This window comes from Vipera ursinii, assembly GCF_947247035.1.
Source record: "Vipera ursinii genome assembly, chromosome: 6".
NCBI lineage: Eukaryota > Metazoa > Chordata > Lepidosauria > Squamata > Viperidae > Vipera > Vipera ursinii.
In genome coordinates, this window is record NC_139515.1 from 40,807,644 (window position 1) to 40,879,732 (window position 72,089).

The 72,089-nt window shown below is 39.1% G+C and overlaps 1 protein-coding gene across 1 annotated transcript; it reads right to left on the reverse strand.

Annotated features, from left to right (window-relative positions):
* Nucleotides 1-7,280: 7,280 nt before the first annotated feature.
* On the reverse strand, nucleotides 7,281-39,275 carry TAFA2 (TAFA chemokine like family member 2; the record flags this gene model as incomplete). Its single annotated transcript, XM_083366551.1, has 3 exons — nucleotides 7,281-7,426; nucleotides 7,996-8,148; nucleotides 39,170-39,275. 3 exons carry the CDS (start codon nucleotides 39,273-39,275, stop codon nucleotides 7,281-7,283), a joined length of 405 nt encoding a protein of 134 aa, XP_083222677.1.
* Between the last annotated feature and the right edge of the window lie 32,814 nt (nucleotides 39,276-72,089).

Consider the following 72,089-nt stretch of genomic DNA (forward strand, 5'->3'; position numbering starts at 1 on the left):
GTAAGTGCTATAGTCATGAATACCAGATGATTATATTATTGTACCAATTATTATAATGGCTGGGTGGGGAATGTATCAATTCAGAGCTATTTGAGGAATTATTAAAGCCTTCAAGATTCATTCATTCATTCAGACACAGAGCATACATTGTAGAGCAATATGATTTCACCTACTGGAAACCAGGTATCTGTTACCCTCATAATATCAAAAAGCCTTTGGAATGCATGAACAAAAGAAGCTTAGTAGATGTTCTTCAGTCCAAAAAGAGCTTCAGTATTTTCTCTATTTCTCCAGCCCTGCCCAAACTACAATGACTTTTGAAATCATGTTGTGCTGTGACATCTAATAGTGACTGTTATGTATTGAAGTTAATCATATGGGCCATTATAATTGAATAATGGCTGTGTTGTTTGAAAGTTAATTGCCTGTCTGCAAGTTTGCAAGATTGTATTTTTGGGCAGGAGAATTGTTTAAATTTTATTGGCTGCTGCCTAGCAGCGGTCCGTATAAATAGATGTCAAGGCAGCTGTTAGAGCTGCTTCTGTATTAACCTAATAAACGTTCTGTTACTTTCATCTTTGCCTCGTCAATGCCGCAAAAAATCCCAGTAGTTAATAGTGGCGACGAGGATGGGATGTGCTGCTAAGGAAGAGACAGCCAAGAGTCACTAGGGGAAAGACCAGGCATCAGCGCCCTGGTAGGAACCAAATTCCCCTCTCTCCCTGCTAGCAAGCCATGCTGGAGGCATATGCATCCTAAGGCAGGGCTTTTCAACCTTTTCACTCATTGTACCACTTTTAAGATATGGCAACATCGAAGTACCACCTGTCGCCTAGCAAGGTGTCAAAAACTTGATGACAAAAAAAGGAAAAAATGATGAAGTACAGGTAGTCCTCAACTTACAACAGTTCACTTAGTGACTGTTTGAAGTTACAATGGCACTGAAAAAAGTGCTCCCCTAGCCACAGCTGAGCAAAACACCTGCCTGCCCACCAGGTGGCGCTCTTTCTTCTGTCCCAGGTTTTCATTGTTGTGAGCATATTTGTTGAGGATTGGCAGCAGGGGTTGGGTGGGGTGGGGTGTTTGGTTTTTATTCCCCCCCGTCTGCTGGGTGGTTGCAGCAGGTTTTGGTCACTTCACATGACCGTGGGACACTGTGACCATCATAAATATGAATCAGTTGCCAAGCATCTGAATGTAAATCACAAGACCCTGGAGATGCTGCAACATTCCAGCTGATTGGCGCTTCTTCTAGGCTCAGCAGAAGTACAAGGATTAGTGCTGCTTTCTAGCTGATTGATGCTTCTTCAGGGCTCAGCAGAAGCACCAGGATCAGCGCCAGCCTCCAGCTGGAGCCTGGCGCTGATCCTGGCACTTCCACTGAGCCCTGACAGCCCTGAAGAAGTGCCGGTCAGCTGGAAAGCGACACTGATCCTGGCGCTTCCGCTGAGCCCTGACAGCCCTGCAGCTCCAGCGATCTCTCGCTCAGGCTTGTGCAGTGCTGCCACTGGTTCAGCTCATTCCCCTCCCCCACTACCACCTTTCCAGGATGGTCGTGTACCACCTGCCAGGTGCCAATGTACCACAGGTGGTACCCATACCACTGGTTAAAAAGCCCTGTCCTAAGGGACTCATCCCTAGGATCAACACAGAAGCCCTTGGCAGCACAAGGCATTGAGAAGTCAGTAACAGCAAACCATGGCCAAGGTCAGCAAGCTGTCAGAGTTCGATGTGTTGCACACAGAGAGATGGAGCTCGTACATCTCAAGGGTGGAGAACTACCTAAGAGCTAACCAAATTAGTGAATATGGTTTAAGGCTGCAATGCTGCTTTGCGTGTGCAGCCAGGAGACATTCGATATAGCCGAAAACTTAGTCACCTCAGCCACTCTAGAGTTGGTCACCTACACAGACCTCAAGAAAAAACTCAAAGAGCACTTCAAACCAAAGTTGTCCGCCATTGCATGGAAACACGCATTCAAAGAAAGGAAACAGCAACTGGGAGAGTCAGCTGCCAAATTTGTCCAGGCTCTGCAAATTCTCAGACCAAGAAGAAAAACTCAGGGACTGGCTGGTATGCGGCTTGAGGAACAGGGACCTTCAGCAGAAGCTGTTTGTGAAGGAGACCTTAACGTTCCAGGATGCTTTGAAAGAGGTAATGGCAGAAGAGGCTACCGGGGGAGCCGTCAAAGCCTTATGGCCTTCCAAGAATGTTCTGAGCCCAATAACAGTCCACATTGAAGACTCAGAAAGAGCCAATGACATAGATGAGGACAATGAGATTGACCAGCTGCAGAAGCTACCAGAAAGATGACAGCGACCACTTGACAAGGCAGTTCCCTGTACCAACTGCATGGGCTGTGGAGGTCGACACCAGCACTCTGAGTGCAAGTTCTGTATGGCAGTGTGTCGGGCATGTGGCAAAGAAGGCCACATTGCCATCATTTGTAAAGGTCTCCAGAGGGACTCTCTACAAGAAGAATTCCCCAGGAAAGGTACAGGGGCCCTGGGGCAAAACAGAGTTGGTTATTGCTCCAGTAGGAGGAGCATATTTAGAACAGGAGCCCATCACCCCCTAAAAGAAAAGCTTAGGCTCAAAGTCAAGCTTCAAGGCATTCCATGCCCCATGGAACTGGACACAGGGTCAGCCTTATCCAAAGTTTCTCAAAGAACATTTAACCACATTTGCAGTCGCAGCGGCAAAAGAGTTAAACTCAAGCCATCAAAACTCATGTTAATGGATTTTCAAAACTCCCACGTAGCAGTTAAAGGTGAAGCTACACTTAAAGTACAGTTCAAAGAGTTTGAGGGTCCCCTTGATGTTGTGGTAGTCGATGGTCGGCGATCAAGCCTCATTGGGTTAGACTTGTTTAATGTCCTGGGCATCCATGTGACTGGCATCAACAGAATGCAACCAGTGGACCTATCGTCAGTCTGCCAGGAATTTGCTGATGTTTTCAGCCCCAGCTTAGGCAAGTACAAGGGAGCTCCAATTGCCCTCCACCTTGATCCAACCGTAACCCCAATCAGGATCAAGCCTCGCAGAGTGCCTTTTGCCCTCAAACCTAAGATTAATGCAGAGTTAGACAAGCTGGTACAGCAAGGGATGTTGCAGCCAGTAGATAGCAGTATGTGGGAAACTCCCAGAGTAACACCACTTAAACCCAACGGTGAGGTGCGCATCTGTGCGGACTATAAGTGCACTATAAATAAAGCACTTCAGCAGCATGCATATCCGGTACCTGTAGTCAGCCACATCTTGGCAACATTACAAGGGGGTGGTATATTTGCCAAATTAGACTTGGCACAGATGTACCAGCAACTGCCCGTGGATGATGCCACAACAGAAGCCCAAACTATAGTAACCCACAGGGGAGCATTCAGGGTTCATCACCTGCAGTTTGGGGACAGTGTGGCCCCAGGTCTGATGGAGCACACACTCAAAAATATCCCAGGTGTGGCTTCCAGTTTGCGTGCACGGCACTTTCGGATGCACAGGGAGAGCTCCCTCCCTGCCGTCCAATCCTTTCCACAAAGCGGGGCTGAAGCTTAAGAGGGAAAAATGCCAGATAGGAGTGAACTCCAATGAGTTTCTTGGTTTTCGCATAGATGCTGCAGGCATACACCCCGCTGAATCCAAGCTCAAAGCTATTCAGCAGGCTCCCAGACCAAAGTCGAAAGGGGAGCTACAGGCATTTTTAGGATTACTCAATTTCTACCATGCATTCCTTCCACATAAGGCTGCATTGGCGGAGCCCTTACACAGGCTCCTGGAGAAGAGGGCACAATGGCAGTGGACGAGTGTCCACGAGCAAAATTTTAGAGTAGTCAAATCACTGCTGTCATCAAACTCCGTCCTAACACATTTTAACAAGAAGCTGCCTATCAGCATTACATGTGATGCCTCTCCTTATGGAATAGGAGCCGTCCTGAGCCATCAAATGGCCGATGGGAGCCAAGCTCCTATAGCTTATTATTCAAGGGCACTGTCACCGGCAGAAAGGAATTATGCCCAGATTGATAAAGAGGCATTGGCCATCATGGCAGGCATCAAAAAAAATTCATGACTTCCTTTATGGTCACAAATTCAGGGTCTTTACAGACCACAAGCCACTTCTGGGTCTGTTCACGACAGACAAACAGACCCCTCAGATCCTCTTCCCATGGATGCTGAGGTGGTCCATCTTTTTGTCAGCCTACAAGCTAATTCATAAACCTGGTAGGGAAATGGGACACGCTGACGCTCTCAGCAGGCTGCCCCTCCCTCCCTCAGAGCCAGACCCCACACCTGCTGCACGCATCTTGGCAATTCAGGACTTGCCAGAGTCTCCCCTTCACGCAGGGGATATGGCTGCTGAAACAGCCTCTGACAAAAGGCTCTGTCGTGTTTTGAACTGGGTGCTGAGGGGGTGGCCAGAAGCTAGTTTGGGGGGAGAATTTCATAGCTACAGTAGAAGGAAGAATGAGCTGTCAGCTTACAAGGGCTGCATTCTTTGGGGAAGCCAGGTAATAGTTCCAAACTCTATGAGGGCTAGAGTCTTAGAATCTCTGCACGAGGGACATCCTGGGATAGTCAGGATGAAAGCCCTTGCAAGAAGGTACCTGTGGTGGCCAGGGTTGGATAAGGATATTGAGGTCCAAGTACAAAGTTGCCACGTTTGCAAGCATTCCAGACCTGAAATGCCTCAAGCCCTAGTACATTGCTGGGAAACCACGCAAAAACCATGGTCTAGAATCCATATAGTCTATGCGGGACCTTTCCAGGGACAACTGTTCCTCATTGTCGTGGACAGTCACTCTGTTTAGAGGTCATATCCGTCCCTACTATGACTACTGCCAGGACCATCTAGGAACTGCGCAAAATATTTGCCACACATGGCTTACCTGACGTAATAGTTTCTGACAATGGGGCACAATTTACTGCTGCTGAATTTCAGTCCTTTTTGAGGGCTAACTTAATTAGGCATGCCACTTCAGCCCCCTTTCACCTGGCTTCAAACGCCAAGCAGAGTGCATGGTCAGAACCAAGGAATCGCTAAAGAGAATCGTGTCCGGCGACTGGCACCACCGACTGGGAGACTTTCTGCTCTGCCAGCACTCAAACCCCTGCTCTTCAACGGGCTGCAGCCCAGCAGAACTCAGATGGGGACGACGGCTAACTACAAAGCTGGACCATCTCCACCTAGACTGAGTTGCCTTGGAAACTGCACAGCCGAAGCCCTCCAGGCATTTGCAAGTTGACGACTGAGTTTGGGCAAGAAATTATGGTCAAGGGGCACCATGGGTGGTAGCTGTAGTTTGTAAGATGTCAGGACCACTTTTGTCAGAGGTGGTCCTGGAAGATGGTCGAGTGATCTGTCGTCACATTGACCAACTGCGCCAGCGGCTAGAGAAACTGACACTGGCTCCTCACAGAGATGAGAGCCAAAACCAGAAACAGCATGACAGCGGTTTCACAACAGACTCTCAGACTGCTGGTGGGTCTCAGGAACTCATGGATGGTGGGTTAACTGGAAATGAGGCATTCCCAAGCAACGAGACTGCACCCACTGAGTGGGACTTGCAGAGAGACTAGTGTTCCAGCTCGTCGGAAACCATTCCGTCCATGGACATTGGTTCAGGTCTACCCAGACAGACCAGCCAAAAGGGCACCTGTAACCAGCGGGTTGGAGGGCCCTGGTCTACCCAGCCAAGCAAGGGAGCTGGTAGACCGGAAACCACCAATGGCTCCAAGGCATTCGGAGAGGTCACGGAAGCCACCGAAGTACTTGCTGGACTATATTCATTCTTTAACTGTGAACCATCTAGGGGGAAGGGATATTATGTATTGAAGTTAATCATATGGGCCATTATAATTGAAAAACGGCTGTGTTGTTTGAAAGTTACTTGCCTGTCTGCAAGTTTGCAAGATTGTATTTTGGGGTGGGAGAATTGTTTAAATTTCATTGGCTGCCGCCTAGCGGCGGTCCATATAAATAGATGTCAAGGCAGCTGTTAGAGCTGCTTCTGTGTTAACCTAATAAATGTTCTGTTACTTTCACCTTCGCCTCGTCAATGCCTCAAAAGATCCCAGTATTTAATAGTGACTCATCAAAGATTTCTTGTCCCTGCCACATATGGTAGGCACAGAAGGAAGAGGAAATTATAATCACTAAAGAAAGCACCTTTACTCTTCTTTGTTTTTTGAGAGCAAGAAGACCATTGTTCAACGAACCATACTACCTTTGCAAAGAAACATTCCTAGATGTAATGATTTACATTTTGGAATATAAATCCAGATGTTTCTGAGGTGTTCATCTTTAAATTTAAGGAAACTGCTGAAAAGTAGGTCATAAAATATTGAGCTGAGTATGCAATTCATCTAAGTAACTTTCTGTGAATTAAGAATGAGTTTTCTTCCTGAAACCAATTTCATATGAACTCTCTCATAAGCAATGATAACATATAACTTTACTGGAAAATGAAACAAAATATATTGATTTTTCTCATGGCATTTTTCATACTAATGTGGTTTCCAACTTGATATATATTAACTAAAAATCTCCTAATGAGTGAACTTGCCATAAAGCAACATCTCATAGAATCTACTTTCTGTCTCCCCTTGTTCTAAGCTTATTTGGTAAAGACCAATATAAGAGTTAGATCCATTAATTTCAATATGACTTACTCTCTAGATATGTATTTTGGAAAAAAGCAAATAACATTAAGCAAAATATGTATATTAAGATAAAGCATAAGTAACATTAATTAAGGAGTGAATCAGAGATTTCCATGATAAAAGTGACTTGCCTCTTAAGAAAGTTCTTCTATTTTCATCATGAAATCAACCTAAGAAAGGCTAAGCCTTAGAAGACACATTTTTATTTATTGAATGAATATCTTGAATTTTTTAACTGATGATAATCAGCAGTATAAATGTACTTGATAAACAAACAGTCCAATTTTTATGGATACACAAAATATTTAGCTCACAAAATATTTAGAATCTGACAACAAGTCCAGTTTGGTTCATCATTAAGAGTGAATATTAAATTTCAAGGCATGCTGATCAATTATTAATAATGATTATGGTAACAGTTAAATCAAAATAAGTGTTAGATCTATATACAATCATACTTAGAATATACCCATCAAAGTAAAATATTCATAAATAATTCACCATATTCCCTTTGATATATATCCAAGCCAATTATTTTTTCTCTGTTATAATTATTCCATACTTAAGAATTATTCACCTGTATCAAGTTCAGAATTCTTTTTACAAAAGCTGACAACTAGATTTTATGGGAAATCCCTTCTTACCCTTGTTGTTTTCACTTTATTCCCAGATGAACAGCTCCAACCTTTTCGATCTGGGAGGACCTTGCATTCCTCCCCTTCAAGACATGGTTGCATATGGCACCACCATTTTTGTTCTACAATTGAGGCTAAAGAAGAGGAAGAGAAAAGCCTATTGTTTTTAATGAAATCTTTTTTGCCCTTATATCATAGAAATATTATCAGGGTGAATATACAATTTTTATTGGTGAGAAATATTAATACTGTACTGAGGTACTGTTAAATTATTTATATACTATAGAAGGAACAGACACTGGACTAAAATAGTATTTTATTTAATCCACCATACTTTTTTTAAGTTTATAAGACATATGTATGCATTGTATGAGTAAATTATTCGTGGCTGGAGTTGCTGCACTTTCTGATGCCTGTTATTTGCATCGGGAGAAAAGAAAAGGTAGTCTGATGTGCAAATAAATAAAATAAACTTAATACAGTTTTCTACTACCATTCATTTTTCATAAGGGCTTTATTTCATTCTCAGACTTCATAATTCATTTTAAAATCTCTAGTTACTTTTCATTTTAAGTACTTTCACCATACTCCCAAGCCTTCTTATCAGTATATATATTGTTCAATGATTGCTTTCATTTAAAACAATCAATCTTAGGAGAGCTACAACTCAGAAAGAAAGAACAAAGCACCAAAGATATCGCACCATCAACACAAGAAGGAGCTGCTCGAGTGGTACCTGCTACCTGCCCAGGAAAGCAGGAGCACTTGACTGTCTGTGATCTTTCTTCTATTTTGTTCTTATTACAACATCGGTGGAGAGCCACCACTTCACAAGTTCCAGTTTTAACATGATGAGCTGTAAAATAATGAGAGAAATAATGATTCAACATAATTACAGAGAACACACAAACTGGAAGTTACCTGCACTGCAGATTTCATTAGAAATACTAATGAATGGGTCTTTTTCTTTTCCCTAAACTGCAATATTGATCATTCTTTAGGGCTCAAAACAGGAAAGAAAGGGTGTTCATTTGACATATGACACTGGGTGGCAAACAACAAATTAAAGTTAGTAACAAAACACCATCAAGAAACCAAATGACATCAGTTTTCTATTTAGCTATCTTCAAGCTAGACAGAGATATTGCTCATCTGAAATATGTAGAATGTTACACAAGAATCCTTCTATTGAATTGAATATATCCAGAACAAATATGGGACTAAAAAGTTTCATTTAGCATTTGAATAAGTCTTCCTTTCTATTTTCTTTTCTCTTTTCTTTTCTTTTCTATATGAAATGTTAGTATTGTTTGTAGTTGTCTTATTTGAGCTAGAGAGTGATAGATTTAAGAATTTATTGTTGGTAGCATATGGATGCTTATGATTGTTCTTTGTTTTTATACACTGTACTTAGCTCTGGGAAGTCGGGGGGGAGGGGGGAAGGGGGGAGGGGTAGGGAGGGATAGGTAGGGGAGGGGGAGGGGGGGATTGTTAAAGATAAAATGTATTTTAAAACTTTTCAATAAAAAAAAGAATCCTTCTATTTTAATGTCTGTAAAAATGCAGTAATTACCTAATTAATACATCTATCTAAAACCTATTGCTTAAAGCCCGTTGTTCTTCAAACTAGTAGGATTAGCTCTCAGTTAAGCACCTCTGCCTTTATCCAGTCGTCTCCATCATTAACAGTTTCCCATTTTCCCCCTCTCTCTCAGATAATCAATAAGTATTTTATGGTCCATTGGTTTCCTCTATCATCTTTGTTGTCTTCTTTGGAATTCCTCCATGCATGCCAATATCTCTTTAATTTTCTCAGTGGTCTCAAAAATTTGATGGAAATGCACTCACTACTGGCCAGCTGGGTTCTGGGTTTTCTATTAATGTATGTAATTTTCTCTGAAGGCAGAATAACTAATATGATGCTGATTGGTTTATCATTAGTAAGTTACAATTTTACTGCAACAAAAGTTCAAGGTTCATATATGGTGGCATATATATGTAACCCTTTAAGACAAGCAGATTGCAATAGTTTAGAAACATTCAATTTCTCAACAAATGTTTATTGCAAAATAAAAATAATGTAGTCTTTCTTCAGATTTTTAGGTTTTTCCTTTACCAAAAGAAAAAAATAAATAAAATCCAGACTATGAGACTAACGAAGAAATTCAGAAAATTCTGAATATTAATTAATAAAGGATAATTATTCTTTATCATTTTCATCTGGTAGCCTTATCTTGAAATGGAACGTTTAAATCAGACATGTCAAACACAAGGCCCGGGGGCCGGATCTGGCCCTCGAAGTAGTTTCATGCGGCCCACGAAGCCATCCTGGAAACAGTGAGGGAACGGGCCTCACTGCCTTGGCCCCTGCCCAGAGACCCCCCCTCCTGCCAGAGACCCTCAGATCTGTCCCACTCCTGCCCAGGCCCCCATAGGCACCCTTGATACGAACGATGTAGAGCTGGCCACGCCCACCCAGTAGGCCACATGCACTCTAGCCACACCCACCCAGTAGGCCATGCCCACCCTGGCCACACCCACCCGGCCCCCTGAGGGCAACCGCAATGCTGATGCGGCCCTCAATGAAATTGAGTTTGACACCCCTGGTTTAAATGCAGCAACTGATACATAACAGAATTTCTTAAGAATAATGGATATAAACCATGGGGAAAAGCAGGCAATCTATGAAATGACATAGAACAGTCCAAGATTTTCTGTTTTTTGATGGGAGTGTTGTCCTGGTTATTAAGATTATACAAGCACACATACATATTTATTACTTAAAATGCCAGGCTAAACTTACATGATGGTCCCATACTATATCTTATGCATGCTCCCACTTCAAAATACCAGGAAAAGTTCAAATATGGCTTTTAAGGGCTGCTTTTGAGGGCTCTCTGAGCTTAGACTGTCTAACTCTGACTTAATACAACCAACTTTTCTATTTCAACTTTCTTTGTATTTCTTAATAATAATGTTTAAATTCTCTAAACCAAATACAATTTTTCTTTGAAACACTTAAGAGATTAGTATTCAATTCACTGAATAAAACAGACTCTAGGAAATAAAATATATTCAGACACTATGAATATTGTTTCTGATTCAAGGTGAATATTAATCGTATTTCCAAAGAGATTTAAGATAGCAATTGATGCATCAGATAGCTCATTAAGGGGAAAATACACCTTTAAAAAATTATACTTCTGTGAAATCAAAAACAACAATGCTTTTATTTTTTTAAAAAAATAGAAAAAAAGTCATCATGAATAAATCACAATAAAATTTATATTTGAATGTTCTAATTTACTATTTGAAAAACTTCATACTGAAACTTTCGAAGCATTTCTAGCAAAAGATGGCAGAGATAGAGTGAAGATGGATACAGTATTTAACTCATAAAAATAAAGGAAACTTAGATAACAGAGGAAATAGAATGACATTTGTTACATAAAACCATTTTGGTCTCTGAAATGTTGATCTCATAGTTAGATTTCAGGGGCTGACAAAAAAAAATCTAACTCAACAGCAATCTCATAGTTATTTTCCCCTTTTGAGCCTAAACATACCGGTATTAACCAGATATGTGGTGCAAGCCTCGGTATATGGATAATTCTCTTTATTCTCCTCCGCTCCTGAAAATACATCCAGTATTGGGCATTGCAGGTTACTGCGCAGCCCTTTTTCCTTATTCTGCATTTGACCACTTTTCTGTAAGAACCCAGAAATACATGCTAATGATGGACTGAGACTAACAACAAGCCAAGAACTGGCCAGGCACAATATAATAATCTATGAACAAGCCCACCTCCACTCCCCATTATGAAGCATTAAAAAAAAATCCCTTCCCTTCTTCGGTTTTCTCAGAGATTAAACCAGACTGAAAGTTCCTCTGTGAATTGATTTGCTTTTTTTAAATCACAGTTTCTATATGATCGCTTTATCTAGAATTATTATGCACACATGGTTTATACATTTTGTTCATGCTCCCATGTCCAGGGAAAACAGGAAAAACAAAAGTTGAAATAACATTTATTGCCGTGATGCAGCATGTTCAGCAGGTTTTGCATGTGAGTGAGGAAATCCGTACCTCAGCAATTAGCTTCCAAAAATTATTTGAAATAATATAGTATAATAGTAGTATTATAATTAAGTACAATATGTATAACACTTAACATGGTTCATAGAGCAAGTTCTCATACATTGTCTTTTATGGAGTACCCACCACAAGAAGGCTATGATTGCATCCAAGAGGCAATATTTTATTCATGAAGGATAGTAAAGAAACTTCACATTTCCTTCCACAAATAAACCTAAAATGCTTTTATAGCCCTTAGAAACAGTTAATGAACAACTTACAATGGTCAACTTGCCAAATCTGTTGCATTATGCAAGGGATAAATCTTATTCGTCATCCTGGCTCCACCGTACCAGTTACTGCCATCTGTAAGGAAGACTTTTGTCCCTTTGGCAAACATAAAAGTTAAATGGGAACTGTGTGTGATAAGAAAAGAGTTAGAGTCAAGAATGAATAGATGTTAAATGAATTGGACTGAATTGATTAATAAGTACAAAAGAAGTACATTGAATAAGTTTATTTTTATTTTTTAAAAAAAAGAATAAATATTTATTTCTAAAAGCAAAACAATTTACCTTTAGGGGCAGCTACAGAGAAATGGGGTACTGCAGGAGATTTTTTTTTACAAATTTTATTGATTTTCTAATATTACATTCACACATTTGAAAAGCAACGTGGCGGCTGGGTTGTAGTAATTCAATTACATACAAATATCATTAGTACAGATTTCAAATTGCTACCATAAATATTTCCTCTCTTTTTCCCTTCATATATACTGTCTATTTGTAGATTTAAAACAAGTTTTATTTTATCAATCACATAGAACAGGGCTTTTCAACCAGTGGTACGGGTACCACCTGTACTGCATTGGCACCTGCCAGGTGGTACGTGACCATTCTAGAAAAGTGGTAGCAGGGGAGGGGAATGAGCTGAACCGGTGGCAGCACTGCACAAACCTGAGCGAGAGATGGCTGGAGCTGCAGGGCTGTCAGGGCTCAGTGGAAGTGCCAGGATCAACATTTCTTATATATTGTTGTTGTTGTTAGCTGCGAAGTCATGTCCGACCCATCGCGACCCTATGGACAACATTCCTCCAGGCCTTCCTGTCTTCTACCATCTTCTGGAGTCCATTTAAGCTCACGCCTACTGCTTCAGTGACTCCATCCAGCCACCTCATTCTCTGTCGTCCTCTTCTTCTATTGCCCTCGATCTTTCCCAGCATTAGGCTCTTCTCCAGTGAGTCCTTCCTTCTCATTAGGTGGCCAAAGTATTTGAGTTTTAGCTTCAGGATCTGGCCTTCTAAAGAGCAGTCAGGATTGATCTCCTCTAGGACTGACCGGGTTGATCGCCTTGCAGTCCAAGGGACTCGCAGGAGTCTTCTCCAGCACCATAGTTCAAAGGCCTCAATTCTTTGGCGCTCAGCCTTTCTTATGGTCCAACTTTCACTGCCATACATTGCAACTGGGAAGACCATAGCCTTGACTATACGCACTTTTGTTGACAGGGTGATGTCTCTGCTTTTTAGTGTGCTGTCTAGATTTGCCATGGCTTTCCTCCCCAGGAGCAAGCGTCTTTTAATTTCTTGGCTACAGTCCCCATCTGCAGTGATCTTGGAGCCCAGGAAAACAAAATCTGTCACTACCTCCATTTCTTCCCCATCTATTTGCCAAGAATTGAGAGGGCCAGATGCCATGATCTTGGTTTTCTTAATGTTAAGTTTCAACCCAAGTTTTGCACTCTCCTTCTTCACCCGCAACAAGAGGCTCTTTAGTTCTTCTTCACTTTCTGCCATTAGAGTGGTATCATCTGCATATCTTAGGTTGTTGATATTTCTTCTGGCAATCTTAATTCCAACTTTTGATTCATCTAGCCCTGCCTTTCTCATGATGTGCTCTGCATATAAGTTAAATAGGCAGGGCGACAGTCGTGTCTGACCCATCGGACTCCTTTCCCAATTTTGAACCAATCAGTGGTTCCGTGTCCAGTTCTCACTGTTGCTTCTTGACCCGCATATAGGTTTCTCAAGAGACAAATAAGATGGTCTGGTACTCCCATCTCTTTAAGAACTTGCCACAGTTTGTTATGATCCACACAATCAAAGGCTTTAGCATAGTCAATGAAGCAGAAGTAGATGTTTTTCTGGAACTCCCTAGCTTTCTCCATGATCCAGCGTATGTTGGCAATTTGATCTCTAGTTCCTCTGCCTCTTCGAAATCCTGTCTGTACTTCTGGTAGTTCTCGATCCACATACTGCTGAAGTCTAGCTTGTAGGATTTTAAGCATGACTTTACTAGCATGAGAAATGAGTGCAATGGTGCGATAGTTTGAACATTCTTTGGCACTGCCTTTCTTTGGAATTGGAATGTAAACTGATCTTTTCCAATCCTGTGGCCACTGTTGAGTTTTCCAAATTTGCTGGCAAATTGAGTGTAGCACTTTTACTGCACTGTCTTTTAAGATTTTGAATAGCTCAGCTGGAATACTGTCACCTCCACTAGCTTTGTTGTTGCTCATCTTTTCTAAGGCCCACTTCACCTCACATTCTAGGATGTCTGGCTCGAGGTCAGTGACCACCTCATTGTGATTATCTGGGACGTTAAGCTCATTCTTGTATAGTTGCCACCTCTTCTTAATCTCTTCTGCCTCTGTTAGGTCCCTGCCATTTTGGTCCTTTATCATGCCCATTTTTGCATTAAACGTTCCCTTCATCTCTCCAATTTTCTTGAAAAGATCTCTGGTCCTCCCTATTCTATTGTTTTCTTATATTTCTTTGCACTGTTCATTTAAGAAGGCATTCTTATCTCTTCTAGCTATTCTCTGAAATTCTGTATTCAATTGGGCATATCTATGTTTTTCTCCCTTGCCTTTCGCTTCCCTCCTTTCCTCAGCTATTTGCAAAACTTCCTCAGACAGCCATTTTGCTTTCTTGCATTTCTTTTTCTTTGGGATGTTTTTAGTTGCTACCCGTTGTACAATGTCGCGAACCTCTGTCCGTAGTTCTTCAGGCACTCTGTCTATCAGATCTAATTCCTTAAATCTATTTGTCACCTCTACTGTATATTCAACAGGGATATGATTTAATTCATACTTGAGTGGCCTAGTGCTTTTCCCTACTTTCTTCAGTTTAAGCCTAAACTTTGCAAGGAGAAGCTCATGGTCTGAGCCACAGTCAGCTCCTGGTCTTGTTTTTACCGACTGTATAGAGCTTCTCCATCTTTGGCTGCAGAGCATATAGTCAATCTGATTTCTGTGTTGACCGTCTGGTGATGTCCATGTGTAGAGCCGTCTCTTGGGTTGTTGAAAAAGAGTGTTTGCTATGACCATCGTATTCTCTTGACAAAATTCTATCAGCCTGTGCCCTGCTTCATTTTGTACTCCAAGGCCAAACTTGCCTGTTATTTTAGTTATCTTTTGGCTTCCTACTTTAGCATTCCAATCCCCCATGATGATAAGGACATCATTTTTTGGTGTTACTTCTATAAGGTGCTGTAGGGCTTCATAGAACCGGTCAATTTCATCCTCTTCAGCACTGGTAGTTGGGGCATAGACTTGGACTACTGTGATATTGAATGGTTTGCCTTGGATTCGAACTGAGATCATTCTGTCATTTTGAGGATTGTATCCCAGTATTGATTTTCCTACTCTTTTATTGACTATGAAGGCTACTCCATTTCTTCTGAAGGATTCTTGCCCGCAGTAGTATACCTGATGGTCATCTGAATTAAATTCACCCATTCCTGTCCATTTTAGTTCGCTGATACCTAAGATGTCGATGTTCAGTCTTGTCATCTCTTGTTTGACCACGTCCAGCTTTCCTTGATTCATGGATCTTACATTCCAGGTTCCTATGGAGAAAAAATCTTTACAGCATCGGACTTTCCTTTCACCACCAGACATATCCACAGCTGAGCGTCCTTTCGGCTTTGGCCCAGTCGCCTCATTCTTTCTGGCGCTACTAGTACTAGCCCTCTGCTCTTCCCCAGTAGCATATTGGACGCCTTCCGACCTGAGGGGCTCATCTTCCAGCGTCATATCGTTTTGCCTTTTGGTACTGTCCATAGGGTTTTCATGGCAAAGATACTGGAGTGGGTTGCCATTTCCTTCTCCAGTGGATCACGTTTTGTCAGAACTCTCAGCTATGACCTGTCCGTCTTGGGTGTCCCTGCACGGCATAGCTCATAGCTTCATTGAATTACGCAAGCCCCTTCGCCACGACAAGGCAGTAATCCATGAAGGGGTTCTTATATATATCAATAGTTTTTAGTTTATATATATTCTAGCTGTTTTATCATACAATCTTTTAGACAATCAATGACATAATAAGTTTTTTCAGTTTTAATTTCCACTAACATTTAAATTTAACGTTTGATATTTATCATTCCCAAGATTTTTAATATGCTCCCAATTCCTCTATTACCATTCCTCACAAGATCTAATATTCAAAATACACAACTTATCTATTTAATTTCTCACCCTCTTTATTAACAAATTAATAATACAATATGATATCCTTCCTTTCTGCTAGTTTTTTTATTTTTTAAGTAGTAATCAAAATTTCTTTTTATTTCAGTATTTAATGCTTCCTCTCCTCTTCGTATCTGCTATCTCATGCTTAAACTAATATTTTTTGTTCTTGACATTCCATATAGACCTGTTTATTACTTTCATCATTAAGTTTTTAGCTTATCTGCATCCTATTCACCTTTACATGACCTTTATGCACAAATCAATATTCAAATGTAGCTATTAATATTTATACTGTTTTATACAGTTTTAATGACCAAAATTTTTTCCTTATCTCAGTTCATAACAATGTCTTATATTCAACATGCACATCTTATCTATTTAAGTGTATTCTGTTTGAGATTTCGATAAAATGGTCCAAACTCTATTCTTCTTCAGTCTTATTCTAGCTTTTTTCCTTTGCCAAGTCATCTTCCATGTCCTTGTTTTTGGGTCATCAAACCAATCTTCTTGTAATGTCACATATATTATTTGATGTTGGCGAAACCATCCAGTCACCATTTTTTTGAGAGGACTTGTAGATCTGGTGGGTCATCTCTTTATTCTTCCATATCAACGACGTTGTTCTGAATTTTTATCTTCTCTTCCAACTGTTCTTTTTCTGGATCCTCCAATTCCTTAGGAAACCTTTTCCTTTTTTCCTTTTTCCAAGTTGTTGGTGTCTTTTCTAGATTTTCAAATGTCAATATTTGTTGAGCAGTTAACTCTTCTGTCGTCATATTTGAATGTTTCATTTTTTTCTATTGTATTTTGTATATATAATTCTTTAGTTGTGGTCAAAGTTTGGGCTTTCATATCTGGGCTGCATTTTTGTTCCTTCCCATAGCTTCTTAATTTTTCATTGGCTGTGATGAGAGTTTGAATTATTGTTTTCAACATAGAGAGAATTTGTTGATCATTATCCATAAGGAGATTTTGTTCCTGATCTTCTTCCATATTAGTATTTTAGACTACAGGCTTTACAGTTAGGAAATCCAAAAGAAAGGAAAAGGGTTTTTTTGTTTTGTTTTGTTTTTTCTTGGTAAGGAACAGCTGTTGTTTCAAAAATTTCAAGGTTATGTGTCTTATCTATTTCCCTGGGCTGTCAGCCAAGCCCCTGAAAAATAACAAATTAAAATACTACCTTTGACCACACAGTGTCACCTCTACCTTTTAAAGTTTCCCTTTGAGTTCTAGAGTTATTTTAATCTTTTCAGTTTTTTTCTTATTTATAAGGAAAAACCCAGAATTTCAAAAGAAATAAATAATGAAAAATAAAAAGTAAAACATCTTTCAGTCCACAAGCTTTAGGAAATAAAACTCCAATTGGGATCCAATTACTTTTTCAATGTTTTAAACTCCCCTGGGTGGTCGGTCACTGCTCTTTCTGGAGGGAGGGCTAAAATCTCCTTTCCCTCACCACGGGGGGGGATGCTTAGCAGCTGAAACAGGTACAGAAAATAATTAGGGTGTAAAAGAGGTAGATCTCACCCAGTCTCTTCCTCGCTGCTTTAAGGTTGCCTGGTGGAAAATGTGACTTCGGCTGTTTGTAGCCTAGGGACAAGCCATATTTCTATGGCCGGTCCTTTCGTCCGCTGGTTTGGAGGGATCGCCAGGTCTAATGGGAGAGTTGCAGCTTTCCTGAAATCCAGCAAATGGCCCTCCTTGCTGGTCACCTCTTCAGGGTGACTTTCAGGACCCCCAGCAATGCAAAACTGGATGGGGGAGAGAGAGCAAGTCTCCCAGCTGTTCATGGCGGCCACACGGCAAACTGGAAGTCTACATTGAATGAGTTTAAATATGGCATGAGACCAGGCTACTCAAATACATTATTTACACTTACAAATTCCAACTTTTTCAGGTAAGCTCTTTCTTTTAGATCTAACATCATCAAAAACATGTTTTCTTTTTGGAATATCCTCCCATAGAATGTCTTGTTTTTGTAATTGTTTCGGTAAAATGTTTTGATGAATGAAAGAATGTAAGATGTTTAAAAAATCTTTAAAATTAGTTTTGTTATTGATAGCCATGTTAGAAAGTTTATTCAGTACTATGCTAAAAACAACAGCTGATAAAACAATGAAAGTTCAGTACTTAGCTGTAGAAAAATAAAACCCTTAATCAAAAGTAAAACATATTAAGACCACAGCTTTTAATTTAACTGTATCAGTCTAAGGCAGAGATGGCAAACCTTTTAGAGACCAAGTGCCCAAAATGCAACCCAAAACCCACTTAAGTATCATCGGGTGCCAGGTGGGCATGGCCCTTTGGATGGGCATGGCTGCAGTGGTAAAGGCAGACTGGGTGGGACTAAAAAATTCAATCAATCAATTCCAACAAGAATTTTTTTTTCCCGCGAGAAGTTGAAATTGATTGATTGATTGAACCTTTTTTCTTTGTAAACGCGGTGGAGGCCTAAAGCAAAAAGGTTTTATAAAACCCAGCTGAAGGCCTAGGACTGGAGCGACAGCACACGGGCCCACAGAGAGGGCTCTGCATGCCACCTGTGGCACTCGTGCCATAGGTTCACCACCAAGGACCTAGTAGCTTCCCTCCTCAGAAAATGAGTGGGTCCATAAATGTCACATCAGAGCTCCTAAGTTGCTATAGAGGTTTCATACAGAATATCCCAGCAAACCAGGCTAAAATCTATATTTTTGTTTCCTCTACAGGTGGATCTCTCCTGTTTTTAAAGTGGGGCAGGATGTCAGAATCCATTTATATTTCATTTCTAACTATCTCCTCTGAGCTAACCCCAAATTTCATCTCCCCCTGGATTCTGCCATTCCCAAGGGGGAGAGGGAACAGGCATGGAGCTTTATGGATTTCACTTCCTCCCTTAAATGTAACCTTTGTTTATCCCGCCTGCCTGCTATCCATCACAATATAATCAATTGCTTTCCCATTAGGCATTCCCTCTCATCTTACAGGCAACTAGGAAAGAGGGTGGAAAAGGGAGGAATGAAACCCTCCAGAATCTGGTTTGTTTCTCCAAATGAAGTGCGAGGGGGATGGAAATGATCCTGCTGCAAACAGACTGTTCTCTCTCCTCTCCCACGATGGGCTTACCACCTGGAGCTTGGCTGATCTGGAATTGACCGAATGAACTATGGGGTGACGTTTGCTTGGGGACACTTCAGAAATATCAATCTGTGAGGGGATTCCTCAGATCCTCTCTATTATGCCTTCTATCTCCTATTTCTTAGTAAAAGTTCCTGCTTGGAAAATCTTGTCTCCACGAGTCCTTCTTTCTTAAGATGTGGGCTGAAGTGGGTTCTGACACAATTTTAAGTACACTCTTTCTTAGTATAACCTTTCCTTTGTATTAGTGATCCCATGAAATTGAATCTCTAATTCCACACCTGATGGATCAATAACACATCTAAACAAATTCTATGAATTAATTTGACAAGAAAAAATGTAACTTAAAAAAAGTCAAAATTCAGCTTTCAGTACCTAATCCAATTCAAGATGACTTTTTTAGAAGGCTCCTAACTCTGTATGGAATTAGTTTACAATGGAAAATTAAACTGCAAATTAAACTGATATCTGCCTGATATATCTGCTTGATGTAATACCACTCATACCAGGCTCATAAAGCACAATTTAATGTTATATGGTTGAAGAGATCAACTTGTCCTCTTCATAGATGTCACCAAAACGTGAAAACAATGTTACTATGGTCTGATATGTTCATTTATATCAATAAATGGAAATTTCAGATTCTACAAAAATTACTTCTTTGCAGCATGCATATGGAAAAGGTCATTTAGCACAATCTCATGTTTGTATTCTAACCAGATGTTCCCATAGAATAAAAGACATGCAGATGAATCAGCAACATTGGTGAAGGATGGATAACTAAATGCAAACTTTATCAACTTTCTCTGCAGTGCCCCCTGCTTTATAGAACTGCCTCCTTTGGGAGATTAAAATGGCCCAACCCTGACATGAAAAGATACAGACTGGACTCTGCACTCAAGGCAATGGAGTTCTATGAGAATTACAGAGCGTTTTTGGAAGGGGAAAGTCCAGAATTTCACGCAGAGGGAGAAACAAAAAAACAGGAAGAGATAGCAATAGGAGCAGCAGCCAAACCAAGGGAAGAAGAAGAAACAGAAAACACAAATATAGAAGAAAGGGCAAAAGCAAGAGAACAGAGACAGACAAGAACAACTAGAAGAATAAAACCTAAATATAACTGAAGGAGATGGAGAAGGAAAATGGGATTCTCTCAATGAATACAAACGGATTGAACTCCCCCGCAAAAAGAAAAAAAATTACACGACTACAAATATTAAAAATGGATATAATTTGTCTCCAAGAAACACATATTAACAGACAACACTGTAAACTTTTGGAACAATCGAAAATTGAGAAATTCCACTTCACCTTAGCACACAAAAAAAGAGGAATAGCTTTATATATTAAAGAAATGATAACACCCAAACAAATCTATGCAGATGAAGAGGGAAGAATATTAATGGTGGAAATAATGATAAATCAAAAACAGATACCGATGGTAGCAATATGTTATTGTTGTTGTTAGTTGCGAAGTCGTGTCCAACCCATCACGACCCCATGGACAACGTTTCTCCAGGCCTTCCTGTCCTCTACCATCTTCTAGAGTCCATTTAAGCTCACATCTACTGCTTCAGTGACTCCATCCAGCCACCTCATTCTCTGTCGTCCCCTTCTTCTATTGCCCTCAATCTTTCGCAGCATTAGGCTCTTCTCCAGTGAGTCCTTCCTTCTCATTAGGTGGCCAAAGTATTTGAGTTTCAACTTCAGGATCTGGCCTCCTAAAGAGCAGACAGGGTTGATCTCCTTTAGGAATGACTGGTTTGATCACCTTGCAATCCAAGGGACTCACAGGAGTCTTCTCCAGCACCATAGTTCAAAGGCCTCAATTCTTTGGTGCTCAGCCTTTCTTATGATCCAAATTTCACAGCCATACATTACAACTGGGAAAACCATAGCCTTGATTATACGCACCTTTGTTGACAGGGTGATGTCTCTGCTTTTTAGTGTGCTGTCTAGATTTGCCATGGCTTTCCTCCCCAGGAGCAAGCATCTTTTAATTTCTTGGCTGCAGTCCCCATCTGCAGTGATCTTGGAGCCCAGGAAAATAAAATCTGTCACTACCTCCATTTCTTCCCCATCTATTTGCCAGGAATTGAGAGGGCCGGATGCCATGATCTTGGTTTTCTTAATGTTAAGTTTCAACCCAGGTTTTGCACTCTCCTTCTTCACCCGCATCAAGAGGCTCTTTAGTTCCGCTTCACTTTCTGCCATTAGAGTGGTATCATCTGCATATCTTAGGTTGTTGAATTTCTCCCGACAATCTTAATTTCAACTTTTGATTCATCTAGCCCCGCCTTTCACATGATGTGCTCTGCATATAAGTTAAATAGGCAGGGCGACATTATAGCCTTGCCGGACTCCTTTCCCAATTTTGAACCAATCAGAGGTTCCATGTCCAGTTCTCACTGTTGCTTCTTGACCTGCATATAGGTTTCTCAAGAGACAAATAAGATGATCTGGTACTCCCATCTCTTTAAGAACTTGCCACAGTTTGTTGTGATCCACACAATCAAACGCTTTAGCATAGTCAATGGAGCAGAAGTAGATGTTTTTCTGGAGCTCCCTAGCTTTCTCCATGATCCAGCATATGTTGGCAATTTGATTTCCAGTTCCTCTGCCTCTTCAAAATCCTGCTGTACTTCTGGTAGTTCTTAATCCACATACTGCTGGAGTCTAGCTTTAGGATTTTAAGCATAACTTTACCAGCATGTGAAATGAGTGCAATGGTGCGATAGTTTGAACACTGTTTGGCACTGCCTTTCTTTGGAATTGGAATGTAAACTGATCTTTTCCAATCCTGTGGCCACTGTTGAGTTTTCCAAATTTGCTGGCAAATTGAGTGTAGCACTTTTACTGCATCATCTTTTAAGATTTTGAATAGTTCAGCTGGAATACTGTCACCTCCACTAGCTTTGTTGTTGCTCAGCTTTCCTAAGGCCCACTTCACATTCTAGGATGTCTGGCTCAAGGTCAGTGACCACCTCATTGTGGTTATCAGGGACATTAAGCTCGTTCTTGTATAGCTTTTCTGTGTAATTTTGCCACCTCTTTTTAATCTCTTCTGCCTCTGTTAGGTCCCTGACATTTTGGTCCTTTATCATGCCCATTTTTGCATGAAACGTTCCCTTCATCTCTCCAATTTTCTTGAAGAGATGTCTGGTCCTCCCTATTCTATTGTTTTCTTCTATTTCTTTGCACTGTTCATTTAAGAAGGAATTCTTATCTCTTCTAGCTATTCTCTGGAATTCTGCATTCAATTGGGCGTATCTTTCTTTTTCTCCCTTGCCTTTCGCTTCCCTCCTTTCCGCAGCTATTTGCAAAGCTTCCTCAGACCGCCATTTTGCTTTCTTGCATTTCTTTTTCTTTGGGATGGTTTTAGTTGCTACCTCTTGTACAATGTTGCGAACCTCCGTCCGTAGTTCTTTAGGCACTCTGTCTATCAGATCTAATTTCTTAAATCTATTTGTTACCTCTGCTGTATATTCACCAGGGATATGATTTAGTTCATATCTGAGTGGCCTAGTGCTTTTCCCTACTTTCTTCAGTTTAAGCCTAAATTTTGCAATGAGAAGCTCATGGTCTGAGCTACAGTCAGTTCCTGGTTTTACTGACTGTATAGAGCTTCTCCATCTTTGGCTGCAGAGCACATAGTCAATCTGATTTCTGTGTTGACCATCTGGTGATGTCCATGTGTAGAGCCGTCTCTTGGTTTGTTGGAATAGAATGTTTGCTATGAACATTGGACTTTCCTTTCACCACCAGATACATCCACAGCTGAGCATCCTTTCGGCTTTGGCCCAGTCGCTTCATTCTTTCTGGTGCTACTAGTACTAGCCCTCTGCTCTTCCCCAGTAGCATATTGGACACCTTCTGACCTGAGGGGCTCATCTTCCAGCGTCATATCTTTTTGCCTTTTGGTACTGTCCATGGGGTTTTCATGGCAAAGATACTGGAGTGGGTTGCCATTTCCTTCTCCAGTGGATCACGTTTTGTCAGAACTCTCTGCTATGACCTGTTTGTCTTGGGTGGCCCTCCACGGCATAGCTCATAGCTTCATTGAATTACATAAGCCCCTTCACCACGACAAGGCAGTAATCAATGAAGGAGGGTAGAAATATATGCACCTAATAACAAACAAGAAGAATTTTATCAAAAATTACATTAAAAAACACTGGAATTGGAATGTCAAAATATTTGCCTAATGGGAGACATTAATCATGGTCCAGAATCAATATGATATGGGTGTCCCCTGAATTAAGCACAATTATACAAGAGATTGAGATAGAAACCAATGTATGGGCAGACCATAATCCGATAAAGATGACTTGGAGAAGAGCTAAGAAAAAACTAAGATGGTCTCTGAATCAATCTTTACTGAAAGAGAAAGAATTTATACAAATAGCAACAAAGAAAATAGAATTTTTCTTTAAAATAAAAAAGAAGAGACATTGCTTCAAAATGTGTGGGATACAGCTAAAACAAACTTTAGAGGTTTGGCTATAACTTACATGGCAAAAAAGAACAAAGAAAAAAAGCAACAACAAACAAAGTTAAAGGAAGAATTTATAAAATTGGAATCAGAAATACAAAGATATCCTCAAAAGAAAACTGTTAAAAAGCAAATTGAAATAATAAAACATAGATTAAACTTAGCCAAGGCTGAAAAAATGGCCCAGCAAATTAAAAGGGCAAAACAAAACTTTTTTTGAAAATGCTAATAAACTAGGAAGGTGGTTAGTATACAAACTGAAAAAAGAAAGAAAGAAAAAATTGATAAATAAATTGTTAGATTCAAAAGGTGATTTACAATTCCAAAATGACATAATTAAAAAAATAATCAAAGACTTTTATGAGACACTTTGTGACATAGAAGAAATGTCTCAAGAAAAAATAAAGCAATACATAAAAAAGCTGACTTAGCAAAAATTTCAGAGAATATCCAAAACATGCTAAATGAAGAAATATCAATGATGGAGGTAACAGGGCTATAAAAAGGCAAAAAAATGATAAGACCCTGGGTCCAGATGGGCTACCTGCAGAGTTTTACAAATGCCTACACGATACATTAAGCTAATTAATGAAAGAACTCTGTAATGAGGTACTGTTAGAGCCTAAAAGACCAAGTTCTTGGATAGAAGTCAACATTACTTTAATACCCAAAGAAGATTCAGACTTGACACAGATAAAGAATTATAGACTAATATTTCTATTAAACGTGAATTATAAAATTTTTAAGGGACGCGGTGGCTCAGTGGGTTAGTACGCTGAGCTTGTCAATCAGATGGTCGGCAGTTTGGTGGGTTGAATCCCGAGTGACGCATAGCAGAGTGAGCGCCTGTTACTCGTCCCAGCTTCTGCCAACGTAGCAGTTCGAAAGCACGTAAAAATGCAAGTAGAAAAATAGGGACCACTACGGTGGGAAGATAACAGCATTCCGTGCGCCTTTGGTGTCTAGTCCTGCCGGCCACATGACCACGGAGACATCCTTGGACAAGCGCTGGCTCTTCAGCTTTGAAACGGAGAGGAGCACTGGCCCCTAGGGTTGGAAACAACTAACACGCATGTGTGGGAGAACTTTTACCTTTACCTTTTTATAAAATTTTTGCTTCAGTAATAGCAGAAAAATTAAAGAGATTTTTGGTTGAATTTATACATTCAGACCAAAATGTATTTTTACCTAAGAGACAAATAAAAAATAATAATTTAAGAATGATACTTTGGAATACTATGAAATGCACCCAGGGAAGCAGATGGCGCTAATATTTCTAGATGCACAGAAGGCTTTTGATAACATAAATTGGCAATTTATGATTGAACAACTAAACGAAATGGACTTTGGAGAAAACTTTATAAATATAATTAAAACAATTTATCATAGACAAATAGCTAAAGTAATCATAAATGGAGATTTTACAGAAAACTTTAGTATTAAAAAAGGCACAGGACAAGGATGTCCAGAAAAGAAAGTTAAATACTTGGGGATATACTTAACACCAAGAGGTGCAACAATAAAAGAAGACAACTATGTTAAATTATTAAAACAATTAAAACTAGACTTGGAACAATGGAAAAATCTACAACGTTCAATGCTAGGGTAATAGCAATGGTGAAAATGAATATTTTACCAAAATTACTCTTTTTATTTCATACAATACCTATAAAATGGGAGGGGGATTCTTTGATGAATTAAATACATTGATCTTGAAATTTATTTGGCAAGGAAAAAAAGCCAGAATTAGATTGAAAATGCTACAAGAAGTGAAAGAAAATGGAGGATTTCGGTTGCCAGATTGGGCTTTATATTTTATCAAGCATCAGTATTAACATGGTAAAAAGAATGGATAACTCTTACACATAAAAGACTACCATACCTAGAGGGGCATACAACTTGGATGGCATGCCTTCCTATGGTATGGGAAGAATAAAATATATAGATACTTTGAAAACCACTGTATAAGAAACGCACTTCTTCTAGAATGGGAAAAGGTAAAAGTGAAAATTTATATGAAAATACCTGAATGGCTTTCAACAATGGAAGCATTTGTTCACCCAAACCTAATTAACTGTGAGAAAATTGTGACCTATAAAGACATTTTGAATACTGAAGGGAAACTAAAACCCAGACAAAAACTGGAAGAACATGGCATTGATCTATCATGGTGGCCTTACATGCAAATTCAAATGAGATATGAAAAAGATGTTAAAACGTCTGGATTTTATAAAGAACAGACAGAAATTGACCAGATATTATTGACATCAGATGAAAAATTGATTAAGAAACTGTATAAGTATATGTTAAGTTTAAAGATGGAAGAGGAACAATGATAATATGAGCAAAAAACTTTGGGCATAACATAGAGTTAGAAAACTGGCAAAACCTTTGAGAAAGAAGCTCTAAAATAACAAAGGTGGTGGCTTACAAAGAAAATCTATATAAAATATTTTACAGATGGCATTTAACACCTATGAGGTTAGCAAAAATGTTTAAAAATATGTCTAGCAATTGTTGGAAATGTAGACAAAAACCAGGCATATACTATCATCTTTGGTGGACATGCCGTAAAGCCAAAAGATTTTGGTCAAGAATACATATATGGTTAGAGAAAATGATTAAAAAAACACACAGATTTTAAGTCAGAATTATTTCTGTTAAGTGTAATTGTAGGAAATTATGAGAAAGAATGTGTATATTTAATATTATATGTATTAACTGCAGCGAGAATTGTATTTGCTCAACATTGGAAAGACGAAGAATTATCACTGGCGGAAGAGATAATTAAGAAAATTTTGGACTGCAGAAATGGACAGACTGACACTGAAAATGAAGGAGAAAGAAGATTCAGAATACTTTAGAACATGAGATACATTTTATCAATGGCTAGAAAAACGAGGTAGAAAGAAAGGAGTTTGACATGTATTAGTAAGCTAAGTATTGGAACCCAGACAACATGTTGCTGATAAAATATTAAGGATTTGTGATTATAAACAAATTAATAAAATATTGATAAAAAAATAAAATGGCCCAACCCTGTTAGTTTTTCATAAGACTCTAAAAACAAGGCCATGTTCCCAAGCCTGGGGCACTGAATGTGCCAAGGGCCCCACTTCCTGGTTTTACTGTTAAGTGGCCAATATCTCAGCTGCTATGTATATTTATTATGCATGTTCTTATTTTTTGTTGCTGCTGTTTTAAAATGTTTTAGTGATCTACTTGTAATATGTTTGTAAAGTGTAAGCTGTAAGCAAGAGTCATCGATTGAGATGGGTACTACAGAAATTGAATAAAGAAATAAAAAATAAACTTGGTACTTGAACATCTGGAATATGTAGTCCTAATATTTTCTGTATGTCCTCATTACCCAGCAGGCTGCCAGAGGAGGGACATCTCACTTTTCTATCCTTACTACTTTGACTACAGTTCTGTTTTTTAAGACAAATATTGTATGTTGCTTATCACAAGGCTGTGTTTTTTTCAACTTTAATTTCTTTTCTTTGTCTGGCTCACAACCTTGTAATTTCTTAAAATATGCAGTTAACTGTGGTTTTAAAAAAAAGTTCCAAAACAAAATGGTTATTTGAGGGGCAAAATAGGAACAAATGTAGTTATTTTTATTATTTCTCCTATACACACCAGTCAAGTATATGTTGCCAGAGTTCACTGGAGTTGGGCAGCCAATACATTTAAATAAATAAATGTGATAACCTGGGTATGGTTGTGAAGCGGAGATAATTCACTCACTTCAGTGACAACTTTTGCTACAATTGATTGTTTTCTCCAGCCAGAGGGGTTAGCGGCAATAGATTTAAACAGTCAAGCAAGTAAACAGGGCTGATATTTTCTGTTCTCCATATAGTATCTTATAAAATTGATGAGACTCCCAAAATCCAGGCTTTGGTATCTTTTTTCCCATAATTAACATTCTGCATCATAGTCAAAAATAGGGCAGGGGCAAAGGGAATAGCAATGGAAAAATTATTTTGAATTATTCTGATAACTCTGATAAGTTGTACATAAATTTCATAGAAATGAGAAAAAAAGCAATCCAATGGTTTAATCTTACAAAGCAAAAAACTGTTCTATCTTTCTAATAATAACTATTAAGAAAAATAAGGCAGATGGAACCCAGATGGAAAATCTGTAATAATTAATTGCATTATTTGCCCAAGAGCATCTGCTAGGAATATGAAATAAAGATAACAGAATATAAAAAGGTATATACGATTAAATCAGCAGGGCACCATAGAGATACTAAATGATAAGTCCATAGGACAATACAGTATATGTTTAGATTCAATCAGATTGTATGAAATGAAATGGAAGCCTTTAATATGCAATACAAAATGAGCAAGCTTTAAAATATGAACACAATAAAGTATATGTGCTCTTAGGTTACAGCGATTTTCCCTGAACATTCTGTCCTGAAGGTTCTACGGCCAAAGGCAGGAGAACAGTAATATAAATGCTAATTCTAAACCCTGAAGTAGCTCTTTCAAGATATGCTGGCTGGATTCACACATTGCACTGAGTCATTGTTTTCTTAACCATGGATTATGAAATAGGATACATCATATTTATAGATTGCACTGGAATCCTCAGATCATTGGGTCAATAAGCATACCGTATTTGTAATTTGAAAAGCATAGTATGGTATCCCAAAAAATGGTCGCTATTCTGAAAATTAATACCCACAAAACAGAGGTCAGAGATCTCATTATCAGTCTAACTTCCTCCATCCCCAATGGTGTTTCCACATCATGACAGTTTCAATGGTATTGCAAACCAAAGGATAAAAAAGTACAGTAGAAGACCGCTAACTTAGAAATAAAGCTTTTGTAATTAGTTCTGATCAGGCCCTGCTGCATTCAGATAGAGGACAGAAGCATTTAATATGTAAAACTTTATCTGAATACAGTTAAATAATAATGTAAAATAGTAAGATAGCCCACTTTTATATCTTTGTATAATTGATACAAAGTATATAATTCAAATGTATAATTGAAAGTCATTTCTGACTTTCGGCTTTTGCAGGAATATAATTATTATATATAGGGATCGTTGAGACATTGATGAGGCGAAGTAGGAAGTAACAGAATGTTTATTGAGTTTAACACAGAAGCGCCTCTAACAGTCGCTTTGACATATATTTATACGGACCGCCAATAGACACCAGCCAATGAATTTAAAGCGATCTTCCCGCTCAAAACACAAACTTGCAAAGTGGTAGACAGACAGTTAAGAGTTTACATGAATACAACAGTTAACCATTTATAACTGCCCATATCAATTCTCCTCAATACATAACACCCCACCCCTAGATAGTTCACACATTCAGGACATGAACATAGTCCTGCAAGTACTTTGGTGGCTTCCGTGACCAATCTGAATGCCTCAGTACCATCGGTTGTTCCCAGTCTACCAGCTCCTTTGCCTGGCTGGGTAGACTGTGACTCTCAGACCCGCTAGCTACAAATGGACTTAATTAAACATAAACTCAACATCTTAGAAAAAGAAAAATTAGCACAACAGATAAGACGTACAAAACAGAATTTCTTCAAAAATGCAAACAAACCTGGTCGATGGCTTGCACACAAATTGAAAAAACAATAGGAGAAAAGTTGGATTAGTAAATTACGAGACAACAAAGGAAGAATACACTATCAAGAAGAGGAGAAAAAAATTATAGTCCAGGAATTCTATGTGAAATTATAAAAGGAAGATAAACAGGAAAATGAGGAGAAAGTGGAGGAATGTTTCAAAAAAGCAACACTACCAAAAGTTACAGATGAAATAAAAAAAAATGTTGAATGAAGAAATTAGGATGACAGAGGTGATTACGGCCATTAATAAAAAAAAAAAAGCATCGGGTCCTGATGGCCTTCCGACAGAAATCTATAAGGAACAACAAAACATCTTAGGACAACCTTTATTGGATGTGTTTAACACGGTCCTGGATGAAGCAAAAATCCCAAAGTCATGGTCAGAGGCGAATATTGTTCTGATCCCAAAAGACAATACGGACCATAGATCAATCCAAAACTATAGACCAATATCTTTACTTAACTCTGATTATAAGATATTTACAACAATACACGTGGATCAGAATGGATTTCTAGCCAAAAGACAAACTAAACACAACATTAGGATAATATTGGATACACTAGAATACTACGAAATACATAGTGGACAACAAATGGTGTTATTATTCTTAGATGTTCAGAAGGCTTTTGATAACATTAAGTGGTAATTTATATATCAACAACTTAGGTAAATGGATATGGGTGAAAAATTTATAAACATAATTAGGGCAATATATTCTAATCAGGAAGCTAAAATAATAATAAATGGGGAAGTAACTAGGAAATTTCAAATACAAAAAGGAACACGACAAGGATTTATACTATTTATTAGTATAATAGTATTTATTACTATTTATACTGATTGCTAGAGGTCCTAACAAGGATAATTAGAAATGAACTGCATATAAAAGGATTAGAAATTTAAAAAGAAATTTTAAACTTCAAGCATTGATGATTTGGTCTTTATTATGGAGGATCCACAACAATCGGGACCGAAACTGTTGGAAGAACTAGATAAATATGGAGAAGCCGCTGGGCTGAAAATAAATAAGGGTAAAACTAAAATGATTCTTAAAAATATGACAAATAAACAGAAAGAAAACTTGGCTAGGATTATGGATATACAAATAGTTAAGAAGATAAAATATCTAGGAATTACTATTACAGCCAGATGCACTTCAATCAAAGAAGACAATTACGACAAAATAGTGAAACAAATAAAAGAAAACATGGAAAGATGGGGAAACTTGCGTCTTTCATTGTTAGGGAGAATTGCTATCGTAAAAATGAATGTACTACCTAAAATCCTATTCCTGTTCCAAAATATTCCTATGCAACTAGATCAAAAAATTTTCAGGAACCTGAACAAACTGACACTAAATTTTATGTGGCAAGGGAAAAAACCGACGATTAAAATGAAACACTTGCAGGATGCTAAAGAAAATGGGGGTTTTGGACTACCGGACTGGGAAACATATTACTATGCAGCGGCGCTAACTTGGATTAGAGAATGGATAATTTTAAAGAATAAAAGATTATTAATTTTAGAAGGCCATGATTTGCAATTAGGCTGGCACACATTCCTATGGAATGAGAAACAAGGGCTATATCAACATTTTCAAAACCATCGGATTAGACAAGCGCTACTCAAAATTTGGAATAAAATTAGAAAACAAAATTACATTAAAGTACCAGTCTGGTTGTCCACCCTAGACGCAATACTTTACCCAAATTTGTTCAATTTGGAAAACAGCACTACATACAAAGATATTATGAATGATGTGGGAGAATTGAAATCCAGACAGGAACTAGAACAACAAGGGATAAAATTCGAATGGTGGGCTTACTTACAGATACAAACACGATATGGGAAAGATAAGAAAGAGTGGGGGATAAATATTCAAGAAACTGCATTGGATAAAATCTTATTGGGACCAGATGAGAAACAAAAATGGAAATTGTATACACTGCTATTGGGGTATAATATGATTGAGGAACAAGATAAAGAACCAATGCTGATATGGGCTAAACATTTGGGACATGGTATCGATCTTGATATATGGCAAACTCTTTGGGATAGAAATAAAAAGATAACGCTGGCCTTATCTTACAAAGAAAATTTATATAAAATATTTTACCAGTGGCATCTCCCTCCAGCACAATTAGCCAAAATGTACAAAACAATATCCCCTAGTTGCTGGAAATATTCCGAAGAATTAAGCACTTATTTTCATGTTTGGTGGTCCTGTAATAAGATGCAAAAGTATTGGCAAAGGATATGGATATGGCTAGAAGAAATATCAGGACGGAGAGTAGATTATAGACCAGAATTTTTCTTGCTTGGCATAACAGCAGAGAAACATACCAAAGAAGAGTTATATATAATGATGAGAATGACGTTCGCCCAGAAATGGAAAAATAGTGAAATACCTGATGAGAGTGAAGTGATAAATAAAATATGGGCGTGCGCAGAAATGGACAAGTTAACTTTGGAAATTAAAAATAAAGATCAGTCAGGTTATTACAAAATTTGGAATAAGTTTTACCTATGGTGGGAACAGAAAGGAAGGTCTCAATAGAGATATACAAGATGCTGATTTCACACATTACTAGAATAAGGTGGTCAATAAGACTGAATATTGTATAATTGTATGATATGTATATAAAATGTATATAAAACACAAAAATGATGTAAGACAAGAAGGAATGTCAGACCATTAACACCTTGTCCAAAGTTTTAAATAATAAAATTTGCAATAAAAAAGAGTTTACATGAATACAACAGTTAACCATTTATAACTGCACATATCAATTCTCCTCAATACATAATAATAATTATGCTTTGTTTCTCAAGCTCCTGAATTTGCTGTTCACTCCAGGTCTTAATGGCTTAAATCCAAAGAAGACCTCATCTATTCTACTACATACTGTAAATATTCTGTAGAGGTTTTCTCCAAAATACATTTATTCATTTATGAATGAGATTTAGAAGCCACCAACAGCTTTTATCCAATAAGAACAAAAATGAAAACAAGAAAAAAAACAGCAAAAAATCTTGTGCATTCAGACAAACCTATTCCTTCTAATAAAAATATCACCTATAGAGGTTCACAAACACACTACCTCAAGACCTGGGAACAGGCAGGTTTTAAGGGCATCTGAAAAACCATTACAGAGGAAGGAAGACAAATCTTGACTAGGACGACAAATCTTGACTAGGACGATCACTTAGACTATGAGCCAGCAGTGTGCAGCAGCAACCAAAAAAGCTAATACAAACCTGGGTTGTATAAACAGACACATAGAATCAAGATCATGCGAAGTATTAGTACCACTTCATGAAACCCTAGTAAGACCACACCTGGAATACTGCAGCCAATTTTGGTCACCATATCACAAAAAAGATGTTGAGAGTTTAGAAAAAATTCAGAGAAGAGCAGCTAAGATCATCAAAGGCCTGGAGACTAAAACATATGAAGAATGGCTGCAGGACTTGGGTTTGGCTAGTCTAAAGGTAAAGGTAAAGGTTCCCCCGCACATGCGTGCTAGTCGTTTCCGACTCTAGGGGCCGGTGCTCATCTCCGTTTCAAAGCCGAAGAGCCAGCGCTTGTCCGAGGACGTCTCCGTGGTCACGTGGCCGGCATGACTAGACGCCAAAGGCACACAGAACGCTGTTACCTTCCCACCATAGTGGTCCCTATTTTTCTACTTGCATTTTTACGTGCTTTCAAACTGCTAGGTTGGCAGAAGCTGGGACGAGTAACAGGCGCTCACTCTGTTACGCGGCACTCAGGATTTGACCCACCAAACTGCCGACCTTCTGATCGACAGGCTCAGCGTCCCAACCCACTGAGCCACCGCGTCCCTTGGCTAGTCTAAAGAAAAGAAGAAATAGGGGAGACATGATAGCACTGTTCCAGTATTTGAGGGGCTGCCACAAAGAAGAGGGGGTCACGTTATTCTCCAAAGGACAGGACAAGAAACTTTGCTGCCCTCATCGGGTCCGCAGATAATCGCCCGGCCGCCCTGTTTAGGGTGACTCGCTCCCTTCTTAACCAGGAGGTGAGGGACTGCTTCCTTGAAGGAGGGTATCTTCTCTGCCGCCCTGAAGGAGGCGGTGGTGAGACCCCTCCTCAAGAAGCCTGCCCTGGACCCGGCTGTTTTAAATAACTATCGTCCGGTCTCCAACCTTTGCTTTTTGGTGAAGGTTGTTGAGAATGTGGTGGCGCATCAGCTTCCTTTGTTCCTGTATGAAACTGATTATCTGGACCCATACTAATCAGGTTTCAGGCCCGGGCACAGCACAGAGACGGCATTGGTCGCGCTGATGAATGATCTCTGGCGGGCTCGGGACAAGGGTTGTTCCTCTGTCCTAGTCCTATTAGATCTCTCAGCAGCTTTCGATACAATCGACCATGGTATCCTACTGCGCCGTCTCAGGGGGTGGGGAGTGGGAGGCACTGTTTTGCAGTGGTTCTCCTCCTATCTCCTGGGCTGCTCACAGTCGGTGTTGACAGGAGAGCAGAGGGCTGATGATACCCAACTTTTTTTCTCCACACCGAACCAACCCAGTGATGCCCTTGCCGTGATGTCCTGTTGCCTGGAGGCGGTCCGGGTTTGGATGGGGAGAAACAGGCTTCGTCTCAATCCTGCCAAGACTGAGTGCCTGTGCATACCGGCATCTCGGGTCAACCAGACTATTCCATCTTTAATGATGGGGGGGTGAGGTGTTACCCCCCGTTGATAGGGCCCGCAACTTGGGCGTCCTCCTGGATTCACGGCTCAATTTTGAAGACCACATAGGAGCCGTGACCAGGGGGGCTTTTGCCCAGGTTCGCCTGGTACGCCAGTTGCGACCCTATCTGGACCAAGATGCCCTACGCACAGTCACTCATGCGCTCGTGACCTCCCATTTAGACTACTGCAACGGTCTCTACATGGGGCTGCCCTTGAGGACCACTCGGAGGCTTCAACTGGTGCAGAATGCGGCCACCTGAGTTGTGATGGGGGTTTCCCAATACTCCCATGTAACACCTCTACTCCGCGAGCTGCATTGGCTTCCGGTTGCCCTCCAGGTGAGATTCAAGGTGCTGGTGATGACCTATAAAGCCCTAAATGGCTTGGGTCTGGGTTATCTGAGGGAACACCTGCTGCCGGCATCAAGCTCCCTTCGTCCTGTGCGCTCCCACAGGGAGGGCCTTCTCAGGATACCGCCGGTTAAGGAATGCCGGTGGGTTATTCCCAGGGGAAGAGCATTCTCTGTGGGCGCGCCGGCCCTATGGAACCAACTCCCAATGGAACTTAGGACTGCCCTTCGCTCATTTCGCCGGGACCTGAAAACTTGGCTTTTCGAGCTGTCTGGCCCAGGCTGAGGGGTTTAAATTTTATTGGGGTTTAGTTTAAATTGGGGACTTGATTTAATTAATTTTAATCTGATTTTAACTTTTGTATGTTTGTTTTTAACTCTCCCTGTAAACCCCCATGAGTCCTACAGGAAAAGGGCGGTATATAAATTTAATAAAATAAAATAAAAAATAAATAAACAACGGTTGGAAACTGATCAAAGAGAGAAGCAGCCTGGAATTAAGGAGAAATTTCTTGACAGTGAGGATAATTAACCAGCGGAACAGCTTGCCTCCAGAAATCGTGGGCACTCCATCATTGGAAATTTTTAAGAAAAGTCTAGACAGTCACTTGTCTGAGATAGTATAGGTTCTCCTGCTCGAGCAGGGGGCTGGACTAGAAGACCTACAAGGTCCCTTCCATCTCTATTCTATTCAATCTCTCAGAGGTATCATACCACAGAGCCGGAACCACAATATATAGGTGGCATTATTTCACTGAAGGGATCCAAAGTTCATCAATTCTTCCCAATCTTACTGGATAGGCAAAAACCATGGACATAGGTCACTCCACTATGTAATTAAGGAGTCTATAGGTGATAAGCAGCATTTTACTATTCTTCTTGCTATATCATCTAGACAGCCATAAAGCTTATTTTATAAAATAATATAAGATTGCTAAAATGTTACACCCAAATAGAACAAACTACACATTACAGCTATAAATGCACTTGTAAACATAATTCTTGAATTGAATCCAATTGAAGTTCAAAGAATGGAATAGAATGGAATGGAACTCTAGCAGAATAAGCATATGCATCAAATAAAGAAGAAGAATTAGAAAGATGTATATAATTTATAAATGTATAGATTACAACTAGTCCTTGACCTATAACACTTCATTTAGTGATTGTTCAAAGTTACAAAAAGCACTGAAAAAAGTGACTATTTCATACTTACGAAAAGTAAAATAAAAAAATAAAAAATAAGCTTAGTCTGTCTCCTCAGAATATAGAATACAACAGTCTCAAAAGTAGTCAAATTTAATAATCATGAGATTATCATAATCATAAGATATTATCATAATCATAAGAATTCCTCTAAGTGGCACAAACATCCATATAGGAATACAGTATGCGAGCATGTATGAATACTATAATTTGGTTATACAGACCTGTTAATGATAAATATCTAAATATTTAGAAATTCTGAGGATCAAGTTTCATGACTTGCAGAAGAGCCCAGTTTGGAACAGGAAATACCATTTAAAAAGTGATGTTATTCTGTAGAGCTATGCTTTCCTATTTCATAGCTCTTCCTTTTTTTTCCTCATATCATCAGCTCTTGTAGCCAGATTCTGACCATTTGCATTAGAAACACCCTTTTCACTTCTCTGCAGATTTGTGCCTTTCCTCTCCACCAGCATTCAGCTTCTTCTCTTACTAGAGCCAGAGCTCTATGCTAAATAGGACTCATGCTGGTCAAGCTCTTTCCCCACCCATCTTTCAGTTTTACCTCTCAGTGGCTTTTGCAGCCCCCCCCCCCAAGACTTATCTTTTCTTCCATTGTCCATCTGGGAACTGTCACTGAGTTGCCTTGTTTTGGAGATTTATTCCCTACTCCAGGGGACCCCATCCCTGGGCTTAGGCCTGGTAATGGGCCACAAAAGTGGAAGGTCCACGTGCTTACGTTCACAGCTTCATTTGTGCAAGTGGCAGGCATTCATGCACAGGTGAGAAGCTCCATTTGTGTGAGCAGCGGGCACTCACACACGCGTGTGAAGCTCCATTTGTGCAAGTGGCATGCAAGTACCTGCCACTCGTGCAAATGGAGCTATGATGTGATGTCTAGATAGGACTAATGCCAAGTGAAAATATAGGATGGAAAAAGTAATTTATTTATGTTAATATTTCTAACAGGTTAACCAAGTTCTTTGCATGCCTCTGATATAAATCTATACTTGTAATGGATTTTCATCAGACTTCAGTGACTTTTAGTCATGCTTTTCTGTCCTCAGACCATTACACAAATCTGGAGAGACAACATACCAATTCACCATAGATGAATTATTTACACTTACAGTAGGTGTTATCTGCATTGACTAGATGCCTTTTTACCAGAATAGGACAAAACTATATTTTGAAGTAAGTGTTATAAGCCTTTACTCACCTCTTCCCCACTGCAAATTCAATCTCTGGGAATATTTTCCTACTGTGGTTTGAACATGGCCTTTTCTTCTTAGGTTGCCTGAAGTGCTCTTTTCTGGAACACTTTTCTTCCTTACAGATAATTCTCAAAAGTTAATTAGCTACTTTCTAAAGGAGGGAACAGCCCTCAACCAAGGCAAAAAATCTAAAATTTCCTACCTTTACTCTCAGCTCTGTCTAGAATTTAAGAGGTTGCTCCAAAATCCAGCAGATATATTGATAATTCCTTCATCTAGCTATGTGAGTCTTTTCTGGAACTAAAAAAATGCAGAGTCCACCATTCCATTTTTTTATCCATACATTTGAGGTAACAATGAAAATCAAATGATGGAACCCTGCAGCTGAAAAAACATCCCCAGCTAGGCAGATAAAATAAGACAGGGGAAAAAACTAGTAAGTTTAAAAAATGCTTTTGCTGAAGGTGAGCTGCTAAATGAGGTATGATAGCCAGCAAGCCAACAGAATAATTTGCAAAGTACTTCCAAAGTGTTACCAGTCCAAGCATGTTTTTTTTCTTAAACTAGTTTAAATAAACTGCTATGAGCACAGGACAGAAACAGATTAAATAGTCTATGTTGATATGTCCACAGTCACAACCCTAGTTACTCAAATAATTTCTTTTACTAATTTAAATGCAATAGTGGCCAACTAATCAGATCCAAAATATGAAAGTGAGAAAACCAATGTTATGGTAAATAAATTACAGAAAAACCAATTTCTCCTTGCTGCTACACTCTTTGCTTTGGAAAAAGCTGGCAAGGGACCAGTCTGATCTTTTCTCACTACCATATTTACAGGTCTTTCTGCAAAAGACCATAAACATTTTGGTCTTTTTTACTGTCCCTATAATAGTAGCCAACAGCTACTGTTCTTAAATATAAAAATAAGTAAAAGGGTTTTTTTCTAAAGTTTTTTTGAAGACACCAGAGTAGTGAGAAAAGTCCTACCTGGTAAATTTCTCAAACTGGTGACTATATTGACAATTCCATGTGCCTACAGTTCTAATCCCAACACATCCGAAATGCACCAAATAGGAAAAGGCTATACTGAGGCAACAGTTATACTTTATATTTGTTAGAAATTACTAATGTACAAAAAAATTGATATTTCAAAAACATTTTTTCTTAAAGCCTAAAATATGTAAATAAATATTTATTTGACATTATTAGCAACATTATAAAACATACTTTAAATTTTAAAAATGCATTAGTTTTGTTACAGGGCTATGTATCTGATTATACTTCTAACATTTTCTGTCTTTCTTTATAATTACATTGGCATTTATTTTTTCCAATTGGTCAAACAACTTCCTTCCTCCGATTCAAATAGCCCATCCTGCTAGCATTCCATAAGGAGCTGAACATTTGGTTTTGCCCCCAGGAATTGGCCAAAACATTAGATGAGCCCACCCAAAATGTATATGATTTGAATGTGAATACTGTGGTAGCCACAGATATTTCTTTCAAGTATTTGTGAATTTTGGTTTTGATTTCTTTGTTTTTATGCTTTTAGCCATGTGTAAGCCACCCAGCATTATTACTACAAGTTGGGCAGCTATGTAAACAATCTAAAATAAATATATATTTTACAATAGTTCAAGCAGCATCTCAAATAATTGATAACAGAATGGGCAAGCAATTAACTTTAATAAACTATTTTCTAGAAATAAAGTCAAAGCAAAATTGCCTTCTCTTTGTTGCATGAATAGTGAGATAAGAAAAAAGGATCATAAATTTACTATGTCTTATCTGGTAATATCTTTACTTCTATCAAATACTCTCTTCCTTTTAATTGCAAAAATAAGAAAACCATTATGAGTTATGCAATCCAAAAAAAAGCTGAAACATGCAAACCATATGTATATACTATGATATATAAAATTTCAGAAGCATAGCATTAAATAAATTAAAACTATTATTAGCAACCTTATGTATTTTTGCTTAGTTTCCTTCTATTCATTTATAAATCAAAAGATATTATTCCCTGAAGAGAAGACCTAATAAAAAATGAATAGATTCCAAAAAGCCAAAAAGCCATATTCTATGGATGTTTAAACAGAAGTCTCTCATAGATTACCGAGAAAGCAGATTTATTTTCAGTGTACCTGCAAAATCATTGGAACATTTCAGAACAGAATGTATTCCCTGTATTTAATTCCTTAAATTCATTTATAGCTTTTCCAGGTGCTCTTTGAAAAAGGATATTTTATGAATAATTTTTTACATAAGCCTATTTAATTTATAAAGTATACCAACTTCAAATGAAAAGAGCAAAAACTGAGCTATAAAGAGAAATTCATGAAAATCAGGTAAAAAATGTTTTCATAGACAATTTGCAGAAAGTTGAAGTAAACTTGTACAAAAAAAAATCAAGTGTAATTTCTATTCTGCACAAACCAGTTTATTTACTTTTTTAAAAAATGTCCGATTATCCATGGGTCCATTCATCCTTCTGTTTCCCTTAGATCAGCATGTTTGCTGTGGAATTCTGGGAGTTGAAGTCCACACATACTAAACTGCTGAGGTTGAGAAAAACTGCTTCAAATCGCTTTGTTCTACCACATTGTTACCATAGAATGTTGCCTCTTACCTTTGTGGTGATTCGCCCCAGATGCTATTTTCCCCCACAGTGTTACAACAAATATTATTATTAGCAGTTTTCCTTTTATTGCTTTCTGCAAATATCTTTTATTCATCCTAGAGGGGGAAAAATACAAAACATGAATTTTTTTCCAAATATATTTTTCTGCTTTACAAAATAAGTTAAAAACATTTTTAAACATATACAAATATCTTATTAGTTACTTGCCAAAAACAACAGGAAGTTCTTTTTAACAGGAAGTCAGATCTAGTTGAGCTCACTTAAATCTTTCTGCCCAAACAAAAGTACTCCTATAATTGTTCTAAATATGTGAGATTCTTAGATGATCATTTAGGAAGACCAAATGAAGATACTTACACTTGGATGCTACCAAACCATGAATTCAAAAACAAATTGTGTGCTTGGTATGTTACTAATACTTTGATTGAGAACCCAGAGTGGTTAGAAGATAGGTAGCTATATAAATGTTTGAAATAAAAAATAAGATCAAAATATACTGAAGGGACCTTATTGTGCTTATGATTTTATTATGCTTAAGCTTGATATTAGTAGTGTTATTTTGTAGCCATTTTATATAAAGTAATCATTTTATATTGATATTAGTAGTGTTAATTTGTAGCTATTTTATATAAATTTTCTTATATGCAAGCAGCCTTATAGATAGAAGCAAGTGTTTCATGTATATCGAAAAAGTATATGTCTCATGCTAAATATACAGGAAATTGCTTACATGAAAGGAGCAAGGTAAGATTCAGTGGTCTAGAAAATAGGGAGTGGAGAGGTGAGTTAGCCTGGATAGATCTGTATGGAATTTGTTTTTCTGTGCTTCCTTGCTCCTGGTATAGAGACTTAAATCTCTTTGTTCTGAAAAGGTATAAAAAGTGGAAGAAGTCTCTTCTGGAGGGAGAAGGTTACCCAACTTTGTCTTGGCCAAAATAAAGTTTTGCTGAACTTTGCTGAAACCTCGGCTCAAGAGTTTCTTTTGGCTCTTTGAAATTCCTGAGTAGTGCAGAGAAGTTCGTGAGGCTGAGTGGAAAACCTTACAATACTTATATAAGGACAGGAGCTAATTAATTCTGCAAGGGCAAATCTATTACTATCAATTCCTCATTCCTGCCTCCTTTTTTGGATTTTAAACATTTCCCAAAATTTATATCAATGGTGATAGTAATAAATACTATTAATTATTTAATATTAAATCCACATGTCAAAGAAACAGAAAAATGTACAACAACATAACTGCCCAATTATTATTATTATTATTATTATTATTATTATTATTATTATTATTATTATTATTATTATTATTTATTGAATTTTTATACCGCCCTTCTCCCGAAGGACTCAGGGCGGTGAACAGGGCATATAAATAGAAATACAAAAGTTAAAAAAAGATTAAATAATTGCCCAATTAAAACAATCAAAATGTAAAACCCATTAAAACCCTAAGGTTCCCCCATCAGGCCAGGCCAGCTTGTTCGAATAAATGGGTCTTTAACCCGCACTGGAAGGAGCGAAGATCCGGTGCCGTCCGGAGCTCAACCAGCAGTTGGTTCCATAAAGCCGGGGCACCCACAGAGAAGGCCCTCCCCCTGGGGGCCGCCAGTCAACATTCTCTGACCGGTGGCACCCTGAGGAGGCCCTCTCTGTGGGAACGCACAGGGCGGAGGGGAGTCAACGCCGGCAGCAGGTGGTCCCCGAGGTATTCCAGACCCATGCCATGTAAGGACTTAAAAACCATCACCAAGACCTTGAACCGCACCCAGAAGACAACTGGTAACCAATGCAGCTCGCGGAGCAAAGGTGTAACATGGGAGTACCGGGAAACTCCCAAGACAACTCTTGCGGCCGCATTCTGTACCAGTGAGGCTATGTTATCTATAATAGTTCCAACAAAAATTATATGTATTACTCCAGCAGGCGAAGGTTTATTGTTGGGAGGTAAAGCAGTACAGAAATTTCTAAAATGTTGTCACTAATTATAAAGCTAAAAAGAAGTAAAGTCAAGGGCATCTCCAAAATTAGTCTTCTTAAATAGCCCAATAAAATCACCCAAAATCTTGTTCCAATATCCATAAAATCTTTGCCAATATAACAATATTAAAATATTATTAATAATATTATTATTATATTAATAATATTAAAAGATGCACTGCTACAGCAATAGCAACCCCCATAATCCTCAGTCAGTGTGGTCATGTAATGTGATGAACACCAGGTATTAATAATGACAAGAACATTTACAAGTTATTCTCAATCACAGGAAGAACTCGGCTAATAACATTTGTGGCTAATAGGCAGATATGTCTGCTCAAAACCATCATAAAAAACAAAGCATTTGGTGGAATTTCTGCAATACAGTCATTGCAGAAAGTAACTGCTGAAAATGACTGAGAAATAGAACAAACTATAATCTGTTGAGGGAAGGATATACAATGTGTAGACCAGGGATTGCCTGCAACTTGTCAGATCCCTTTTGCAGCTTCTAGAGCAGTGAAGACTCCAGAATAAAAGTCAGTTTAGCTTATTCTATTCAAAGGCATTTTATTGATACACCCACCCCATTGATACACCCACCCCAAATTGATACATCCACCCCAATTTCAAAGATTTCTGAGGGTAAAGATGCCAAAGTTTCAAATATAAGCAATGATATATACATAAAAGTTAAATGGCCAAAAATGGCCCTCCATACACAACAAGAAGGTATAAATAAGATTTGGGAACTACAAAAAACCCAAAAGATTTTAGGGAATTAGTTATTTTAATACACTCAAGCACGATGACCATAAGACAGTTGAAAATCAGATATAGCAGAAGCAACATCATGAAGAAGTGAGGAAACTGACTCTTCACTCATGACATTTTGGCACTGCAGGATAAGTTTAGCACTTCTGTGATCCTACAGTATTGTTATTCTTTGACAACTGAACCTATTTATTTTCAGCTTACCTGTCATCCTTTTGAAACTTCTGCAAAAAGGCTGGTTATTTTTTGTTCTTTATTTTTTGAGATGCAGAAGTTTGTTATAATTTCCATTAGTACAAGTGAGAGCTTTAATGTTGTTGCAGGACACACAAGTTGTTCAGGGGAAGACAGTGATTTTTGCTTCTTGCTTTCAGATCTGTAAGGATGACCAGTTATCTTCAAACTGCTTTTAAGCCAGGCTAGTCTTTAGAACAGGAGTGTCAAACTGCCGGCCCGCAGGCCGGATGCATCATAGCAAAACCACGCCCACCCCATTGCTGGCAATAGCAAAAAAAGTTGTGATACGTTGCAACACGTCACATGACATTGTGAGTTTAACACCCCTGCTCTAGAAGAACTCCGGGACCATATTACACTTATGCTCAAAGCATTATAATGATTACTAATTTATTTCCAGATGAAATACAAAATGTTTTCTATCCAGCTGGAGCCCAGGGTTCCTGTCAGAATGTCATTTTCTAAATGATTCCTCTGTCCTTCATAGCTGGTCAAGATCATCTGTGGACTTTATCCACCTTTGGTATGTGCTTATTTTGCAACAGTTTTGTTGTATATTTGGTTCTTGCAGGCATTGCGTGAGACAGAGGGTTCAAACAGCAACAGGCTTTATTGAAAGTCAGAACATAACAGAAGCAATCTAATAGCTGCTGCACACCTATTTATACGGTTGGCCTCTAGGCGGCGACCAATAGATTTAAAGCAGCAGTTTCCCACCCAAAAACCTACTTAATCAGCTGGAGACAGCCAGTCTAGTTCGGCCCAGCAACCGTTACAACACATGCAAGTGAATTCAGCCATTAGCAACAGTTTAAACATAAGCAAGTAATTACAACATGTAAGGCCAGTACATTACACCCCTTTCTTTTGGTTAGCACAAATTTTCATTTGCTTACAAAGTCTTGTAGATACTTAGGTGGTCTTCATGCTCGTTCGGAATGTCAGGGGTTACTGGCAACTCCCAGTCTACCTGCTTGCCTGCCAGGCTGGGTAGACCCAGGTTTTGAGGATCGGTGGAGTCAAAATGACTCAAGTCCCTTTGGCTGGCCTGTTCCAGTCAGCCCAAACCAAAGTCCAAATTTGCCACGAAATCAGCAGGGTTGCTACTGGTTGTAGGATGACTGTCCGGCTCCTGTGGAATACTCTGTGACTCCAAGGGAAACCCTTCTATAGCCCTGTCCCCGTTCTCTTGTGCAAGAGTTCTTTCAGAGTGTGCAAACTGCTCTGCTGGAATACTGACTTCTGGACTCAGTGTCTGTCCCTCTTGGAAGTCCTGAGCCAGTGACTGCTCTGCTAGTCACCGACGCAACTGATCAATGTGTCAGCGAACGACTTGGCCATCTTCCAGGACCACCTCGTAGAAGAGTGATCCTGACACCTTAACAACCCTTGCTGTCACCCACAAGGCCCCTTCCCTGTAATTCCGGGTTCAAACCCGGTCACCCACTTGTAAGTTCCTTGGTGCTTTTGGACATGCCATGTTTGAGGCTACTCTGTCGGAGTGCAGCCTGTCCAGTTTGGTGATTAGTCTCTTGCCCCCACGAAGCTCTGCTGGGCTCTTGCCTGTGACGGTGCAGGGCGTTGTGTGCTGGCATAAAAGGAAATCAGCCAGCCTGTGGTGCCAATCCCCTGTGACAATGCACTTCAGGGATTCTTTGGTTGTGCGAACGATTCGTTCTGCCTGCCCGTTCGATGATGGGCAAAAGGGAGCTGACGTGGCGTGCCTTATGAGGTTGGCATTGAGGAAGGCCTGGAATTCTGATGCAGTGAACTGGGCTCTGTTGTCAGAGACTATGATATCCAGAACCCCATATGTTGCAAACAAAGACCACAACACCTGGATGGTCCTAGTAGTAGTCATACTGGAAATTGGAACCACCTCCAACCATTTAGAGTGGCTATCGACCACTATTAAAAACAGCTGTCCCTGAAAGGGTCCGGCAAAATCTACATGGATTCTTGACCACAGTGTGTGCGTTTCCTCCCATCGGTGGACAGGGGTCTGCAGCATCTCTGGTCTGGACTGCTGACATGTGTAACATCCATGTACCTGGGCCTCGATAGCTTTATCTAGCCCTGGCCACCAGAGGTAGCTCCTCACCAGTGCCTTCATCAAGACGATACCCGGATGGCCTTCATGCAGAGACTGGAGAACCCTGGGCCTGAGTGAGCTGGGGAATACAACGCTGCTACCCCACAGAATACACCCCTTATGAGCTGACAGCTCATTTTTCCTAATAAAAAACCCTTGGAATTCACGTCCTGGGCTATTTTCCAGCCATCCTATGTGAATCCATGCCAACACGCAACTTAGGGTTTTGTCAACTGCTGTCTCTGCAGCGACATCTCCCGCATGTAGGGGGAACTCTGGCAAATCCTGTATGGCTAAAATGCGTGCAGCCGGAGCTGGAGTTGGCTCCACATGCAGCAAGGGCAATCTGCTAAGGCCGTCTGCGTGGCCCATTTCTTTGCCAGGTTTGTGGATCAGCCTGAAACTGTAGGCCAAAAGGAATATGGACCACCTCAACATTCGTGGTGACAGAATTTGAGGTATCTGTTTGTTCATTATGAACAATCCAAGCAAGGGCTTGTGGTCAGTAAAAACCGTGAACTGGCATCCATACAAATAGTCATGGAACTTTTTAAGCCCAGCCACGATGGCCAAGGCCTCTTTGTCAATTTGTGCATAATTGCGCTCTGCGGAGGACAAGGTCCTCGAATAATACATAATGGGAGACTGTTTCCCATCAGCTGCCAAGTGGCTCAGCACAGCCCCAACCCCATTTGGGGACGCATCACATGTGATGCAAACTGGCAGCTTCTTGTTAAAGTGCGTGAGCACCAAGTTCAAGGATAACAGGCACTTTGACTGTGTGGAAACTCCTTTCGTGGATCTTGGTCCACTGCCACTGAGTGTTTTTATCTAAGAGCTGGTGTAATGGCTCTGCCACTGCAGCCTTATTTGGGGGGAATGCATGATAAAAGTTTAGAAGCCCCAAGAAGGCTTGAAGCTCCTCCTTGGACCTAGGACTTGGTGCCAGCTGAATCGCTTTCAGCTTTGACTCCGCAGGATGGATGCCCTTGGCATTGATTTGAAACTCAAGGAATTCTGTAGACTGAACCCCAATCTTGCCTTTGTCTCTATTTAATCTAAGTCCTGCAGTTCTTGGCAATATCAAAGGTGGCTGGGCCGCACACACAGCGGAGAGTCGCGACCTTCAGCCTATCTTCGCTGACTTGATTGCCACGGAGGTAGTTTTCCATGTGGGAAATGTAGGATGGCCATCTCTCCAGGTGCATCACATCGAACTCTTCAAGCTTTCCGACCTTTGCCATGGTTTGTAGTCTTTATGGCTTGAGTCTCGCATTGCCTTGTGCTGCTGGCTTCTACATAGGCCCTAGGACAGATCCTTAGGGCTGGGTGGTCTCCAGCATGGCTAGCTAGGCAGACCATGGGGGGGGGGAATGTAGTTTTTGTTTTTGTTTTTAATCCCATTTATATCCCGCCCTTCTCCAAAGACTCAGGGCGGCTTACAATCTAAAGCACAAATCAATGTGCCAGGCTCTGTGCTGGCCTCACCCACTAGTGACTTCAGGCTTTTAAGATGAAGCAGCACATCCCACTTTCATCGCCAGTGTTGTGTATTTGGTTCTTGCAGGCATTGAGCAAGATGGATGGTTCAAACAGCAACAGGCTTTATTGAGAGTCAGAACATAACAGAAGCAATCTAATAGCTGCTGCACAGCTATTTATACAGTTGGCCTCTAGGGCAGGACTTTTCAACTGGTGGTATGCATACCACTAGTGGTATGCAAGCACCTGGCTGGTGGTACACAGCGTCGCCTTCCTCGTGCCCCGCCTCCCCCCTACCTCGCTCCTTCCCAGCAGAAAAATGCTGCTTGGCGGTGGCCTGCAGGAACCCTACCGAGGGTGCACAAAGAGCGCAGGCATAGAGCGAGGCCCTCCCCTCCCCAGGGAGTCGTTGTGCAGCAACCAGATTGACCTCTGGTGCTGCCTGCTACTAGAGACAGCCTGGCTGGATGGAGGCTCCCGGCCGAGCCAGCAAGCTCCCCCCACAGTTCCAAGGACGACTGCCACCAGCTGCAGGGCTGACGCCTTGCAGCCGCCAATCCTGCCGTGGGGTGGATCACTGGCAGCCACGAGGCCGTGCAAGCCCAGAGCAAGTGAATCAGGTAGGAGGCAGGTAGCCCCTTCGGCCATAACCGTCCCTTCCCCCTGCCCTGCCCAGCCCTGAGAAACCAAAAGAGACTTTGTGCTCTGCTCGCTCCCCGCTGAAAATGTCCAGGTTTAGTTTGGATCTGGGGCCTGCCAAGGAGCCAATCGGCTTCATCAAATTCCTGCAATAGATGAGTGGTCGCAGCCAGAGGCACCCACCCAGCAGGTCCTCGGCGGGCTACGCAGCACAGAGCCAGGATGCTGCGCAGGGCCCGCAGCCGGAGCAGGCTCCCTCGACCCCCCCAAAAGGGTCAAAAAAAGAGCACAAAGGAGGCAATGGGGGGTGTTTGCCACATGCGCATGCAATCTGGGCTCTGTGATTTCCCACTGCCCCCGCCACACCTGGGGGAGGATTGTGGGTGTTTTCAGGGGTGGTGGTGTTGCAGCCAGTTCCTTCCCCCCCTCGTCCCGAGCAGGATAGGGTGAACTTTCCTCCCGCCCACTCTGCTTTTGCCCAGTTTAGCACCTCTGCCTGCATTTTTCCCCTATCTCTGGGGCTAGCCCCCTCTTGCTTGCTCGCTCACTTACTGCCCCGTGGCTTCCAAACGCTTCCAAACACTTCCAAATGCCTCTTGCTCATGAGCAGGTGGCATTTGGAAGCATTTGGAAGTGACAGGGCAGTAAGTGAGCGAGCAAGCAAGAGGCCTTTGAAAGAGATGGTAAGCAAGCAGAAACCAAGAAGTAGAAACCTGGGGGTCTCCTTGAGAGTTGGGGCCGCTTTCCCTCACTGGAAAGAGCCTCTCCTCCTTCGGCTCTATCCGGCTTTGCAGTCGGTTGGTGCCTGCAAAGTACCCCCAGCGGACCAACAGTTTTCCCTGAGAGGCCGGCGCCTCTTCTCAGCTTGGGCAGGTCTGCCTGGGGGATCTGGGGATGCCGGCGTCCCCAGTGCCTTCTCCCTCCTCCTTCTCCAGTGGTTGTGTCGGGGACAAGCGGGAAGAGCCGGCTTAGTATTTTAGAATGGGACATTGTTAGCAGCGCTCGCTCCATTTGAGATACCTCAAGTGCACTACCATAAAGTTATTTTGCTTGATCATTGTAATCTTCGCTCTTTTGGAAAATCTTAGGCTTTTGTCTCCGGAAAGGGGTGGGGCTCAGAAACACTAGCACACGTGTTGCTGAAGTGCCTGGTAAAGAGACACAGCAGCTCATTTGCCTTCTCAAAGAGAAGCTGCATCTCTGCTTCTGCCCCATGAGTGGTGAATTACATGTGGACACAATTGCAAACTGGCTTGCGTTCTACCACCTTTTAAATTGCTAGACCTCAAGGAAGGAAGGAAGGAAGGAAGGAAGGAAGGAAGGAAGGAAGGAAGGAAGGAAGGAAGGAAGGAAGGAAGGAAGGATGGGAGAGAGGGAGGGAGGGAGGGAGAGGGAGAGAAAGAGAGAAAAAATAGAGAGGAAGAGAGAGAGAAGTAGAGAGAAAGGGAGGGAGAGAAAAAAAGAGAAATAGAGAGGGAGGGAGGGAGGGAGGGAGGGAGGGAGGGAGAGAAAGAGGGAGAGAGAGAGAAAAGAGAAAGAAAGAGGGAGGGAGGGAGAGAAATAGAGGGAGAGAGGGGGGAGAGAGAGAGAAGGAGAGAGAAAAAGAGGGAGGGAGAGAGAAAAAGAGAAATAGAGAAGGAGAGAGGGGGAGGGAGGGAGATAAAGAGGGAGAGAGAGGATAGAGAAAGGGAGGGAAAGAGAGAAATAGAGAGAGGGAGAGAGAAAGAGAGAGGGGGAGAGAGAGATTAAATTAGTAACATGGTTGTTAAGTGAATCTGGTTTCCCCCCTAACTTTGCTTGTCAGAAGGTTGCAAAAGGCGATCACATGACCCTGGAACAATGTGACCATCATAAATATGAATCGGTTGCCAAGCATCCGAATGTAAATCACATGACCCTGGGGATGCTGAAACGATCATAAGTGTGAAAAATGGTCATAAGTCACTTTTTTCAGTGCCGTTGTAACTGAACAGTCACTAAACAAACTGTTGTAAATCAAGGACTACCTGTACTTTATCACTTTTTCCCATTTTTTTGGTCAAGATTTTGACACCTTGCTAGGTGACTGGTGGTACTTGAATGTTGCCATATTCTAAAAGTGGTACAATCGGTGAAAAGGTTGAAAAGCCCTGCTCTAGACAGCAACCAATAAATTTAAAACAGCAGTTTCCCGCCCAAAAACCTACTTAATCGGCTGGAGACAGCCAGTCTAGTTTGGCCCAGGAACCGTTACAACACATGCACATGAATTCAGCTATTAGCAACAGTTTAAACATAAGCAAGTAATTACAGCATGTAAGGCCAGTACATTACAGGTTTGATGTAGTTGCTCTATTCTCTTGGCTATACCTTCACAAGTTGATAATCTTACTCTCTGTAGTATTTTTTTAAAAAAAACATTTAAAAATTATCTTTTGGACAGGCATTGATGATAATACAAACTTATTTTGGGGATTATATATCAGCAGATTCTAAATGCCACTCAGTCACCTCAAGCCATAAGAGGGGCCACAAATAAATTTAATAATAATAAATGGCACTCTTCAAATAAATTGGGCCAGCAACTTAACCATATTAGCAAAATAGCAGGTTCAAGAAGACTGGATCTCATGAGAACACAGAACAGTGTTACTGGTTGTTTTGTTTTTTTTAATTATGTTAGTTTATTTAGATTTTTATTTATTGTTTGTATTGTGTTCATATTTTTTCAATTCCTATTCTTTTCCGTAGTATTAAAAATATTTTAAGACTAATTTACAGAAATGCTGAGAAAGAGCAATATATTAGTATTTTTCTTCTGCAGATGAAAAAAACTAAATCTAAAACTTAGTAAACGGACTTCAAAGGCAAACCAATGAATTAATGGCAGAAATGATATTTTAAACAAGACTGCATAATGTTGGGGAAAGCAGAAGAAAGGGGAAGAGCAAGAAAGATGGATGGACTCGGTTACAAGGGAGATAAGTGCACTTTTGAAGAATCCGGAATACCAGTTTAGGGATAGATCATTATGGAGACAATTAATGTGTCGTTAGTAGTTGAAAACTACTTTGTTTCATGTGGAGTCAGTAAAACAGTACAAGGCCTCACTGTGCAAAAGCCATCTTAGAGAGAGGGAATACAACAAGAATAGGAAATGCATCACAAGAACAATAGAGATGAATCATAGAGTAGCAATATGACACAGGAAACCAATACAATAGAGATGAATGATAGAGCTGCATATAAGGTAAACATAAAACTCATAAAATACTTGATCGCATATAATCAATTAACATAATTCTTAGCTTTCTAAACATCACTGTTTAAAACATAGCAGTAATTCATACTTCATTTTTATTGCAAAGAGAGTAGAAATAGACCATTGCATATCATTTGCCCACGTTATATAATTATTTTCTCCCCAAACCATTTCCACTTATTTTTAAAAAGTCACAAGCAATTGATTCAAATAGTGGCTTTGATATTTCTGGAAATAAGCAAATGATGTCAAATTGCATTCAATACAATTTCCTTTTCTTTTTTATTTCATTTATATCCTGTCTTTCAAATCTGCTCTGCATTCGAGATGTTTTATAAAAAAAATCAGAATATAAAGTTAAAATATTATACTAAAATTAATAGTCCATAATCAATAAAACTATGGGACAAAAAAGTATATTCTTAATGTTCTGAGACGAGCCAAATTTATAAGAAAGTGTAGTCCATTGCTAGGGAGCAAAGCAAGAAAAGGCCATGTCCATGACTGAAAGATGAGACTCTACAATGGGGGCATCACTGAAATGACAGCTGTTGCAGATCATAACTGCAATCTTGTTCATAATGCAGTAAGAGGTGCCTTAGTAATGCCTTATTACTAGGACTCCTATATAATACTGTGTTGTATGGCCATGTGATATAAATGGAAGAACTGAATCGCAGCAGGAAGAGGTTCCCATTGTAAAACCACTGAAGATCAGTTTATTCTGCTCTTAAAATAAATAAATAAATAAATAAATAAATAAATAAATAAATAAATAAATAAATGCACTTTTAAAATGTGCAAAACACTTTAAAATATTAATGTTGGAAAAAGTTATGGGAAAATTTACACACTTAATATAAGCAGTTTCAGATAACTCATATTTAATTTCATTTTCTATACAAAGAAAATATAAAAACTAATTTATTTGAATTATGTGTCATATAATTGGGTGCAAAGCTTTGGGAACAATATAGCTTTGTTTCAAAAAAAAGTTGTCTGTTTTCAGGACCTGTAGCATACAAAAAGAGAAAGAAATTCTCATTTCTTCATTTAATATAAGAAACAAATTCTGAGCTCTGAGCCAATTGTTTTATTTTCTGTAAGAACTGCAATTTGGCAGCATATGAGAGTCCTAAAACTTAATTAACCGCTTTACAGCTGTCTTAAAAACACAGAATGATACCTATCTTACAAATATATTTTAGGATGCATTTCAGTAAGAATACTAATTAGTACATTAAATATAATTGCTAAGATATTTGCACAAATAGACAATCACAGAAATGAAAGCCATAATATTGTTGTTTTGCAAACTCAGGTTTCAGTTTAATGGCAGAATGTTAATGTAATAGGATATAGGAAAACATAATATTGTAATCAGGGCTTTATTTCTCATAGAACGCTCAGAACAGAGTTCCGGCACCTTTTTTGGATGGAGCCTTGTAGGTAGGCAAGGTGGGTTGTATGACATGTGTGAGTTACGGCACCTTTTTCTTTTACAAAAAAAGCACTGATTGCAATTAATTCCAGAGGGGTATCCATGTCATGTTATCATAGTAAAAGTCATGTGATCGCTCCTTGAAAACTAATGAATTGTGACAGAAACATTTGTGCGCTACACCCAAAGTAAATTTATCTATGACTAGGAGCTTTAATGAACAAGCTGCTATTTTTGAATATATGCTGCTGCATTTAGATGGCCATATAGCATCACAGGATTCTGCTAATACACCAACAGTTCTGCAGTGCAACACTCACTGAGCAAGTCAAGGTGATTTCCGGCATAGCACAAGACTACCTCAGATTTTTTATCTCCCATTATGATAATAGGGTTGTCCTAATTAGCATCTGGCCTCAAGCATACAGCAGGATACATACTTGGCTAGATATTTTGTCCAACTGATCTTGGTGTTCTAAAAGTGTAGAAACTATGTATCTCCTGTTTATCAATGTATCATCTTCTGGTTAGCTTTGGTCTATAAATGCCAAAGATCACTGCTGGAATGGGATAACAACTAACATTGACTAATAGATCTGGATGGATTTTTTTAATGTGAGAAATTTTCCATTCTCTTTGTCACTGATACTGCAAAATATCTGGCTGATCTGTGCAACATGGAAATGTTTTCATAGTTTCCATTATCATTCCTAAGTGCCCTCTTCCTTCCACCAGAACTCATTCAGCACCTTGATTTATCAGGAAGCTAAGAAGCAAATAGACAGAGTACAGATATAGGAATTCTCATAACTAATCAGCTGTATATGGAGTCAGGCCTTTCTTCAAGTTCATTTGAAATACTATGTTAATGAGAACACCAAATAACGCCTTTTCTCAGCTTCCACACAGCACAGTCCAACACCTCTTCCGTCAGTTTGTAAGGTTCATTTTTATAGCATATAGATCCTGAGAATGTGACCAAAGAGTGAAGCAGGATTATGACTACCGCTAGTTTGCTTCAACCATTGCACTTTCTGCTCCACAAATTGGGAGTGGTTGCATAGTTAAAAGAGTGGTCAATGCTTCTTTAAATGTGGATGTGCCCTTGTTTGCTTAATGGAGATGCAATGGTAGGTGGGTATGACCTTAGGAATCTGGGCCAAGAGATGCTGCCTAGGAAATAGTCATATAAGATACAGCATGATCCACAGCTGAATAATCAGTGGAGCATGATGCTCAGAAAAAACCCTACTGAATTTCCTAGGTATAAAGAGATGAGGAAAATTGTACTTTCAGAATGCAAGGTTCAGTTAATATAGTTTTACAATATAATAGAATTACCCATTTGATCTTGTTTTCTGTTTGGTCACCTAGTAAAGCTAAAAGGAGACTGATACAAGACTTTACTGAAAATAACCTCCTTAGACCAAGAAGAACTCACTAATTATAAATATGTCCAAAATATTTCATTCTTTAATAAGATGCAATGGAAAAAAATGACCTAAAGCTCCACATGCATCTGAATAAAACTGATTTTCTGGATACATCCCTTTGAAATATCATGCAAGTTATGGTATTGAAATAGTTTTGGTCTGTTTGGTTAATAGTTGTTACATGGAGATAGATGAGATCCCTATTACCTTTCCTGGATTTCTTAATAGATTTCAGCAGTGCTTTTTTGAAGAAAAAAACAAAAGGTGCGGGAACTCACACACGTGATACAACCCGCCTTGCCTACCCTACGAAGTTTACCTTTGTAGTTGGAAAAAAAAACTTTTTAGTGTATCTAAAAGATTGGGATTTTGTTCAAGTTAGTACTATTAATGTTACCATGCACTGTGTGGCTTTAAATTACAAGAAGGCATTTTATTAATCTTTTGGGACATTTACTACTGGCATACCCATTTAGTATAATGAGTGGAAATGTCAGCTTGCTGTGTGGAATGAAATTGGCCCAATAAAACAAAATTTGGTTGCTTGTAAAAGATTGAATTATTTTTAAGATGTTGTCAAACAAGGTGGAAAAATTTACATTTGGAGTTTAATATGGATATTGACTTGAAACAAATTAAAGTTGAAACTTTCTCAGTGAACAGATTACTTTTAATTTACCTTAAACTCAATTTAATAAATAGATCTGATTAAACCTCATAGTGTTGGTCTACCTTTACATCTGACCAATACATAATTAATATATATTATTATTAATAAAGTATAAAAGACTAAAAAGAGATTTTCATAGACATCCCAGCCTTTGAACTACCCAAGGAACTGAAACAGGTGTTGGGCAAGCTTCCACGCCAGCTGCCTTTCTTTCCTCTCACTTCACCTCTTTTTAATCTCACACCCCACCTTCCGTAAGGGAAGGCAAAAGGCTCGCTCACCCTCTTGTGAAAGATGGCCTCCATGTTTATGTTTCTCCCACCGCCACCATCGGCTTCCACACCACATGGTGCGACCCTGCCAATCAAGCTACACTCTGGCTGTGGTGCTCCGGCACCTAATGGCTCCTCCTAGAGGAGGCAGACAGTGCCGGAGGGGACCCCACTTGCACCGTACTGCCAGGAGGGCATGTTCAAAAAGAAATGAGGATAGGAAGGGAAACAATAAGAAAAGAATGCAACTCTGGAAAATCCATCGAAAAAAGGTGCCGGAACTCTGTTCTGGTGCGTTCTGTGACAAAAAAAGCCATGAATTTCAGTAGCATCAATCATGAAATTCTTCTTGATCACCTTGCTGGACAAGGCCTCAGGACCGCTCTTAGTGGTAATGGTCCTTCCTGTTGGATATGTCCAAAGAGATGTGTTGGACATTACTGCTCAACACCTAGATCTTTTGCCTATGGTTTATCTCATAATTCAATCTTGCTCCATGCCATTTGACATCTATATGAAATTGCTATAAAAGATCATTCAGTATTATAGAGTAAAGGGGATAACTATTTTGATGACCAACATATTTTAGGCTCCTTCTAATTCTAAGGAACCAATCACTACCCTTGGATATTGTTAATCTCAGCAATGGACAGTGGAAGTGAGCAAGCTAAAAGTAAAACCAGATAATATAGAGGTGCTGTTGATAAGGAAAAAAATCTGGGCTCTGAAATTAAAGTGAAGCTTCTCTATATGAAATTGTATTGTATTTACCCAGAAATAAATACTCCTATTTGGGAGGGCTCTTTAACAATTTCCATTGAATTTTCTTGACACTATGATGAAGAGCATGTTTACTGCAACAACTACAATCCTCTTGAGCAAGATGGACCAAGCTGTCCAGATGTACACCTTGGGCAGTACAAATGTTGTCTGAAAAAGTGTGTGAAAACTGCAAGTGCTAAAAAAATGACTACTAGGCTGCAGAACAGTGTAAGGTACAGGGAATATATAATGCCTGCTACTGAAAAACATACACTAGCTACCTCTTGCCTTCCAGGCACAATTGTAGGTGTTGGTGTTAACAGCTTTTAACAGCTTAAGGTCTATCTGTAGAACTACTTCTGCTATGAATCAATCCAACTACTTGGAGAGCAGTTTTGTGATCTCTAAAAGTAATTGTTCTTAATCAATAGTTTGGTAAATAACCTACTTTTATTGTCAACTAAGCCATAAATCATGGTTTACAAACTACAATGGGTGCATTCTGCATCATTTCAGTGTTAGATTGGCAATAATTATTGATAAATTACTAATTTATTTGTAAGCTTATTATATTTGGACAGTAAAGGTTAAACTACAAGTGAAATATTATTTTCTTATTATAGAAAAATACTATTTGAAATAATTTAAAACCTACATTCATCTGAGGCATTCAGGAAATCCATAGATAAAAACAATAATTGAATTTTAATTAGAATGTTTTTCTTAATTTTATTTACTTTTCTGATAGCCTTAGGTCTATACACCTTAAAATATCTTTAAACATTAATATTCATCAGAGTATAATTGTTACTTCTTCCACAAGTTAATTAAACTTCAAAAATTAAATATATAAGCTTTCACATCAATAAAAAAATTAAGATGTGAGGTACTAATGTTCAAATGTGTGCCTTTTTTCCATTTTAGTCACCTCAAACACTTAGAACCACAAAAAAAAGTTGTTGAGTTTTGGGGAAAATTAAATTTTCCTTACCTGAACAGACAAAAGATAGATGATGAGGAAGTTAATGAAAAACAATCCACAAGTGTATATGTATGTCTACTGTTTATAGTATAACTTGACTTCTACATAATGGTCCTAATGAAATGGAGAAGGGAAGCAACATCACACCACAGGAACTAGCATCATCGCAGGCATTTTCACTGATACAAATATTCCATCTTCTGCCCTATTGAAAGACTTTTTTTAAAAAAAAGTAAAAAATAATTAAAAGAAAATGTGCTGCTTAACAAAGCAAAACTATAACTCATTTTTATTTATAAATCCATTGACATTCACAAAAATGAGCCTTGGTGGAGCAGTGGGCTAATGCCTCCTTAAGTAACACCAGCTGCCTGCAATTAGTGCAGGTTCGCATCCCACCAGGCTCAAGGTTGACTCAGCCTTCCATCCTTCTGAGGTAGGTAAAATGAGGACCCAGATTGTTGGGGGCAATAAGCTGACTTTGTAATAATGCCGCTGGGGGGGGGCGAAAGCCCTAATAAGCAGGCACATACATAGAATGAAGGCTATTGCTAAGCACATTGATTTGTGCTTAGATTGTAAGCCGCCCTGAGTCTTCGGAGAAGGGCGGGATATAAATGGGATTAAAAAAAAAAATCATGGTGAGGTTCAAACTGGTACTGATATATCAATTTCCATACAAGCAAAGTGGTTTGTTTGGAAAAGTTTTTACCTACCCAGAAAAACAAACAAACAGACAGAGGAAAAATGCCATGGTAAAGCTATTGTGACTGACGCAATCTATCACGATCTTCATTCTGTGAATATCCAATCATGATAGAACCAACAAGGTTCTGAAATTCTAAGTAGAAAGCCTAGCTCTATTCTAAAATTTAAACCAAACAATATTATGGAAATGAAAGTGGAAGAGTAGAGTTGAGCTAATAACTGATTTTCTATATATGGGTTCCTTTATTTATATTAGATTGTTTTCCACACCTATTCATGATCAATTAGAACATATTCAGGAAACATATATTATTTAACCATCAGAATGCTATTCACATGAAACAAAATTGTCAGAAATTCTTAAAGAGAAAATAAATTTGTGGAACCCAACTCTCACTAAATTTATTTGGGCTCCTGCAACATGCTCCACATGAGACAACTTCCAAAAATCACAAAGAGTCTACAAATGGTTCAGAATACAGTGTCCCAGTTCTTGGGTAGCAATCTTAATTCCAAGTTTTGATTCATCTAGCCTTGCCTTTCTCATGATGTGCTCTGCATATAAGTTAAATAGACAGGGGGGCAGTATACAGCTTTGCCAGACTCCTTTCCCAATTTTGAACCAATCAGTGGTTCCATTTCCAGTTCTCAGGGTTGCTTCTTGACCCGCATATAGGTTTCTCAAGAGACAAATAAGATGGTCTGGTACTCCCATCTCTTTAAGAACTTGCCACAGTTTGTTGTGATCCACACAATCAAAGGTTTTAGCATAGTCAACGAAGCAGATTTTTTTCTGGAACTCCCTATCTTTCTCCATGATCCAGCGTATGTTGGCAATTTGATCTCTAGTTCCTATGCGTCTTTGAAATCCTGCCTGTACTTCTGGTAGTTCTTGATCCACATACTGCTGGAGTCTACCTTGTAGGATTTTAAGCATAACTTTACTAGCATGTGAAATGAGTGCAATGGTGCGATAGTTTGAACATTCTTTGGCATTGCCTTTCTTTGGAATTGGAATATTAAACTGATCTTTTCCAATCCTGTGGCCACTGTTGAGTTTTCCAAATTTGCTGGCAAATTGAGTGTAGCACTTTTACTACATCGTCTTTTAAGTTTTTGAATAGCTCAGCTGGAATACTGTCACCTCCACTAGCTTTGTTGTTGCTCAGCTTTCCTAAGGCCCATTTCACTTCACATTCTAGGATGTCTGGCTAGGGATCAGTGACCACCCCATCATGGTTATCTGGGACATTAAGCTCGTTCTTGTATAGTTCTTCTGTGTAGTTATGTAGTATGTTATCCAAACATTAGAAAGTTTGGGATTTGGCTGCTATATCAGTCAGGTAAAAGAAGTCTTACAAGAATGCAAAACTGTAGCATTAAAAAGAAGGCTAATTCCCATTTGGAAAACAGTGACATTCCTCAAGAAGAACTCCTAAGGCAGCAACAAGAGTTATTTGCAAAAGCTAGACAACACCAGGCAGAGCTGGCCCAGCAGGAATGGCTTCAAATGCAACAAGCTGCTCAACAAGCCCAGCTTGCTGCTGCCTCTGCCATTGCAATCAACCAGGCAGGATCTTCTCAAGATGAAGATGATGATGACATCTGAAATGTCCTAGGGACCTAGGCTGAGCTTTCAGTCCTCACAAAGAAATAGTTTTCCTGTACAACAAAACCTGTGAAATGAATGCTTGTCTGTAACTTTGTCTTCACCTTGGACCAGCCATTGGTATTTTAAGGACGTCTGCTGTTGTGTGCTATACATGTCAAAACTGTCTTTTTGAACTTTTTGAGGACTTTGGATTTTTAATGGTGTTTATGGAAATTTTTGACAGCTGTGCATCATTTATTTGATCAACAGTGTTACAATAACGTTTATAAAATATAGAAGAATTTATACAGAAACTCCAAATTCACACTTGCATTTCTCTTCCCTTTTAACCATAGAATCTTGTGTAAACATTTTTAATTTGTTTTTTTTTAAAATAGAGCAAGCATTTAAACAGCTCTGGGGAGAAAAAGCAAAGGGTTCAGTGTACTTTGAATTCTTTGTCTTTTAAATAAGAAAAGAGATACATGGCAATAAATAACATTGCTTAATATCTCCAATCTGAGAAATTATACATTTTTGCCAAAGTAGAAAAATGTATGTTTAATAGCTGTTGTACAGCTACATGATTTTTTTTGTAATGAGGTAAAAAAAATAAAAATAAAACCTAGAACTTTATTATGATATTGATTCAGTGTTCAGTGAGCAAAACAGGTATTTAATTTCAAATGTTCCCCAATTTGGAGAATTAAAATGGTTCTTGTTTAAAAGCTGTTTAATTTTAACAGTAGATGGAGTTACAAGCGTGGTTTAAACATGTTAATGCAAGTGCTATTTGAAAGAAAAGTAAAATTGGGAAGAACAAATTTGTTTTTAATTCTGTTTGATGAGGAATGCTTAAATAGGACTATGAATTGGAATTAATGAGCACACTCACTGTCAAAAGAAACTTTATTTAATTCTCATTATTAAAGTGTTGTCGTCAGCACAATATTAACAGTTTTTCAGTACCAATAGAGAAGTTTTATCTTGTTAAACTGATGGCTTCTATGTTCAAATAAGGGACTAAATAACAATTTAATTGCAAAGTTTAGTTTTGTGGCTTGAAAGTCTAGGCTGGCCAACAAAACCTGAATAAGGAATATCTTAGGCCAGGGTGAGATTTTTTTAAAAAGAGCAGTACTTAACTATTTACCATTTGACAATATACTTGAAAAAAAGAACCTCAAATTTTTCTAGTACTTTTTTGTAGAGGAAAGGTGCAGTGTCAGGTCTTGCATATGGATACATAGAAAATTTTTAAAGCAATAAGATTTTGAAGGTTATAGAAATATGCAACTGAAAGGCAAAACCATCCTATCTGCAAAGCAGAAGACTAAATATGACATGTCGAATTAAAGGCCTGACTGCAATTTAAATTTTAAGAAGCTTCACATGAATTAACTTGCATCATTTTAGGTGAGAAAATTTTTATTCATTTTTTTTACTTCAAAAGACAGGTTATACCTAACTTTACTTTGAAATGTAAAAAAAATCAGGATATGATAATTAGCTGGCTTGATTATGCAGCAATATGTTTTAAAAACTGGCTGAAAATAAATATTATGGCTATCCTAACAGTATTTAATTAATGTAAATCTCTAATTTTGTTGTTTTACTGTTTGTACACAACATAATATAGAATGTTGTGATCAAGGAATATTTAAAACAAGGTATTTAATTTGAATTCATCTTCATTTTGCATCAATATTCATATATTCCATACAGCAGACTGGTTTGTTCTCTTATGATATCCCATGCTTATCAATATATTGTTGTTGTTATTGTAAGGGCCTTGGAGGTCTTCTAGTCCAACCTCCTGTTCAGACAGGAAACCCTATACCTTTTCAGACAAATGGTTGTCCAGTCTCTTCTTAAAAACTTCCAGTGTTGGAGCATTCACAACTTCTGGAGTAGGTTGTTCCACTGATTAATTGTTCTGTCAGGAAATTTCTCCTTAATTCTAGGTTGCTTCTCTCTTTGATTTGTTTCCTTCTGTTGCTTCTTGCCCTGCCTTCAGGTGCTTTGAAGAATAGCTTGACTCCCTCTTCTTCATGACAACCCCTGAAATATTGGAACACTGCTATCATGTCACCCCTAGCCCTTCTCTTCATTAAACTAGACATACCCAATTCCAGCAACCGTGTCTTATATGTTTTAGCCTCCAGTCCCCAAATCATCTTTGTTGCTCTTGTATGTACTCTTTCTAGAATCTCAACATCTTTTTTACATCATGGTGACCAAAACTGTATGCAGCATGGGTTGTAAAGTGGTATTAACACTTCACGTGATCTTGATTCTATCCCTCTGTTAATGCAGCCTAGCACTGTGTTGGCTTTTTTGCAACCTGGAGCATACTGCTGGCTCATATTTAAGTGATTATCCACTAGGACTCTGAGATTCCTTTCACAGTTACTACTATTGAGCAAGGTAACATCTATACTGTACCTGTGCATTTGGTTTTTCTTGCTTAAATGTAGAACCTTACTTTTTTACCATTGAATTTCATTTTGTTAGATAGCACCCAATGTTCAAGTCTGTCAAAATCCTTCTGTATATTAAGCCAATCTTCTGGTGTGTTGGCTATTCCTGCCAGTTTGGTGTTGTCTGCAAATTTGATGGGTTCCCCCTCTATCCCCTCATCCAAATCATTGATGAAGATGTTGAAGAGCACTGTGCCCAGAACAGAGCTCTGGGGCACTACAAACTTCCCTCCATGTAGATGCAGTTCCATTGAGGACCACATGCTGAGTACAGCCAGTCAGCCAGCTACGAATCCATCTGGTGATGATGCTGTCTAACCAACATTTTTCTATCTTATCAAGTAGTAGGTTGTGGTCTACTTTATCAAATGCCTTACTGAAGTCCAAGTAAATTATATCCACAGCATTCCTCTGGTCCACTAATTTTGTCACCTCGTCAAAGAAAGCAATAAAATTTGTCTGACATATGTTTTTGACAAACCCATGTTGGCTTTTGGTGATGACTTTGTTTTCCTCTAGATCAGGGGTGTCAAACTGCTGGCCCGTGGGCTGGACAAGTCACGTGGAAGCCGCGCCTACCCCATTGCCAGCAATGGCAAAACTGTCCCAATATGTCGTGTGATGTCACATGATGTCGCGAGTTTGACATATCTGCTCTAGGTGTTCACTGATTCATTGCTTGATTAACTTTTCCAGAATCTTCCCAGGTATTGAGGTAAGTCTGATAGGTCTGTAGTTTCCTAGATCCATTTTTTCTCCTTTTTTGAAGATGGGAACTACATCAGCTGTTTTCCAGTCCTCTGATAGTTCCCCAGTGCTCTAGGAACTTTGAAAAATATAGTTCAGTGGTTCTGAGATCACATCTGCCAGTTCCTTCGGAACCTTAAAGTGTAATCCATGTGGTCCTGGTTATTTGAACTCGTCTAGGGTGGACAGGTGCTCACTTACCATTTTCTTGCTTATCTTAACTTGTGTTTCTAATCTGCTTTTATGGTACTGTTTTTGATAGGTTGGACTGTTTTTTCCCTTTGTGTAAAGACGGATGCAAAAACAAGTTAAGTAGTTCTGCTTTCTCCCTGTTGCTTGTCACCTTCTTGCCACTTTCAGCCACTAATGGACCAATCATTTCCTTAACTTTTTTCTTGTTTTTTACATGTTGAAAGAAGCTTTTTTTGTTATTTTTGACTTTTGTCTTCATCTACATATTTTAATAGAGATATCCAAAACTGTGTAGGGAAAAGAAGAAATATATAGAAAAAGACAGAGGGATATATTAGATTGTAACCAATATTTGGGGATATATTGGATTTTCTGTGTCTTTAAACATTGCATCTGAATATTAAGGAATTCTTTCAAAATCTTCTCTAAAATTCTGTATAAGATCAATGCTATGTTTATTAGTACTGAAATAATTTTATCTTTTGCTTTTGCCTTTGTTGTTTTCACTACATGTACTTCATATCTAATGTAGCTTAAGCAAATATGTACAAATAATTCCATGAGGCAATTCTAGAATTCAGAATATAAAATAACAAAAATAACTATAAAAATATAAACATATCCCTGAATTCCCACTGTTACTAATGACCAAATGTTTTCTACCATTTTAGAAAAAAAATTAAAACAATATTCTAGTAAAAGTAAAAGTTCATTTATATTTGAAAGACAAGGCCACTGTAGAACGTGTTGCCAAATTATGTTTGTGCAGAAAAACTGGAGAAACAGAAAACGATTTGATTTCAAAACATGGATTCATTAAGAGATTGCCTGCCCCAGAGATTTGACTACTTTGGAGCCAGTCTTGTGGTAATATTAGCATGGATGGTGCTATTTCTCAAGTGAATCTGTTTTGAAATTCAGACTAATCAGGTCAAAATTGCTTTCAGCTTGTCTGGTTCCTCTTTCTGGGTTTTGCCAAATCAAAATACTTGGAGAAGGAATCAAGTGGCAGGCAAGGATTGGTTGGCAAGACCTCTATCCACCTGGTCATTTAATCAGAGGTGGTAGGAAGTTGAGAGAAGTAAAGTCCTTGCCAGGTTGGAATTTTATCAAAACAGGATTTTTCCCCCCTGATGTCACAGATATTTGGCCATAGTAGTTGTCTTTTCCCAGAGTGAACAAAATACAGTAGTAGATGCCTGACACTGGCTTATTTATATTATTATAAATGTTTTGTTAAGGTGAGCTTTCTGTAGTGAACCTAGTTAGAATCTGGGCAAAATATAAGTTTTTTGATGGCTAGGAATTATATTTTTCTAGTCATTGGGAGATGACATTCCTCAAACCAAAAAGTAGAGTAGACAAACACCATTTGAAGCTTCTTTGGGCATGTCAGGGGGGTAAATCAAAACCTCCCTATCAGAGGGCGATAAACCGTGGTTCATTTGAGGGATGGTGCACATCAGGTAAAATAAAGAAAACGCGAAGCATATTCTACAGTAATAAAACTTTAATCAGAAAACAAAGAAAAACTCCTAACTGACTACATGCTCTCACCAGACAGCACAGAGAGAAGGAAGAAAGTAAACTTTGTGTCTGGACATGTGCAGATCATAATAGATCCAGACATGAAACCAAAACATGGCTGGACATGTGACAATCACCTTGGTTACAATGATAAGAGTACAATACAGCTGGCAGAAAAACAGAGTGAGATGTGCTGAGCTGACAAAACAGAAAAAAACGCAGTGACATCCCCTTCTTTTGTCAGTAAAGCAGAACTCAGATAAGACACATTTTTTTTACGCAGATACTCGTGCTGGGTTGCAGAAAGTGGCTTGTTCAGCATATCAACAATCTGAACATGTGTAGGCACATACTGCAATTTTACAAAACCTTGTTTAACAACTTGTCTTATATTTTGATAACGGATGTCAATGTGTCTAGACCTAGAACCTGTAAATCATGTTTCAGATATGCAAACCACAGATTTGTTATCTTCCATCACAGTGATCGGTCGAATCGGATGTGTCCAGATATCTGTGACTAAAGCATCAAACCACGTTAGAGAATTACATGCATCTGAAACACAATCATATTCAGCTTCAGTAGATGAACAAGAAACAAAATTCTGTTTACGCACATGCCAGTAAACAGGACATCCATTTAAAAACATCATATACCCTGAAGTACTTTTACGTGATTTCTTATCACTCGCCCAATCAGAATCTGCATAACAACATAATTGCATAGTCAGTATGTGTCGGTTCTAACAATAAATTCATGTTTTTAGTGTGTTTTAGGTATCTCAATAATTTTTTAACACATGTCCAATGAAACTGTTTTGCCTTGCCTACGTGTCGTGATAGGAGATTAACACTAAGTGCAATGTCGGGTCTAGTCCAACTTCTACTGTGTAGAAACCAAGTATCCCCTTCCTGTTGTCGGAAACCTGGAGGACCTTTCACATAGATTTCTTCATCTAGATCAGCGTGTAGATAAGCCATTTCAACATCGAACTGGAAAGCCTCTAAACCAAGAATAGTTGCAGTGGCTAAGGCAATTTTCACACTCTCAGTCCGCACTGTGGGTGAATAAGTATTTGTATAGTCCTCAGGATAACGTTGAGAGAAACCCTGAGCTACAAGTCTGGCCTTATACAACGACTCACCATTTGGCTTCTTTTTAATTCTGTAGACCCATCGAGTGCCAATAACTTTCTTGTTTGCTGGAGGGCTTGCAGGCGTAAACACTTGAAGTTTTTTTAGACTGTCCATTTCAGCCTGCATTGCCTCATACCATTTATCTTGCTCTGATTCAGGAAGATGTTTGATTTGTGTGAACTTCTCAGGAGGAAGTGTAACATTACAAATCAAAGGTAAAGGTCCTTTCGTTACTTACCACGAATACCGTTTTGGAGGGATTCCCTTTGTGGTCCTCTTGGAACATCTCGGAACAACCATCCATTCTTCTTCCATTTCATCCTCGTTTTCATCATCATCGCCAGTGGCAGCATCGGCAGCTTGTGAAGACGGAACAGTAGGTTGAGAAGAACTTGTGGAAGGAACGTTCGCCTGTGAGTCTTGATCATCAGGCTGCGTGGCATTAGCAGCAGCATCTCTAGGAAAATAAACTCCAGGATCATTAGAATGAATCCTGGACCAGTCAGCATCTTCCTCAAAAGTAGCGGATTGTGAAATCACTATTACATGAGAAGAGTCGATGTATTTGCTCCATTTTGAATTATCATCAATACCCATAAATCTCATTCTTTTTGCTGCAGGACCTCCTTTCTTTCTTTGAGCTAAAGGAATATTCACCATAGCGTATGAACCAAAAATATGGAGATGCGAGAGATCAGGCTTGTATCCATATAACATGAAGTAAGGGGTCTGATTTATTACACTACTCCAAGTACGGTTGATGATATGATTAGAATATTTAATAGCCCCACCCCAGTATGGGAGACTGAGGTTAGCGTCTTCAAGTAGGCAACGCATCATTGTTTGCAGAACCCCGTTTCTGCGTTCTCCCACTGCATTTTCAACTGGAGTGTAAGGAGCTGAGGTCTGGTGTAGTATGCCATTCTTATGCATCCAGTCCTGAAAACGCTGAGACATGAATTCAGCACTGCGATCACTCTGAATTCTGGCGATGCTGACTTTGTGTTGGGTATAGACAAGAGCGGCAAAGTCTTTCTTTCTTTCTTTCTTTCTTTCTTTCTTTCTTTCTTTCTTTCTTTCTTCCTTTCTTCCTTTCTTTCTTTATTATTTATTTGTTTGTTTGTTTGTTTGTTTATTATTTATTTATTTAAATTTATATACCACCCTATTCCCGTAGGACTCAGGGTGGTTTACAGGGAAAATTAAAATACATAACATACAAATTAAAATCAGTTAAAACTATGATTAAATTACAGTCCCTGAAGTTAAACTAAAATCCAATCAAATTAAATTAGTTAAAACCCCTCAGTCTGGGCCAAACAGCTCAAAGAACCAGGTTTTCAAGTCCCAGTTAAATGAGCGAAGGTCGGGGGCAGTCCTGAGTTCCGTGGGAAGTTGGTTCCATAGGGCCAGCGCGCCCACAGAGAATGCCCTTCCCCTGGGAATAACCCGCTGGCATTCCTTAACCGGCGGTACCCTGAGAAGGCCCTCCCTGTGGGAGCGCACAGGACGATGGGAAGTTGATGCCGGCAGCAGGTGTTCCCTTAGATAATCCAGACCCAAGCCATTTAGAGCTTTATAGGTCATTACCAGCACCTTGAATCTCACCCGGAGGGCAACTGGAAGCCAATGCAGCTCACGGAGAAGAGGTGTCACACAGGAGTATCGGGAAACTCCCATAACAACTCGCGCAGCTGCATTCTGCACCAGTTGAAGCCTCCGAGTGGTCCTCAAGGGCAGCCCCATGTAGAGAGCGTTGCAGAAGTCTAGCCGGGAGGTTACGAGCGCATGGGTGACTGTGCGTAGGGCATCTCGGTTCAGATAGGGCCGCAACTGGTGCACCAGACGAAGCTGGTCAAAAGCCCCCCTGGTCCCCTATATGGTCTTCAAAATTGAGCTGTGAATCCAAGAGGATGCCCAAGTTGCGAGCCCTATCGACGGGGGGTAACACCTCACCCCCCATCATTAACGATGGAATGACCTGGTTAACCCGAGATGCCAGTATGCACAGCCACTCAGTCTTGGCAGGATTGAGACGAAGCCTGTTTCTCCCCATCCAAACCCGGACCGCCTCCAGGCAACGGGACATCACGTCAAGTGCATCACTGGGTTGGTTCGGGGTGGAAAGAAAAAGTTGGGTATCAGCATACTGATGATACCCCACCCCGAAACCACGAATGAGCTCGCCCAGCGGTTTCATGTAGATGTTGAACAGGAGGGGAGAGAGGACCGACCCCTGAGGGACTCCACAAACGAGAGACCTCGGGGTGGACCTCTGCCCTCCCGTCAACACCGACTGCGAGAGGCCCAGGAGATAGGAGAACCACCATAAAACAGTGCCCCCCACTCCCAACCCCCTGAGACGCCGCAGTAGGATACCATGGTCGATGGTTTCGAAAGCCGCTGAGAGGTCTAAAAGGACTAGGACAGAGGAACATCCCCTGTCCCGAGCCCGCCAGAGATCATTCACCAGTGCGACCAATGCCGTCTCTGTGCTGTACCCGGGCCTGAAACCCGATTGGTACGGGTCAAGATAATCAGTTTCCTCCAGGAACAGAGGAAGCTGATGCGCCATCACACTCTCAACAACCTTCGCCAAAAAGTGAAGGTTGGAGACCGGACGGTAGTTATTTAAAACAGCCGGGTCCAGAGCAGGCTTCTTGAGGAGGGGTCTCACCACCGCCCCCTTCAAGGCAGCAGGAAAGATACCCTCCTTCAAGGAAGCAGATATTACTGCCTGGAACCAGCCTCATGTCTCTTCCCGGGTCGCATAAACCAGCCAGGAGGGGTACGGGTCCAGTAAACAAGTGGTGGAGCTCAGTCTCCTCATGATCCTGTCCACGTCATCGGGGGAAACAGGGTCTAACTCAGATCTTAAGTGTTCTCCAATATGTTCACCAGGTTTTAATCTAGAGCCATGGAACGCGGACAAAAGCAAACATGTAGACTCAATTGACATAGGCCGATAAAATGCTTCTAATTGAGTCCAAATTTGTTGAGCAGTTGCATCTTGTGAAAACGTAAGCTGCAATTCAGTGTCCATTGACATCAATAATGTTGTGCATGCTTTATTATTAAAGTCCCGTATGTCAGGAGTCCATGGCTGGTCTTAGTGATCTTAGTGATCTTAGCTTATATAGGCCTCAGTAAGCACGCCATCTGTAGGATTAGTAATTTGCTTGCATGGAAATTAGCAAGAAAAAATGTCCAGTGTAATTTATCTATGTTGTAGCTGGCGCAGTGATTAGAATGCAGTATTGCAGGCTAATTCTGTCGACTGCCAGCACTTCGATCCTGACTGGCTCAAGGTTGACACAGCCTTCCATCTTCCAAGTTCTGTAAAATGAGGACCCAGAGGAGAATGCAATCAGCGCTGATGAAATGAAAAGCTGGAAGATGAGGATGTTGGAAAGGAGGTTGGTTTATTTAGTTCTGGATCAGCTGGCAGCTTGACTGGGTTACCATAAGGATTTTTGTGCAGTTTTTACAGCGTTTAGTAATTCAGAGGCTCGGTTTGTGTGCTTTGGTTATTGGAATATTTTAGTCTGTTTCACAAAGGCTAGCAATGAGTCCAAAGTGTTGGCTTCCAAAGGTTCAATCCCTTTAAACAAATGTAATTAGTTTTACCCCCTTATCTTGAGTCTGTCTATGGCTTTTAGCAAGTTTTCTTTGTAGGTAAACAGGCTTAATTTAAGGTTATCACTTTTTGCAATTGCCCGAGCCTTTCAGATTCGGGTTGCAACATTGTGACATGCCTGAGGCAGCTTAAAGAACACACACACACACACCCTCGGAGTTTAGTGTTTCTTTATTTTGGGAGGCTTTTGTGAGCCTTTCTTGCTTTGTGCTTGATTTCTGTGTCTTTAAGGGTACAGTGAAGGGACTGTGTGTGTGTGTGTGTGTGTGTGTGTGTGTGTGTGTGTGTGTGTGTGTGTGCATTCTTACCACACTGGAAGGAGAGGAGAGAGAGAGAGGAAGAAGGGCCAATCAGCCAGCTGCTAGTGGTGCATATTAATAAATATGGATAAATTCATCATACATTTGTCAGTGCAAAGGGAAAGTGATTCAGCAAAGGAACTGCCACCGAAGAAATTAAAACTGGTACTTTTTTTCCTTTTTTCTACAGTTTGTAACGTTTTATTAGATTATAGAATAAACTACAAAAATACAAAAGCAAATAGTAGGATACAGTGGGGAGGGAAAAGGAGGAAAGGTGAGGGGGAGAAGGGAAAAGAAAAGGCATTGACTTCCGACTTCCTCTGTTACCATAGAAGGAAACATTAACACTGAACCTCATTTTTTTCTTTTCCATAATATTATAAACTAGCCATTTCTATAACAACCAATGAATCTAATCAATAAAACCCAAAATGCTCCCCGCACTATTTTTAGTCATCAAGTTTTTGACACCTTGCTAAGCACTAGTGGTACTCAAATATTGTCATGTCCTAAAAGTGGTACAATCTGTGAAAAGGTTGAAAAGCCCTGCTGTAAAGCACTATGAAGTGGTATATAAATCTAAGTGCTATTGCTATTGGTATTATCTAACAGTGGAAAGTATTTATAAATGGTGCCTGGTATTGCACCTTTTCAGACAGTGGATATAGTCAATAGGGATCAATGTAAGAATTTATCTATATGTATTATTAATTAATTAAATATGTTTGCTGCCCATCTCACAATGATGGTAGTAGTATGTAGAACTGCAGCAGCTTTTACAGGTAAAATGATAATATTCAACTATATAAATTTAAAATTAAAAGGGAGCAACTATGAATATCATTGATACAGCTTGAATCTATTTTTGGATTGTTGTTGTCTATTTTATTTCTTCTCATGTAGATGGAACTCATCTCTTTTTTATTATCGTGGAATCTACTGAGAATGAAACCAACTTTGTTTTCTTAGCCTGGATGCTTTTATTTCAAGGTATTGGACATGATAGAATTATATGAACTTGTCAGTTGATATTTAAATATATAGCTATTTAGATAATTACATGTCTGAAATAAAGAAAATTATTATTTTTACTACATGCTATGGCTTACAGAAATTTGTATTCCTGTTCTGTGTCATTATTTTTATCAAGTTACGCCTTTTTAAATAAAAAAATTAATTTCATGCTTACTAGCTTTGCCAACATTGGATTTTTGAGACATGTTAAAAATATTAGGACAAATGGGTGTTGCAATCATGCAGATATTTAGAAAGCACTAGGTTGAGAGTAGTTGCCCTATTCTGAATCTCTGAAAAATTGGAGGTAGATTTTTGAACCATTTGTTTTGTTTGCAATTTTATATTACGAGTCAACAGTGTTGAATCTTCTATTTTTTGCTGCTTTTAGTTGAATTATTTTGTCAACAGTCTCATCATGTCCAAAAAAACCAAGTAATGTTTCCCAACATTAAAACCCACTTTCTTTGAATACATGGCTCAATACCTTTAGGATTTCTTATATACATAATGCATTGCTTGAAAACACATCTTTTCTGATAAAAGCACATGTAAGCAGTTTTGTATGTTAGTAAGGTGTGAAGGAACATTACGTACCAGCTAACATGTGTTTCTTATTGCCAAAATGATCGAGTCTATCTCCTTTGATGTTCTGTATTTCCCAAAGTTGGTTATCATAGTCATATCAGGGAGGAAAATGATGCACACCAATGACCCTTTCCCTTAATATTATAGCTAAAGGAGGTTCAGCATTTATAGAATGTAGAATTATGTGAAAAAGAATCTGTGAAATAATATCTTCTTCATAAGAGTACTGTGATAAAAAAAAGCCAAAGGGAGAACATACATTTCATGTGAAACATTGAAATATAAAGTGAAAAAGTAATTAGAAAGTGTGTAGGCATCTACTAAAAACTGTGAAGATGAATGAAATGATGAAACAGAAACTGTTCCTTTTGTAGTTGAATTCCAGTATTGGACACAAATCTGTAAATCAATCAAATTTTCTCACTTGCTTCCTTTCATCTTATGGATACCTTTGGAATATTGTTTTAGGCATTCAGTCACTTCGATCACAGTATGTCAAGATCTTATGGACATCAGTTTATCTACCATCAGTGACACATACATTCAAAGAAGCAGGAAAATGAAGTCTGTTACTCCACCAACTTCTTCTCTAATTATTTGCATTTCTTGTTAACGCAATCTTATGGGTTTTTTAAAATTTATATAAAGCAGGAAACTGAATTTTGCATTCCTTCCTTCATCTTTAACAAGGGATTTCTTAAGTTTTCCTCCATTACAGCCATCAAAAGTAGCATCATTGGCATAACTTCTCCCAGCAAGTTTAATTCTAATTTTCAAATCAGTATTTACCATGTTATAGTTTGCATGTAAGTTAAATAAATAAAGCTACAACTTGGCCAGACTCTGGGGGTCTCAGCAAGTAGACATCCTGTCAGTTTTAATTCAATCTTGGTATAAGTACCAGTGCTATTACCGTAGTTCTTGTTCTCTGTTCTTTTTCTCATTGGACACTTTCAACTATGGACTTTATCTTTCAATATCTTAGTGATATTGTCTTAGCTGCAAAAGTCAGTTTGATTTTCTTGGCAAAATACTGGAATGGGTTGCCTCTTCATTCTTCAGTAGGTCATATTTAATCTGATATTTTGTTTGTGATCACTTATTATGGATGGTTCTTCTGGGAATTGGCACTCCCAATGACATCGCTCAAAGCATCATTGGACTGCACGAGTCTTTTGCTACGTCTTTTGTTAAGTTAGTGATCCATAGAAAACAGCAAATATTACTATAATATACTATCAGCACAAATATGCATGTTGTCACATTTGCATTACTTAATTACTGTGTTTTATACATTGGTTTGTATTATTTTTAAAATATTTATTAATTTAAGATTTTAATATTAGACACACATTGCTGAGTTTACTTGCCAAACAGAAGCACTTACTGATTTTAATTGAATGCAAGAAAACTACATTATTCTTGGATGGGAGATCATCCTTAAAATATCAACTCTGTGGGCTAGGCTGGAATGTTGAAAATACCCTACAGCAAGGCAATCATAAATCACTTCTATACTATTGTCATGAAAGTTACATGAAAATAAAGTTACTAAAAGTAAAACTCAACTACAGCTATCTTTTGCATTACCTAATATCCATAGATCATCTCTAATATAATGCAAAACCTACATCAGATCAGTCAATGCAATGGATTAATATGTTTTAAAATTTATATACAAGAAAGAGGAAAACTCCCACACAAACACACATATACACATATTCACATTAAGCTATGAAATGAAATATTTATAAATAGGAAATTAAAAATATGAAATTTGCAAAACATATTTATAAAGAAAAGTAAGTAGTGTATCAGTGAAGAGTGGGTGTCCTGTTCTGTATCATTAGTTACTTTGCAATCATTAAAGCATGAAATGTGTTTACATGGAAATCAGAGCTGGAAGATAGTGGTGTTGACTTCCAGGGAAAGTATCATGAACTGAAGATGGCTCCGCAAAAGCAGAGCCAACAACTGGAACAAAGCCACTACTGATAAGGAGAGAATGTGCTTCAGATGGCTACTCTTTACAAAGAGCCCACAGGACAGCAAGCTTCCATGGGTTTGAGTGGCAGGAAATGACAGGAGCAGACATCTTACAAATGTGTAAAATGGAAGAACGGTTGGTAAAGATGGCAGAATTTGCAGAAATTGTAAAATTGACATGGTAGATTAGGAAAAGAACAAATTGTTGATGCTGTTTTTTTATTAATGTTGAAGCCCTTTCGGTTGAAAATTGAAAAAAAATCCCAAACTGGTTTGATGATTAGAAAGGGTAAAACATGGGAAGAAGGTAATCATGATGTAACTTTAAATACAGTGGGGGGGGGGGGAGAATGAGAAATTTATTTGTAACTGCAGTAAAGATCAGAAGGTTCTTGTTTTTCTTTTTCTTTTCTTTATTCAACAATACTTGATAACAATAATGATGAATCAGTGAAGAATTGGTATCCAAAGTTGACTACATAAAGATATATGATACTAGTATACATTTGTTTAGTGCTTTGCCAATTGGCATTTTTAATGCTAAGCATATATTTTTAAATAGGATTGAGAATACTGGTAAGGAAACAAATTCATCCTTAACAAGATAATATTTGACAGCATATAATGGATTTGTGTTCATTTAGCAATGCTGTTCCAGTTAATGAGGGGTTTGTTAGGCAAGGCAATTTCACACTGCATAAACTGAATGTTTGTATTGTTTATTTACAGCAGATTGGTTGACTACTTAATTGTGTGCTAGTATCAAGGTGGGAGTTATTAACTGAAAATCCCCAAGCCCATCATTTTCTGAACCTCCCACACAATAATATGCAAGATGTAATCCACAAGAGGAGTCATAGAGATAGGACATAGTTGTCAAAATTCATCTTCTCTGTTTTAAAACAGAAATTTCCTTATATGTTACATATGTTACAGATTCTGTGACAGATAAACAATACAGGGCTGAATTCAATTCACAAATACTTTCTTTTAGTGACTAC